The following is a 72,089-nucleotide window of genomic DNA, read 5'->3' as shown; positions in this document are numbered from 1 at the left end:
AAAGCTAATTCCACATTTAAACTGAAAAATAATTATGACTGCATGCATTTATAGATTTGTTTTCGTGGTAATTAATTATTTTGATAAGGTTCAAAAATAGATTATAAATTATCTGTTGTTAATTATTTTTAAAAAGCACTAGGAAAAGTATAAGCCTTCTGTATTCTAAAGATTAAATATTAAGTTTTGACAGTCGTAAATGTTAGAAATATTATGACTATTGCAGCGGTTCAAGACTATTCTGTACTTTTTCTTTGAAGAGATTCTATGTGGTTATTATATATTTTGTATGAAGACCAGATTGGCAAGTTGCACTCAAATTAAGGGCAAATTTATATGAAATACAACCTTTTAAGAATATTAATATCAGTATATATGAAACTTGAAATATTACAGTTAATAAAGTTAAGTAATCGTAATTAGTATGGCGGTTTCATTTAAAATTATCATCATTAAACTCTAAGTTCTTAAATGAAAGTGTTTACTGTTTAGTACATAGTCAAAAGGAGAGGAATACGATTTTTTGATATTTAGAACCTGTCATTTACTAAAACTTAAATTTGATTTTCTTTCTTTTAGCCAATGGTAAATTATATCAAAGAATGAATAAGAAATATTATATAACAAACTTAACTATAAAAGTTTTGTGTCGAAAATTTATTATTTTGCTTTTTTTTACTTACTTATTTCGTTTTTACTTACGTTATTTCAACTGTTCATAATAAAATGAACTTTAAAGATATGTTTGTCAACTAAAGTACTAATTTAAGTCGTAATTGAAACATTTCGTATATTATATAAATTTAAGTCAAGATTACCTAGGCGAAATTTAATTAACCTCGGATTTGTTATACAAATAAACATGTCTGTTTAATTATTAATGACTTTTTTTGCTCTGACTAAGTAGGAATTTATTAATGATGTGAAATCAAGATGGTCAATCAACGTAACATACTTTTGCGGTTTGTTATACGAAACAACTGTTTTAATAGCTTAGTTTTATCTAACAATCATGCTTTTCCACTTAATATAACAAAGGTATTTTATATCTCCAAATGTTTGTTAGAATTCCATTATCTTAATAGGTCTATGCAAGTTGTAGAAAATTTTTTATAAGTTGTTAAGATGAAACTTAAAATTATCCTACTATAAACAAAACAAAATAGTCTTAATGAAGTTATTATAATAATAAAAAGAAAATAAACTTTAATTATCTTAAAACATAATGATTTTAATGTGTTACGTAAAAATATTTTTAGTATAAATTCTAATTTTAGTATTAACTTAACATAATCTTAATATATTTATTACCTCATTTTTGATTTTTTATGCTACACATAACTTTAGTTTTTTTCTATTATTTTTTTTTTGTTTTTTTAATACACTTTAAGAGACGTTTTTCGTTAATCATATACAATTTACTAAATTGTTTACTTTAAAGTATTTTGAACTCTTCTTTGTAGGATTTTAAAATAAGCAGTGATAACTATATTTTAGTTAGATCTTATTGTAATTAACGTGACTACAATAGTTTTAACATAAGCAAATTTTAAAAAGTAAACTCTTACAATTGTCATTTTCAGATAAGAAAACTTTTATATTACGGTTTTAAAACTACATTGAAAGTCTAACGTAAATGTTTTATTATTGCTTACTAATGTATTAACCTTTTATAGTATGGTAGTTTTAAGTTTTATCTTAATAACTTATACAAGTTGTTATGCAACTTGTATAGGCCTATTAGATAATGGAATTCAAACAAACATTAGGAGAAGATAAAAACGTTTGTTATACTAAGTGGAAAATCATGGTTTTTAATAGAAACTAGCTATTAAAACAGTTATGTCATATAACTAAACCGCAAAAGTATTTATGTCGATTGACCGTCTAGATTTCACATCATTAATAGATTCCTACTTAGTTTTAGAGCAAAAAAAGTTGTTTAACACTAATAGTTTTACAGACAAGTTTATTTGTACAACAAGTTCGAGGGTAATATGTTTTAACTGCGACTTTAATTAGTACTTTAATTGACAAACATTTCTTTAAAATTACTTTATTATAAGCAGTTGAAATAACGTAAGTAAAAACAAAAAAAGTATTAAAAATAAAACATTTTGAAACAGAATAATAAATTAATTGTAGTTAAATTAACTATAATTATGAGCAGAAATTTATAAAAACTTTATTAAGTTCTTTGTTTCTTTTAATCAAATATTTCTCCAGACAATTATTACACAAAACATATTTATTTTTTATTCATTACAGTAAAGCCGGCTTGCAGTCAATTGACTTTATTCTCGGTAGGTTTTTGCACCTCTAAATTTCTATAAATATGATGAGTTTTTTCTTTATTAAAAATTTAAATCTATATAAAAGGTTTCACAATACAAACTGGTTTCATTATTGTGCTATAAGTTTTTAAGTTATATAATTTAATCTAATAATTTATACTTACATTTCATATTCATTGATCGCTAAATAATCTAAAGTTTTTGTGTTTTTGAAAACCTGTAAAACAATAACTTTAAAAAGATATCAAGTTTTAAAAAGACTATTAATCGTGAGAATGACCGTGTTTTTGAAATTTTAAGTTTTGAAAACTTTGAAATTTTTATGAAATATGTAAACTTAATTTACCCTACATAAATTTTATTTCAAAAGAAAAAGAAAAATGCGTAATAATAAGTTTTCGACACTAAACTTTCATAGTTAAGTTTATTATAATTAATTATAACTTATATACAATTTACCAGTTGATTTAAGAATTGAAATTAAATTAAAGTTCGAGTAAATGACAAGTTCTGAATATTTAAAAAACCTTCTATCTCCACTTTTGGCTTTGTATTAAACAGTATACACTTTCGTTTACAGAACTTAGAATCTAATGATAATAATCTTAAATAAAACCACTATTATATTTACAATTACTAAAATTTATTAACTGTATTATTAAAAGTTACATAAACGCTGATATTAGTATTTTTAAAAAGTTGTATTTCATATAAATTCTCCCTAAATTTGGAGGCAAATTGGTAATCTGGTTTCTACACTTAAATATATATATTAACCATATAGAATTATTTCAAAAGAAAGTACAAAATAGACTTTAACCGCTGCGATACTCATTATATTTCTTACATTGACGACTATCAAAACTTAATATTTAATTTTTAGAGTACAAAAGACTTATACTTTTCCTAATGCTTTTTAAAACTAATTAACTACACTTAATTAAAATTCAAATTTTAAACCTTATTGTCAAAACAATAAATGAACCAATTAATATTAACAACTAAATTTTAACAAAAGCTGTCTAAACATTAGGTTTTATTTTAAACAAAATAAACTAAACTTACAAAAAACAGTTTTGTAGAGATTAATTTGTTTTTAAAACAAATCCCTATCTTGAAAACTATTAAATAGTTATATTAATACAGATCGGCTAAATAAATTTCGGGTTAAATATGATCGGGTTAGAAACGATCGGGTTAGAAATGATCGGGTTAGAAATGATCGGGTTAGAAGTGATCGGGTTAGAAATGATAGGGTTAGAAGTGATCGGGTTAGAAGTGATCGTATTAGAAGTGATCGGGTTAGAAATGATCGTGTTAGAAGTGATCGGGTTAGAAGTTATCGGGTTAGAAGTGATCGGGTTATAAATGATCGGGTTAGAAATGATCGGGTTATAAGTGATCGGGTTAGAAGTGATCGAGTTAGAAATGATCGGGTTAGAAATGAATAAAAATAAAACATTTTGAAACAGAATAATAAATTAATTGTAGTTAAATTAACTATAATTATGAGCAGAAATTTATAAAAACTTTATTAAGTTCTTTGTTTCTTTTAATCAAATATTTCTCCAGACAATTATTACACAAAACATATTTATTTTTTATTCATTACAGTAAAGCCGGCTTGCAGTCAATTGACTTTATTCTCGGTAGGTTTTTGCACCTCTAAATTTCTATAAATATGATGAGTTTTTTCTTTATTAAAAATTTAAATCTATATAAAAGGTTTCACAATACAAACTGGTTTCATTATTGTGCTATAAGTTTTTAAGTTATATAATTTAATCTAATAATTTATACTTACATTTCATATTCATTGATCGCTAAATAATCTAAAGTTTTTGTGTTTTTGAAAACCTGTAAAACAATAACTTTAAAAAGATATCAAGTTTTAAAAAGACTATTAATCGTGAGAATGACCGTGTTTTTGAAATTTTAAGTTTTGAAAACTTTGAAATTTTTATGAAATATGTAAACTTAATTTACCCTACATAAATTTTATTTCAAAAGAAAAAGAAAAATGCGTAATAATAAGTTTTCGACACTAAACTTTCATAGTTAAGTTTATTATAATTAATTATAACTTATATACAATTTACCAGTTGATTTAAGAATTGAAATTAAATTAAAGTTCGAGTAAATGACAAGTTCTGAATATTTAAAAAACCTTCTATCTCCACTTTTGGCTTTGTATTAAACAGTATACACTTTCGTTTACAGAACTTAGAATCTAATGATAATAATCTTAAATAAAACCACTATTATATTTACAATTACTAAAATTTATTAACTGTATTATTAAAAGTTACATAAACGCTGATATTAGTATTTTTAAAAAGTTGTATTTCATATAAATTCTCCCTAAATTTGGAGGCAAATTGGTAATCTGGTTTCTACACTTAAATATATATATTAACCATATAGAATTATTTCAAAAGAAAGTACAAAATAGACTTTAACCGCTGCGATACTCATTATATTTCTTACATTGACGACTATCAAAACTTAATATTTAATTTTTAGAATACAAAAGACTTATACTTTTCCTAATGCTTTTTAAAACTAATTAACTACACTTAATTAAAATTCAAATTTTAAACCTTATTGTCAAAACAATAAATGAACCAATTAATATTAACAACTAAATTTTAACAAAAGCTGTCTAAACATTAGGTTTTATTTTAAACAAAATAAACTAAACTTACAAAAAACAGTTTTGTAGAGATTAATTTGTTTTTAAAACAAATCCCTATCTTGAAAACTATTAAATAGTTATATTAATACAGATCGGCTAAATAAATTTCGGGTTAAATATGATCGGGTTAGAAACGATCGGGTTAGAAATGATCGGGTTAGAAATGATCGGGTTAGAAGTGATCGGGTTAGAAATGATAGGGTTAGAAGTGATCGGGTTAGAAGTGATCGTATTAGAAGTGATCGGGTTAGAAATGATCGTGTTAGAAGTGATCGGGTTAGAAGTTATCGGGTTAGAAGTGATCGGGTTATAAATGATCGGGTTAGAAATGATCGGGTTATAAGTGATCGGGTTAGAAGTGATCGAGTTAGAAATGATCGGGTTAGAAATGATAGCGAGTTAGAAATGATAGTAAACCATTATTATGCTAGTTTGTTGCACAAACAACATTTTGACAAATGTAAGTAGTTACAAGTTTCTTACGTAGACCACACTACATTTTAGTTTGTTCGAGTGAACAATTAGATCCGGCTATTTTTAGTAATGATCTGGATACGGTCGATTTAAAACTGGATCTTGATTTTGTAAATAAATCCACATCAATGAATAAAAACGAGTAAAATTCATTGTTATAGATACAATTTTTATGTTTTTAAATTAGTTTTAATAGCACAAAACCCCTTTGATGTTTAAATTGTTGAAATATTCACATTTATTAAAGGTAGTACTTAAAAAAGTTCTAAAAATTTTTGATAAAAAACTAAGTTACATACAATCATCTTTGATAACTATCAAAAAACATTTAAATTTATATTTGACAATAATTTTTCGTGTCTTATTTATAGTGTTATTGACATTTTTTAGCTTATAAGTTATGGTAGTAAAATATAAAACTCAAAAAGTCGTACATTTAACATTAAAGACGTAAAAACAATGTATAAAGTAGTATCACTTTAATGACGAAATTTCGATACATTAGTATAGGTAAACTTATTTTGTTTTACAAGTTTAATGATTGTTGAAATAAATTACTGTGATTAAACTACTTTAAGTTTGTAACTTGCCTGAGTATCTTCAATAACAACAAAAATAGTTTCTAGAGATATGTTGTTATAAGATTTTGAAAGCAAAGTTTTTTGTTCTAAGTTAACTAACAGTGTTAAAAGTTTACATTGACTAATCCGCTTATTGCTCTAAATGTGGCATGCATGCGTAACTTCTGAAAGTATTTTTATTTTGGGGTGAGTTTTCGGAAGTGCTTATCAACTAGTTTTAAAAACTTTTTGCTGGTATGAATTTTTTAGTTCAGCCAGGAAAAAATGTACTGTACGTACTACAAACATGAAATAACTGCTGCCCGCGAAAAAGTTTTTAAATACAGTACGGCGACCCGCAAGCACATTTTTTAAAGACAATCATCCCGCGTTTTACAAAAGGCTGCCGACTAATGAAGTAATTTATTGATACTGTAACAGACTTGCTGCTATCATAGATCAAGACTAGTGATCTACAGGATCCAAAAATTTGTACCCGGCCGGAATCGAAGCATATTTAAAAATAATTATCTAGTCGAATCTGGATCAAAAAAGTCATTATCCAGCTGGAGCCGGATAATCATATCCGGCAGATCACTAATTAAGACTTATAGTACTATCATTGTAAAATAAAGCCTTTAAAAATTGTAATATATATTTTTTAATAATAAAAACATAATGAAAAAAGCCTACTGTAGTTTTATCAGGATATCAATAATATATTTCAATGTCATTATTAAAGCTTTTATTATTTTTTCACGAATTTTCGTTAAAAAACATACAGCAGACAAGGCACGTAGTTTGGTACATTTCTGAAAATCTCAATAACGTATGCATTTTTTGCGGAAAAACGCACTTTTATTTCAATTCAATAGCTCAAAAAGACCCTGCTTTCTTAGCTTTTAGTATTTGTTTATATTTAATTTTGCACTCCTGTGAGATAATTTTAACATATGATAATATTTATAAAATTTTTAGCACTTTAGTATCTTTAGTATCTTATAGTTTTAACGAACTAATGACATCTAATTTTTCTTTAATAATACATCATAAGTTTTTCAAATCAAAAAGCATTGCAATATAAAAGAAATCTACAAAAAGATTAATGTTTATAGATTCTTAACTTTTTCGAGCTAGCTACGTCCATGTTAGAGAAACTTTTTATAATTTAAGTCATTATTAAACAGTTTTTTTTTATACTTGGTGTATACTGTATAATAAAAACTTAATTCAATTTTAATTGTAAAGTATATACAATGGTTTGTTTTTTATATCATTTGAAACTAAATGAAACATCTAGCTTTCTAAGACTACATGGTTCTGTAAAAATAAATCAATTTTTGTACCACAAAACACAAGAGGGGATGTTTGAACATTTAAAAACCATTTGAAAAAAGTACAGATAATTTTTTCATACTTTATTTCTATTTGACGACATTTTTAATTGTAACGACTGTATAAATAAAATAAGTAACTGCTAGTAATTTCAATATTTTAAAAGTATTAAGAAAAAACTTAAAATTTTGATTAGTGAACCAATTTTAATTAAATTTCAGATTTTTAATTTGACCGGGTATTATCCACACATTTAGAATATTTATATAAATAATTTGTTAGTGTTCATAAATGTTTATTTTCCTAAGTTTTATTTCGAGTATTGTAATTGTACTGTACTATATAACTTTTTATGTGTAATTTTTTGTATATTCTAGTTAATTTGTCTTATATATTTAGTTTCAGCAGTTTAAAAATCTTATAGTTTTTAATAGCCAAACGAAGAAAAAATTCGGATAGAAAACGACCAATGATTATAACATTTCGTTTAAGTTACAAAGTGTTAGGTTATGATTAAATTATTACATAGACTCAAATAAAATAATCAAACTTAATATTAGCGAAACTTAGTTTGCCAAATGAACTTCTGAAAAAAAGAAAAGTATAACTTAATTAGAGTAACTAAGTAAAAAATTTCAAGTATTACATGAAAATACTTTAGCAAATCAGTTTTAATCTAAATTTTGTTCTATACTTAAAAAGATGCAGATAAAGTAGTTTGTCTTAAGTTAATGGTAAAGATTTAATTTAATTCTGTAGCTTAGCTCCGATATTTAAACTAGTAGTATCAAAACTGTAAAAAAGTATAAAATACTTAAAAATAAATTAATATATTCTGGCAATGCCGTTCTAGCAATGAAAAAATCCTTATTAGGTTTTATACATCTTTTTGCGTTATAAAATAATTTTTAAAACAAGTGTTTCAACATAAACAAACACTATTTTACAAATATAATACTTTCTACAAATTATAATTTTAAATAAAGCAAATGTTAAAAATTAGTTTCGAAATTAATACTATGTTAAACTATTTCAAAAGAAGTTAAAGTTTTATGCATATAAAATTATAAAGATTATTTTTATTTAACTTAAAAGGTTTAATATAATAAATTAATTAATATTATAAGTAAATAAAGTTTAACATTTGAAAAACCAAACTGAAACATTTGTATATAAATTTAATACTATTTGCTCCAAAATCATTTGACTAAAACTTCAAATGATTTTGCATCTAGTGAATAGTAGTGCTGTTTTAAAACATTACCATAATTGTTATAAAATGTTTGATTATGAAATTAAGAGTACCTGTATAAAAATTCTTTTTAGTTTTACGATTAATTTTTTTTTAGGTATCATAAGCATATAAAAAGTTCAAGTAAGAAATGAAAGTTTTATGTATAATATGTCTAGACATCATAGACACAGCTAAAGATGCAGTATCTGCTTTGAAGTGTGGCCACGTATTTCACCAAAATTGTATAACAACGTGGTTTCAAAATAAAAATTCATGTCCTAAATGTAAAAAAACTGTCATTGAAGGCCAAATTATATCAAAACTCTATTTAGAACGAACAGATTATATGAATGTTTCTCAAAAAGCAAAAGATGTTATAACAAAGTTTGATAAAAACTATCAAGAGTTTCAAACATCTCTGCTAACTCTAGTTTCCAATCTTGAGGAAGAAAACAAAGCATTAAAACAAAACCTTCGGTCTGTAACTCTTGAAGCAGATACCTTAAAAGAAAAATTGTCTAAAATGGAAGACAAAGTAAAGGAATCAGAAAAATTAAAAGATGAAGTTGACACATTGAGAGCAATATTAACAGTCGTCAAACAATTTGAAAATCGCATTTCTTCAAACATACCGAAAGAAAACACAAGTAATGTTTCTCTTCGATTCTTTTCTTGAGTTTACATAACACATTAGAAAAGCAAACTTTTAGATGCATATAACTTTTTTAAACTTTGTTCAGTTTCTTAGCTACATTTTGTATGAAAAATTCAACTTTAATGTAAGGACTAAACTTATTTCGTACGTAAGTTGTTTAATCACCGGACCGTTTCTTTAAATAAAAAAATTAAGAGTCTATAGACTTAAAAAGATTATAAGGTGCTTTAAGAAAAAGTTCAAGTAAGACATGTTTACAGTATGTATTTATGTAATAAGTTATTATAAAAGTATTTTGCTTATAAAAAGCATATATTTAAACTAGACTTTGCTCGTTTAAAGTTTTTTGTTTAACTCTCTTACTTTTTATTTCAGATGTTTAAAAGTACTGCTATTTAAGGTGTGCAACTTCAGTAAAAAAATTATTGTGCAATGTCATAAAAATCTCAGTAAGGTAAAACTATTTATTAAGTATGTTTGTTGGATGTTTTAAAAAATAATTAATTATTTTTTTTATGTCGTGCACATAACTTACTTTACAGTTATTTACCATGCACAGCCTTTAAAAAGTTGAAGACCACTGCTATAAAGTATTTTTTAATAAATATTTATAAATAATTAGTGTTTTTAGTTTTATTGTCTTTTTGTTATGCATATGTATAAAAGTGAGTATTGAAATGTGTTCAACTTTAAATTCAAATGAGCGGCACTTTGTTTTCAAAACATGCATAAATTTTGTTTTATCTGACTCATAAACGCTACATTTAAGTAGCATTTGTAAAGAAAACTGTGCAAAAACATAAGTATGTTTATTATTTAATTTCTTTATATTCTCTTCGATAGCATTTGAATCATGGTTTTTCATTTAATATACAATGTTTCATCGCAAAAACAGTATTTAAGAATGAAAACAAACTACTTATATATTATGCTTGTATAGACAGATTTAAATTTTTAGTATTCAACGATGCATAGTTTTTTTTTTAGTTTTAGTGGCCACCTTTGATATCTAAAATAGTATGCAAAAAAATTAAGCGATACTCCTTTAATAAAACTTTCAACAACGTATTTTTTTAAGTTTGTGTGTTATGACTAAAAATACTTTTGTACAAAAAGTTGTGTGCTTTTAGTGGGTTAATGCTTTCTGTGGATTATTGCAATGTTCGTAAGTATTTTTGAATGACTTAAACTTTTCTTTTTTTTAGTTTTACCTTTATTTACAATAAATAAAACAAAACACACTATTTTAGTCTTTGGGATAATTTTTTTTTCACATAATTAACTTTTTTATTGTGAATCCCAATTTTATTTACAAAGAAAGCTGAAACTACATTTTTATCTTCTTTTTAATTATATGTTTATCAAAAAATAAAAATAAAAAAATAAAAAACTAAGAAAGCATAGATAAGTACTTATTAGCTAAGCTTACTTAAGTTTACAAGTTTTACTAATCTTGCAGATCATCAAAAAGTATCCAGCAAAAAGAAACCTACTTCGATAATTCTCAGCGGTGGCAAAAGCACAGGATCAAAGCTAAAATCAGTTTTAAAGTTTGACTTCAACACAAAGATTTGGACTAACTTTCCAGATATGAGCGCTCAAAAAGCGTGCCACTTTTCTATAGAAAACGACTACCGCATACTGTTTGTGGGTAACAGCTCGAGCGAAATGATGCCAATCGACAGTAGTGAGTACTCTCCACTTCGACCAATGGGCTGTGAGCGCTCGGAATTTGGTGCTTGCAAGCTTGGAAATAAGTTATTGATCGCAGGCGGTAAGGAGATGGAACAACACGTGACAAAAAAGTGTGAAGTTTACAGTATGGACAGTGACACGTGGAATCAAGTGGCCGATATGAACGTGAAGAGATGCAAAATGGCCGCGATTTTCCATCATGGTCAGGTGTGGGTACTAGGTAACTCTATTGTTTAAATTTTACATTAACTAGAAAAACCCGACATCATTTCGGTAAAATTGTTTTTTAAGGTTTTTTTAGTGTGGACATTAAAAACTTAATTTAAGTAACTATTAAAACTATGTTTTTATGTCAACAAATTGTTAATTATAAACATTGTTAAGACACAAAAACTTAAAAAAGTTAGTATGTTTTTTTAAGTAAAGAACCATAACATAATAAAACATAATTTAGGTGGCATGGACGAGCAACGGGAATGTCTTAAATCAATCGAAGTATATCACGAAGATTCCAATCAATGGGAAATTTTAAAAATAACGATGGCGACGGAACGTCACAGTCACGCCGCTGTGTCGTACAACGACAAAATATTTGTGTTCGGAGGGATGCGGTACGGCGGAATACACTGCAGCGTTGAAGTGTTCGAAAACGACATGTTTCATTTTCTGATGGTGCCGTTGCTGGAGCCCCGCTCGCACTTTGGCTGCTGTCAGGTCGGCAACAAGGTGTACGTCGTCGGAGGACAAAACGGGAAAGGAGTGACTTGCTCAGTTCTGATTTACGATCTCGATAAAAACTGTTGGGAAAAGGGAGTCAATTTACCGTTTAGAGCTTCGGATGTTAGCGTTTGTGCAATAGAAAACAGATACCTCTTTTAAGACAATATTCTTTCAGCTTCTATGCAAAATTAAACTTAACATAATTTGACTAAACGCAATTGTAATTAATTTTGAACAATTATTTTAATAAAAGCCCTTTATTGTCTGTTGTAATTTTATAAATACTGTAGTAGTACCTTATTGTTATAAAATTAATAATAGTGTAAGAATTCTCGGAAATTAAAACTTTTTTTATGGTTTTAACTTCTTCTCAATATTTATATTTGTGTTCATAGACTATAGTATAATATGTTTATAGTTAAATAACTAAATATAATTGAGTTAAAGCATTTCAATGTCATTTTAAAAAATCGTCACTGATGAATTTAAGATACTATTCTAATATGATACCAGCTACAAAAGATTAAACACTTTGAAAAAATCTTCTTAAGATAATCGATTAATTGTCTCTAAATCAGAAGTTGCAGCTTTTTATAAGTCGCTGGATAACTTTCTTAACTAATTTTTCTGGCCGCATAGTAAAAAAAAAGTCTTTCGCAGATATTTAATACAATTGAGGTAATCAATAAAAATACTACTTCAAACCAAAATCAAGACAAAATTTATATTAAAACACTAATAATTACTAATTAGTAAACTGAGAGCCTACTTGTTAGTTTTTATCGAAAAAATATTTTTATTGTTTTTATTAGTAGTGTTTTAGCTAAACAACACGCCGCAGGTTTTTTCGCGAGCTGAAGTTTTCTGACTCTTCTCTAAATTAAAAAGGGTCAAATTAGTTTTAAATCAGAAAATCTTTTAAACCTTGAAGTAAAGTAAGCACTATTAGTCTTTGTTATACAAATAATACAAAAAAAAAAAGGAAATAATTAAATGAAAAATATATAATAGATTTCGTTTACGCAGATTTTTTTTTATAAGTAGTTCTAATGTTAAGAAAAAAGTAAGTATATGTAAACATACTGAAGTTAAAACTTAATAAAATGCTAAAAACTAAACTTCTACATTGAAACTTTTTTTGTAAAATGTGTAATCAACCAAAAAAAAGTTATGACACTGATTTTAAAATAACAAGATCGTTTTTTATGTAAAACATAACTAACATAACTTTTTTTTTTTTCTAAAGTAACAAGCCAGTTATTTTTTTATTATTTGCGAGTTCAAAAACTTAAAGCTTTGATCAGTAAAAACTTAAACAAGTATTTTTTTTCTATCTAGAAATAAACTTTATAAGCCAATTGTTAGTTTTTTTAATCTACGTTGTATATGTATCTAGTTAATAAATTCAAACCTTATTAAAATATTAGTTATAAATGGTTAAATTTACTGGAGGACTTTATGTGTATTAAGTTAGCTAAATTACAAATATTTAAACGCGACAACTAAATTTCTTTAGTTAAGTTTATAACTATTTACATTAATACAGTCGATATCTTTAACTTGCAACTATTCAAATACAAAAAATTGAGCTAAAATATTTTACTTTTTATCTCTAAAATTAAGAAAACTTGAAGTTTGATAATAGTTATACCATTTATTTAACTTTTGTATTATTTATAGTATTAGGTGTTTATTTATAGATGTTATTGTAAATATTAGTTTGATTGTCATTTTACAACTATTCACATTGCAATCTTTTTAATTTTAAAAACACATATAAGAGCTTGGTCATGTTAATGCTCCCGGTGTTACCGGCGTCCCCAGATTCCTCTGAAGCCAACCCTGTAACAGGTTCAGCAGCCTCAACAGGAGCTAGATTCGCGGTAGTTCCGGGGCATTCTTCTGAAGTATTCTCGGTTTGCGATAGTACTTCGGTTCTGGATCGCGTTCTTGGGGGTTTAAGAACCTTTTTTAAGGTTCTTTCAATAGAGGACATTTAATTAGATTAGATACAATGAGTTTTTTATAGTTTCAGTTTATTATTTACAATAAAAAATACAAAAAAACAAGTAACACACAAATAACTGCAAAGTTCAGCTAAATTAGGAAAATGAGCAGAAATATGCTTTCTGCTCTGTTTCACTGCGGTGTGACGAGTGGTTGTTTTGCTCAGACTCCGTTGATGGTTTACCTCGAAGGGTTGGGCTGGGCACGTTCTCTTGGTCGTGGTCGTTGAATTGTGATCGTGCGATAAGCGAAATAAAATTTTAATTTACACAAGAAATATTTACAAAATAAATGTACACTATTTTGAGTGTTGGGTTGCTGAACAAAGACTTAATCAGAACAATACCACTCGCAATGGTTTCGTTAGGAATTATCTATCAAATGACTTAGCTATACGCTATAATTCTAAAGCACGTTACAAACTCAAGTCGAGTTTGACGCCCCGATATTTATAAGTTACGAAATTAAAGACACGCAAACCTCAATTTGAGCTATGCGCCTCGTTGAAGTAATTAAATTAGAATCACTCAAAAAAACGCTTTGAATGATTAATTTGAAGTGCTTGTGCGGCCACAATCACTGATTGTGACGTAATGAGATAAGATTTGAGATCTTCGATTGACGTTGTAATTTCAAAATGGCGACTGTCGCTTCGGACCGAAACTGGCGTAGTGGTGTTTCTTGTTAACGTTGAAATCCAAATGATCCGCCTTCTCGTTCGCTCGGCTCTTTTTATACGCTTTTCTTACATAACATCACCTGGTCAAGACATGATTGTATGATGTAACATGCTGATTAAGGCATGAAAACCCGGCGTGATCGGTAGTTAATTCTACATGGCAAAAATGCGTCAACTAGCGGTTGTTATTATTTTTCGAAACAATGTTTTTAAAAACCAAAGTGTTTTTATCATTTAAAAAATTAGTAGTAAAGAAAAGGATTTTAATATCAAATTACTTATAAACTCGACTTTTGGACTATCGAAGCGAAAATAATAAAACTTTCACGTCGATGTCCAACATCGACCCTGTTAAAAAATTTTTTTTTTTCTTTTTTTTTGAATAAGTAAAAATTTAAAAGCAAAAAAAAAAAAATTCCTACTTGTCAAAAAGTTGTTCTATATATAATATACAAGTTTTAAAATAAAATTTAAGTACAATTGGTGACAGAAGAGTAAAAAGAAGGATGTAAAATCCAGAAAATAAACTGTACGCATACTAACAAAAAGTGAAATATGAAATGCATTACATGACAAAATAAATTTGTTTTCCTAGTTGCATAAAAGTTTGTATTGTTATTTAATATTTTTTAAATTTTGAAATATGTATATATGTTTTTTTTTAGATTTAGTCAGAAAAAAAAAAGTTTACTGACACTATTTTTAAATTTTGATGAAGTAAAAAGTTAACAAAAAAAAAACTTTAGCAAAGTAACTTACAAGAAAATTTAATAAGACATGTTTATATTTAAAATTTATATATGTAAAATTATTTTTGTTAAAGTTTTATATAAAAAGAATACCTGTGCATTTTTTAAGTAAAGCATTTAACATATTAAAAATAGTGAAGATAAAATATGAAGCAATGCATAAGAATGTGTTAAATTTTTTTATCGAATTATTAAAGTAATATTAGTTTAGTTAAGAAAAAAAAAATATTTTTTTAATGAAAGTATATATAATTTATAACTGTAAAGTACCTTACTTTTTAAGAAAAACTAATGTCAGCACACATAAACTAAAAATTTTAACCTTCTCTGGCATAAATTCTATAAAAATCTGAGTGTTGCTGGCTTAAATATTAAGAATACATACCAAATACAATGCAGCTGTATTTAATAAAACTAACGATCAAAAAACTCACTTTATTAAGCATAGTTTTTTTTTGGGTTTTGTTTATATATTTTAAATAAGTTAAGCAAGTTAAAAACGATTTTATCATGTAACTGTTAATGTTTTCAAAAGGCAAAAGTAATAATAAAAGTAAAGGTTTTTTTTCTTTTTAACAAAATAACAAAATTAATTTATTACATAGAGTAAACAATTTGTTATTTAACTTGTTGATACCATAAGCTTATAAACTTGACGTTGTTAAATTAATTACTAGTTTGAAATATTTGCACTACAACCACTCAACTCATGCAGTAAAAAAAAAGAAGATTAAAAACTTAATTGACAATTTCAATAAAACCACTTAAGTAGTGTAAAATGTTGAAACAAATTAACGAAGAGTCATTTTTTTAAAAAAAAACTATTATACAGTAAAGAAAAATTTATAAAAATTTTAGTTTTGTTCATTATGAATATTAACAAAAGAGTTTTTCTTTAATTAATAAAAAAAATTAAACTTTCCTTTTGTGTTACTGTAGACTTTATATTTGACTTAAGTTGTTTTGAAAGCTATTAGTAATTGACTTTACCGGATTAATTTTAATGGTTCTTCTACTTCTATTCGAGATGATCGAAAAACAGATCCATGAAATATGCCATAAACTCATTTTCACACTGTCAGTGAATAACTTAAAATTAGAGATAGATGAAAAAGCGACATTCCAAATCCTTTAGATTAAGCAATTTGATTGACGAAACCTTTTGATAAGATTCTTTAGTGGAAAAAAAAAATTTCGCTTAACAGCTGGAAGTTATTTAAACTTTAAGTTTCTTTTCGAACTGCAAAAGTGATGAAACAAAATACGGGAAATTAACTTGATTGACAGAAGCTTCTGGTTAAGTTATTAAAGTGAGCTTAGCGCAAAAACTAAACTCTAGGGAGTTAATTTTGATTGCACGTGTTTTGTATTTTAAGAAAGGATTGTGTCGTAAAATGTGATAATGGAAACAAAAACACCTGTTAATGTTTAAGAGTTGCGGCGATAACAATTATTTATAAACTAATTTGTTGTGTCTTTTTAATTTATTTTGGATATACATGCCACCTGTTAATGTTTAAGAATTTCGGTTAGAACATTCATTTATAAAGTAGTGTTTTGTGTCCTTTTGATATATTTTTGGAATACATCTTATTGCTGTAGCTGCTACGTGCATAAAAGGAGGAGAGAGTAAGTAAACTTGTAAAAAAGGAAAATCAGCTTTATATTTGTGTTAATTAAATTAGTATGCCAGATTCAATTTTGCCAGTTTTTGAGAAATTTATTAAATGTCATCTTTTTTGTTTTTTTATGCACAAGCAAAAAAAATTGTTTGCTTTTTTAATTAATTTACTTTAGGACAGATCGAGATTTGGTTTAAAAACACTTATTTGTTCATGATTTAAGTAGTTTAATTTATTGAACAGATATTCCAGAAAAACAATGTTTTCTTTACAAAAATGTTTACTTTAAAATAGACCAACTTTAAAGTTAAAAAATATTTTTTTCTTGCTTTTAACATAAAAGTTCGACAAGTACATATTTATTTATTTTTTGTTTTAGATTAGTGTGTTTGCGCACTCTTAATAGAGCACGATCGGAGTAATTAGATACTTATAAACAGAGAAAGACCAAACGCTTATTAATAATTTAATGCTTATTAAAAAGGGATTAAGTTCATACTGAAAAAACAACATCTATGATTTTGAAACATTATTGTGAACGCTTCCGACATTTAATTTAAAATGAACTGAATAATCATTAATTCTCTTTTTTTTTATCGTGGAGCTGTGCGAGAAAAATATAAATTAGTAAAATTGCAAGAACAGATACTTAATTATTAACTTTGTAAACTTGAGTATTAGGTTTGGTTATTGTGTGAGCGCAAAAAATTGTTAGAAAGGGGAAAAAATGTGTGTTTTTTTAATGTCATGTTTCATGTTATGAAAAGTATGAAATTAATATATATACATATACATATACAAAAGTATAAGAGTAATGTATCTGAGTTTAAAACTTATATCTCCTTATTTACTGACAAAAGAAACTTGAAAAATGAACGTAAATGTGACAGGATTAAGAGTTTTCGTTAGTCCGGTTGACAGAACTCATGTTTTCTTATCATCGTTAAGTGACTAGATGCGTGTAGTCTTTAAGGTCGTTTTTTTGTTGAAGATAAAAGTTGTCTGTTGTAATTTTCTTTGTTTCTATTAGGCAACTAAGAGATTGACTACTATGTAACGAAATTACTTTCTGAATACTGTTCCACTTTTTAGAAAAGAAATTCACAGCTTTATTTAATATATTTGTTTTGTTTGCACAATTTTCGACCGTTGATAAAAATGGTATTGGGAGGTTCTTGTTATCGTTTCTAAAATTTTTTGGAACGCTTCCTTTTCATAACTTGTTGAAGCTGTTTTTTATTTCTTTTGATGCTATTGCATTTGTTATGAAATCTTTTTGACAACGAGGCACGCTTTTATTTTTAAGTTTAATATCAAGAACATGCTTATGCTTAAGTTCTTCTTTATAACTTGATTCTTTTACAATTTTTTTCAGCTTTTTCACTTCACTTTTTATGGTTGTTTTACAAAAAGTATTTGTTAGTTCGAGGTTAACTCCTGTTTCTGTTTTGGTTATTATTTTTTCTTTTGCATTGTTTATTAAATTTCTTTTTACGATAAAATCTATGCCAAGAATAGCAAAAGAATTGTTTGAATCTATTACATAAAAATTGTGAGATAAATCTTGTTGTAAACCAATTTTAACATTCAGAGCTGTATATCCTAAAACTTTTAATTTATTTCCCCTCACGTCACAAATTTCTGGTGCTAATTCATGTTCTTTATATGAACTAATTATTGCCTTAGAAATAATTGAATGTTGTGCATTGATATCAAATAAATAAGGTATTTTATTATCTTTATCAGTAATAACTAGTAGTTTCGTACTTATATTTGACTTTGTGTCACAGATTACTTTATTTTCTCGAAATTTGCTATATGTTCTTTTTCGTTCAGTTGACTTTTGTTTAAGTTTTTCGTTAAGTGTTTTATAGGTTGAGCCCGAATTTGCTTCTTCGATTCTCATTGATTTATCTTCACATGTGCACTTCAATTTTTCCTTTTCCAACGTTTCTTCTAGAAATAGTGCTTGTTTTACCATTGCTGGTTTTTTTTTAACATATTTTATTTTATTTTCTACAAACTTTTTGTACATTTTACATTGCGGGCCTTTACAATTTTTAGCTTTCTCACCAAAACGAACATGATAGCAGCATCTGTTAAGGTTCTTATTACTAAATTTACTTTGATATTGTCTATAGTCTTTTGAGTAGTTGTTTATGTTTTGATTAAGTTGCGAACAATTTTTATTTTGATTTTGGTTAAATGTCCTTCTAAATTTATTATTTGACTTATATTGGTTATTTGATTTTTTACTACTATAAATTATTTTCAAATTAGTTGGGCCTTGTTCAAGAACCCACTTAAGGCGGTTCTTAAACTTTCTGATAGGAAGTTCAAGGTCTTTTTTTAGAATTTTACTCGCCCATTTGGGACTATAATTAATAGTAAGATGTTTATAGAGGTCATCTGGTGAGCAATTAAGACTTTTCGATACCAACTGATGAATGTCTTTAAAAGTTGGGGTATGACTCCAAATAGGTGGAGGTTTGTGTATATCCGGTAAGCATGGTGTCATGCTTAAGATTTCTTGTTTGAAACAGACATAGCTAGATGGTTTATCAACTTTTACATAGTAAAGTACATCATCAATTGGCCATATTCGGATTATAATTTCAAACAGAGTTATATCATCGAAAATGCCTTGGCTTTTACACTGAAGCTCAAAGAGTTTGAATTCTTCTCTAGGGTTTTTCCCTTTAATTTTCCTAAACATTCGCTCTGGAAAACGAATTAATTGTCTTGAATTTATTGTTTGGTGGAAGTTTTGATTCTCGGGCGAATATTCTTGATTGAAAGAAATATAATTGCCATTAGTTTGATTCGAATTTCTAAAATCTTCAGGATTTTTGTTTACCTTATTTTTGAGAATGTCGATCTGTCGTTTAAGCTGCTCAATAGTTAAGTTATTGTCGTAAATATGATTTGATTTTCGGTAATTTGTTTGATCAGAGTTTAAGTGAGAATTTGGATTTTGTTGATGACAATATGGTTGTGAAAAGTTGTCCAACGGTGTACTAATTGGGCTCATATTTGTAGTAAGGAATGTTTCTGTTTCAGATGTTACTGGGTAGCTGGATATATGCGATGTTCTTATATTTAGGGAATCTTGAAAGTGCGTAGGATTGTTGGCAGCCGTTGTTTTGGTCATCATGTATTTACTGGCTGAGGGCGAATCTGTCAAGTTTATTTGTAAATTAAAATCATTAACTGGACTTACCACACTTCTTGCAGGGGTATTGATTGGTTGACTGTTCTGTAAAGAGAGTACTTTTAAAATTTCATCAAATTTATTTTCTACTACTTTAGTTAGCTCATTTATTCTTTTAGTGTTGTCTTCAATGGTTGGTGTGAAAGAGCTGGAGAGGACGCCATTGATGTACTCCGAACTACTGAGGTCTCTAGCTTTGTGGGAAACCGCCTCTGTAACAGGTTCGGCAGTTTCGACAGGAGCCAGATTAGCAGTAGCTTCAGGGCCATCTTTATCTTTAGTTGCTACCTCGGTCTGCGACCGAGTGCAAGAGTGTGTAAGAGCTAATACCCTTCTCATTCTACTTATAGCTTAAGTTTAAATATAGACTAACAAGTATCTATATGCTTTATTATACAATACAATCAAAGAACGATAATAAAAGTTATTATATGAGAAGGCTTCTTGCAGTTCACAATTCTAGTTCAGCTGTAACAAATGGTTGCTCGTACAGTTTACTGGTTCAGAAAATAAGGACTTATACTTCCTCGTTGACACTGGATGTAGAGCGCGCAAGATAAAAAGATATAATATTCAAATAAAGAAAAATAGAAATAAAGTAATAAGTTTATGCCACCGAATGCGTAGGCTTATGGGTCGAGTTCAATGTTCAAAATTATCCAAACTGGAAGTTGTTGCTGCTTGTCTGCTGCAGTATGCGTAGGCTTATGAGTATGGCACGTTAACAACTTAAATCAAGTTGTACGCCCCGTCGACGTTGCTAAAGTAGTTATACAAAATGTATATAGAACAAGATATAAAAACTACGAAGTTATGAAGTTAAGTACAAAGTAAATGTTTCAGACAAACAAACAAATACTTGAATAAGAATGTTTCACCAGAAATCATCTAGATTTTCCAAGATGGCGACTTACACTCACAGCGCCAAGAGAAGGTTTTCCATGAGTTCAGCTATTTTTCCAAGATGGCGGCTTACGCTTCGGACTGGAAACTGGCGTAGTGGTGTTTCTTGTTAACGTCGAAATCCAAATGATCCGCCTTCTCGTTCGCTCGGCTCTTTTTATACGCTTTTTTTACATAACATCACCTGGTCAAGACATGATTGTATGATGTAACATGCTGATTAAGGCATGAAAACCCGGCGTGATCGGTAGTTAATTCTACATGGCAAAAATGCGTCAACTAGCGGTTGTTATTATTTTTCGAAACAATGTTTTTAAAAACCAAAGTGTTTTTATCATTTAAAAAATTAGTAGTAAAGAAAAGGATTTTAATATCAAATTACTTATAAACTCGACTTTTGGACTATCGAAGCGAAAATAATAAAACTTTCACGTCGATGTCCAACAATGTAACTGTTTTGTGCCACTCGAATTTTGATTTCAGTATTTTTTCTATAACCATAAAAATATCCTAACAAAAAATACCAAGCAAATTGTTAAGTTCTGATCCACATTGGTTTTTAGTGTTGATCTAATGGATCAAGTATCCGGCTGTATAATGCCTTTTTAGATCCTAAACCTAATTTAAAATAACAGTCGGTACCTGACCTAATCCTAATGTTATCGAGTAGGTCACTGCGTTTTAGCACCTTACAGTTATAACTATATTGTTCAGAAAATTCTAGAGCAGTCGTTTGCACGGAGTGCTTGAAAAAAAAGGTTTTAGACACACTTTAGAGGAGTTTTGAAACTTTCATAAAGTATTACGGAAAATTACATAAGATCCGTCCAGATTCTATTTAGAAATAAGATTCTGATCCGACCCGGATACTAATTTTATTGATCCGGTAGTTGATTAGTTTATACAAAATGTTACCTAAAAACAGCCTGAATGTAACTTATATCTAGTGATGTACCGGACCCACAATTTCGGGTCCGGCCGGAACCGGATTTTTTTTCAAATTAGGATCCGGACTTTTTTTTTCAAATTAGGATCCGGCCGGAACCGGACTTTTTTTTCATATCAAGATCCGGCCGGATCCGGATATAAGACAAAAATGGCAATATCCGGCCGGATCCGGACCCGGATAGTGAGTCCGGTACATCACTAGTTTTCACATAAAAAGTAGAGCTTTTATGTGTAGTTTCAAAATTTCGATTCTATAAAAGCTTTTGTGACAAAAAAAAACTTAAATAACTTTAAATTTAGTATAAGGAAAATTAATAGAAAGATAAGGTACATCACAGAAACAATATCTAGTAGCTAAGATTAAAATCTATTAAATAAAATCAACTTGTAAAAATCAAGGAGGACCCCTATAGTCTTAACAATCTAAAATCAAGTTCTTGAACAAAATTAACTAGAAAATCACAAAATATTGAAAACTGGATCTGCTCAATTTCATACATAATCTAAAAGAAAACTAGCCTGAGTTTTTCAAAAAATCTTAAAACTAGCCTAACAATTTGGTAGTAAAGTTTTTAATTTTACAACATAGGTAAAGAGTTGCATTTCTGAAATATTTATTTCATAGTTTAAATGTAAACAAATGTGAATTAGTCACGTGTTCAAAATAAGTCAATCACGGTAGGTGTTTAATTTTAACTGACAAAAATGATTTTTTTTATTTACAAAGGGTTTGTTTTTGAAAAAATACTTTTCTGTATTCTCTTTTTTACTAACGAGATCCGAATCGGCCAGATCTCTGTTAGGATCCGGCCGGACCCAGACTTTTTTTTTTTCAAATTAGAATCCGGCCGGAACCAGATCCGAACTTTTTTTTCAAGTTAGGATCCGGACTTTTTTTTCAAATTAGAATCCGGCCTTTTTTTTCATATCAAGATCCGGATATCAGACAAAAATGGCAATATCCGGATAGTGAGTTCGGTACATCACTACTTATATCACAAATTATAGAATAGTCTTTTAAAACTTAAATTTTTGAACAAAACGACTCTAAAAAGTAAGAGTTAAACGAAGTATTGTTTAAATTTTGATTAAGCATGATATGTTAGGTAAAAATTTATTATATTTTTCAAACTTTAGAACCCTTATAACTTTAGGTTATTCCCGACTTTTACTTATTCGAAACATTTTATCATAAACAATAACACACTCATTTCGGAACTTAGTAAAACTTATTGTTAGCTTTTTTGCATTAGAGGCGAACTTTAAAGGTTAAAATTAAAAAAACATAATTTGAGTACTATTAAAATTGTAACAATTTTGTTAAAAGTTAGACTTAAAAAAATTTATAAGTGCTAGTCGAGATAAATACTTAAAATTATTCATCAATGATTAAATTATTTCACATTAAATAGTTTTATAGCTAACCTATAATAAAATTTGATAAAGATAGTTTTACAAACAAGCTTGTAAAAAATCAGTTTCACATAAAATTAAATATTCTTAAAAGAATTTTGTTGAAAAACAAATTTGTAAGTAACAACAATTACTTTAAAACTTTGAACCATAAGTTTTCTTAAAATAGATGGCTTGAATACTTTAATGATACAATCTAACGGACATCGCGGAAATGACAATATACTTCTTGAACGGAAACGTTAGAACAAATAGTCTTTTAATTTCAAGAACTAGTGTTATTTCTTTTAGTTATTGGTAAATTATAAAATCTTAAACACAATTTTGGGATATTTAGAGAAATAATTTCTATTTATTCACATAATGCTTTTAACTTATGCTTTAATCGACAGTCGTTGCAAAAACTAGACCAAATATCTAGCTAGAGTTTTAATTTTTTGTATTAATTTACTCAAACTAGTTTACCTTTCTTAATTAGCAGTTAAAAGCATCCTATCAGCAAAACAAATAGTTTTTTTAAACTTTGTTATTTAATATCGATTTTTCATAAATCTAAATAAACGGAAATTGTACTATTTGTATTAGTGAGGTATATTTGAAGCTTTTTGAGTTTTTTGATTAGATAATATAGTACAAATTTTGTAGCAAAACTTTTATTCAAACATAGTTTCATAGGTTATCTTTATTTCTTAAATTTAGAAAATACAGTTTTTTTTTTTTTAATTAAAACTTTTTTTTTTGTAAAACTAAGTTCAGATTATTTTCAACGGATCAAATTTACAAAAAAATATTACTTTTACTAAAATGGAGTTAAAAAGCTATAAAGTTAAACAGAAGTTTTACAAAAAAGCAATGCAAACAATTAAGAAAGTTATCAAAAAGTGCGATACTGAACGCTAGAAAATTTAATATTTGTAAAGCATCTTAAATATAAACATTTTAATGCACGTTTTCAGTTTTTAATCTTAAACAATCTTAGTAAAGAAAAATAATATCAATATTTATGTACATTTTCAGTTTTCTTGAATTGCGTATATAACATTGAGATTAAAATGTAAAGGCTTTGAACAAAATAAAAAAAGTATGTTAAACTAAAACTATTTTTATTTTAAACCTCTTCGTTTCATAAGAACATTGTTTCTTTTAGACTTCTGAACTTCCCGTTTTTGAAGTTTTCTTAAAATAAAAAGTATATAAAATCAAAAAATTAACCAGTCTAACAGAATTTTGTGAGTAAAATGTACATTTAATATATAGTACAACATTATTTTACTATAATTTTGAAATTTTTTTTTTAATAATCTGTCTTTAAATTTATTTCACTACGTATATAATTTCAAATTATCAGATAAAAATGTTAAGTTACTTTACAAGTTTGAATCACTAACTACAAAAGTTTACAAGATTTTAACAAAATTGTCTTAGTAAAAACTAAAAAAATATTCATAAAAATAAACTTCATATTGGAGCTTGCAATGCTTCTCTCTTTAGCACCAAGTCGTCTTATCGGCTTCACTGTGGTGTCCTTGTATTGTTTCAATGGTCCCGTATGAGGTTTGTATGTCAGCTTCTTTTTTAAACTTTCCTGTTTTTAATGCAGCTTTTAAAGTACTACTTGTTAAGTTTTAATTGTAGTTTAATTTGTACATTGAAAAGTTCCAACTCGTTGTTCTCAATACCCATAGTATTTACTTACTTTCAGTTTATATTTACTAACGATTATTTTGTGACTGAACTGTTTTGAAAAAAAAATGTATAAATAATTTATTTTAGTTTCCTTAGTTTTGCTTTATTGAACAGGGTTGCCACATTTTGGTCAAAAAATCTACTTCCCTGAGTTTTTTTCAAATCCTTAAAAATAAATATTTGTTAAAAAATTACAACTTTAATCTAGGAATATTGAAGAACTAGCCGCAAGGCTAAAAAAATTCTGAATAAGTACTAAAATTAAATAAAATTAACTTTTTTGAAGAAAATATTGAAACTGGATTAACTAAATCTCATTTTAGATCTAGAAAAATTTTCCCTGAGATTTCTTAATAAATCTTAAAGTTTCCCTTATATTTTTAGAAAATCCAAAACTGCCCTGAGTTTCCCTGAGTTAAAAAAAGAATCAAAATTCCCTGATTTTCCCTGAGTGTGTGGCAACCCTGTATTGAAAAACTAAATTTATTAAAACTAAGCTGACAACTAAATAAACTTGAGTATGCAAAACCTTAAGTTACTTGTGAATATAAAATGATTTTTTAACAAAAGCAAATAATTAGAGGGTTAATTTTCAACATTTCTAAAAGTTTCCAAAAGTAAGTCAATAACAAATTGAGCAGACTAAAAAGTAAAAGCTTAGTGCACATAATTTTTTTTTTTCATTAAATTTTATAATACAAAGGTATAAAACATGCTACAAACTAGGAGAAGAACACTTCTTTTTAAATTATTTAAAACAAAATTTTCATCAATTTGGAAAACAATTTCACTAAACATCAACATATATGTACATATTTGATATACACTGAACCAGAAAACAAGTACTTGGTAATAATCGTAAAAACTTTATACATTTAGAACAAAGTTTGCTGTTTAAAACTTTTAGCTCTATCTTATTTATTTTGTATCATATAATGAAAACTTTTTGCTATAGAGTATAGATAACAATAATCTATGCTAAGGAGAAGTATTATTGTAGATCAATATAATAATAAGTTAAAATATCATCAGTGTTTAGTGTTCTGTTAAAAGCCTAATTTTTTTTCTGGTAACTTAAAATACTTCAAATTGTTATAACTGAAAATAGATACAGTGAATTACTACAGCAAAAAATTAAAAAGATATTTTAAAATCTTAAAATAAACAATCTTCGACGAATACAATGTTCTTTTGATTATGCATAACCTGATAAAAACTTTTAAAAAGTATCTGAATCTTTCCGAAGCATAACAAACATATTTCCTAATGTTATCTAATCAAAAATTAACGATTTAACTCAACTTATTTTGGTAAAAACCTATAGTGGATACTTTAAGATACTAATGAAGACCTTTTGATTAGCAGTTTGTCAAAAACTTAGATGTTACATATTGGTTAATAACTTAAAATATATGAAAATACACAAAAGTATTAATAAAAGTACTGTGTAGTATCCCCTTATTTTTTTTAGCTTAAAACTATTAAAAAAAAAACTTTAATACACAAAAAAAAAGCGTTATCTGATATATTACCACAAAAGTTTCTAGAACTAGGCAAAAAAAAGTAAAATCAAAGAGTTTACAAGATTTTTTCAATTTTATCAAATGTATAGTGATTTTTCGACAAATTTCAAAAATCTATGAAAGTGTGAACCATAATTAAATAAAGAAGCTTCATTGTTGTGAAAAATCTTATGTAAAAGTAGATCGCAAGTTTGAAGCTTAGTTGGTTAAAAATTAACAAATTATTCGGTCTTAACTTACTACCTGAACATATAGTACTAAAAACAATAACATGAAATCAAACCTTTAAGTTAAACTTGGTCTTTGGGCTTTCAACATAACTACCATTTCCCAGTTTAAAAGGTGTAGAAGAAAGTCGAGATACTTGTTTGTTTTTTAATAAACTGCCTGGCTTGTTTTCTACTGCTAAAATATGAAATATTTATTTTATTTTTCTACATAATGAAAACAAAGTTTCTTAGTCTCAAAAATTTATAAAACTAATTATGTATAGTTGAATATGCAATAACGTTCGATAATTTAGCTACAAAATGAGCTTGAGTTTAGACTAAGAATATTTTTGCAAAATGATTTAGTATTAGAATGATAATCAGAGACAACCAGTCATATTTTACATAGGCATAATTTGAGTACTTTATGTAATCTGTTGATATATAACGAAAGTTAGTACTAGATTGATTTTGTTGAAAAATGTTAGTTTAGTTTTTTTTTCTATTAAGTATAAATAAGATACTCGTCCGTTTCTGAGCAAATTCTTTCTTCGGAGTTTCGAGCTTTCTAGACGTTTGTTTGCCACTTTTAAACTGATATATTCCTGATTTTTTAGCAAAATCAATTTTCATGTTCTTTGTGGTTATTTCCGTTGGTTTGAAAATTTTGCTAGATAAGTTATACTTTTCAAGAACTCATTAAGAAATTACCATTATTTTTTTGTAACTTACACATTTTATTTAAACTTGATATAAAAGTTGCTAAATTTGTATATTTATTTTACTTTATTTGAATTCATTTTGATAGTAAAACACTATAACATAACATGCTTAGTTAAAAACTAAAGTGTTGAATATTAATGAAGCAAACCTTTTTAAGGAACTCGTATTTGACTTATGCAAGCTCGATTCAACCTGGAAAATATTTTCATATAATCTCGCATATCCTATATAAACTATAAGTAGAGACTTACTTTTGCTCTCTTTCGATATAAAGCTACTGGTTTGGGTGTTGTCAATTTGCTATAAAAATAAATTGAAGTATTTACTAGTGAAAAGTCTTACAACACACATAACATTCAAAACTATTGCGCTTGTGATACTTATAATGATACTATTAAAACAAAAACATATTATACATTGGTAAACTGTGCTGACCATGAAAAATTAACTAACAGGTTTAATTTCAATTTCTTAAAACTAAACTTTCTTCAAAAAAATCAATTAAACGATTTTAATTTATTTTACTTTTTCAAAATGTACGACTTCACAATTTTAAGTTTAATTCAAATTGTAGTTGCTAAAATAAAAATTATTTAATTTATAACCAAAAAATTCAACGCCGACTCAGAGTTTTTTTACTTTTAAATCAAACAAACCTTTCATAAAAATTTAATTTAGTTCTTTTAGCATTTGAATTATCTGTCTTTGGTTTTTCCGGCTGTAAACAAACGAAAGTTACTAATTTATACAAAAAAATTAAAAAAGCTTTTTCGAATATACTCAACAAACCAGACCTTTGTTGCGGACATAATTTTTTTCATTCTTGCTTGTTTTCTTTTTTCATGATCGTCAATAGACTCTACTTTGGCCATTTTTCTATAATAGTAATAAAAAAATCAGTGTTAAGTTTAAAATATTTTTTTCAACTAAATTCAATATCACTTCAACATTCTCTATTTGTCTTTTTCAGTGTTGCCACTTTGAGGCAAAAAATCTAGCCAGTGATCAAAAACCAGTTAAGGCCATAGGGGGGTAAAACACTTTGTAAAAAGTTTCCGATACAAACGTATGGACCAAAATTTTTCGGGTCAATTTTCTCGGAAACTTTAAAATTCACTAAAAATCTATCTTCTCCTTCATTTTTCAAGCAATCTTCTTCAAATTTTCAGGATATGTTCCTTATATTAAAAGAAAAAAAGTTAGTTATGAATTTTTAATAATTAAAATATAAAAATTAGCACAAAAATTTAAAAAAAAAATTTTTTTTTCAAAAAAATAATATTTTTACAATTTTTTTTTATTCAAAAATAACGTTTTTTTTATTGTATAAAGATTAGACTGTGAAAGTTTGAAGAAGATTGCTTGAAAAATGTAGGAGGAGATAGATTTTGAATAACATAGTCTTTTTTCGCTGTTTTAGTTTTCCCTTCCCATAGGGAACCTATTATGCGGCCCGACTTTGACTGGTCATATCTCAAAAAATAATTCGAATTTTTTTAAACGATAAAAAGCATTTTGAACCTTAGAAAAAACTCTATAAAATAAGATCAACTTGTAAAAATCATGGCTTACCCCCTATGGCCTTAAAGTTACATATCAAGCTAGCCTGAATATATGATAAAATTTCAAAACAACATTATGAGCCAAAGACTAAAAATAATTAAATTATCAATTAAGTTAAGTCACTTTAATAATAAAACATAACTGTATATTAAAAAAGGTTAAAAAAAACCTAACGTGAGTTTTTAATAAAAGTTCAAACTAGCCTTAGAGTTGGTCTGATTTAGGCTGAGTTTTTCAAAAATTTTTAACTAGTCTGAGTTATCCTGAGCAGACTGAGTGTGTAGCAATCCTGATTTGTGTTTCTGTTAGCCTTCATATAGCAGTGATACTTATTTTATCTAATATATCGTACTGCGATCTAACAATCTATTCTGCAGCTCCAAGTAAACAATTATTCATCAATAATGTCTTACTGTAATAAACTCTATATTTTTCCTTTAATTTAATGCTTTTATTTAGGTAGCCTTACTGTTTAGATTTTTTCTTCTTTGTGAGATTTATTTGTGGATAAACTTGTATTTGTAACAAGAAAAGTTCACTTAGGTAGTCATTTAATTGTTTATAAAAACCTCTGTAGACCGTAATGCTGTCACTAAGAATGTGACAACTTATTAACTTTTTTGATACTGAAAAATTTCAGAAACAGTGTTTCTCAATGTGTGTGCATTGATATTAACTATTGTTAACACAATTTTCGATGAGTCAAAATATTTCAAAATAAAATTTTATTATACTTCAATTTAATTTTAGTAACTTACTGTGCACAGCTTTTGAAATTTTAAGAACTGATGAAAAATAAAATTAGTGACCATCTTAGCTGAATTTTGGCTAAAACGCTTTTTAATGTTTACTTGGCCATTGCAAATAATCAGAATTTTTTATAACAGAAAATAATTCTTCCAGAGATAATATGTCAAAAAAAAAATTCGTGACTGAACAAAAGCCTGATCTTTCAAAACATAGTAACATACAATTTTTTAGACAATTTTGTATAAAACAAAAAATCCTGACTTTCTTTTGACTAAGTTATGACCATACAAAATAATCAAATAAAACTAAACTGAGATCAAAAATTACAACTTTAATTAAAGAATACCAGTTTGAAATAATTAAAATATAAGTTAACGTATCAATTACTACTATAGTTTAATACACAAGTTAGTTATAAACTTAATGCTTTATTTATAGTGTTAAGCCACAATAAAGACAAGATTAATCTTTAAGCAAAGAAAAAATCATCAAAAACTCATCTTTTAAAAAATCACTCTTGTTTATATAATAATTTTGATAGACTTCACTAACTTTTATTAAGTTTCGTTTTGTTAAAACAATAGTAAATTTAATGATTAAATACTGCAAAACTATATCACAAAACTTAACAAATAAAAACTTTAATCCTTATACTTAAGATTCGAAAGACATTGACTAAAACTAAATGTTTAACAAAATTAGAAAGTTATAATAAAACATACTATAAAATGACACACTTTATTCTAGGTTGTTAAAGAAAGTATATAGTTAACGTTTAGTTTATGTTACTGAAAGTGAAGTAACGAACCTTTCGTACAACTTTTGAAAGTCAATAACTTTGGTCTTTTTTTTGTTGCTCACACCAGTTACAGGTTTAGTTAATTCTGAAATATTAATCACCATCAGACATATGATAACTTATAAACACAAACAAACAAGGCCATAACAGAGCTCATGTTTTCTTCATTTTGTCTTATTTTTTACATCTTAGCTATCAGTTGCTTTTTGCTATTTTTGGAATTCAAAATAACTTTGAAAATATAATCGATCAAAGTTTGAGAATTTAATGTTCGTTATAGAAGGCAGAAACTAAAGAACACTAATTCACTAATAATCTATTTTATCCTACAAATGTTGAGCAATTGTTTTAAAACTTTTGAGCCTAATCTTTATAGGTATTTTTTTTAATTAATGACTTTTTAATTAATAAAACAATTTTTATTTTTTGGTTGTAAAATTTTATTTTTCATTAGAAAATGTTCTAAATATTGCTAGTAACTTTTCCTAAAATTTGTTCGTTGTTTGATTAGAAAATGTAGAACAACAAGAATTTTAGAAGCTTTTGGAATTTCAAAAAAGATGAACCACTAAAAATTTTTTACTCAAAACATTTTTAACGGAAATTAAAAAAAAAAACAATATTTCACAACTAATTAAAAATTTCATACTCTGTGAAACTATCTCTAGTACAGTAACCTCTCGCATCTTTATGCACTTATGACGTTACGCACTCTCGTTTTGTTAGACATTTTAGAATTCTAAAAAGAGGGCGAGAGGTTACTGTACATACTTTTTGCATTTATCTAAGGGCCAATATTAACTTTATTAGAACAAACTTTAGACCCTCTTACGACCTTAAGTATAAATGCACAAAAGTTATAAAACATAAGTTCTTTAAACAATACAAAGTCGCTTAGTTTCAGTACAATCCCTTTAAAGAGTACCAAAATTTTTATGCTAAACGAAATCTTTACAATTAGTTAAAAACAAAATTTAGTAAGTATAACACTTTCACTTATTGATAGTATAAAAAAAATTGATAACTTATTAATAATAAAACAAAATAAATATTTGTGTTCTTATCCAAAACGGTTCAAGTAATAATACTATATGCAATTAAAACTTTTCACAGGAGATGATTTAGGAAGAGCTTGTTGAATTTTTGCTGGTGTTTTTGATCTTTTTCTTTTCAGACCTACACAGGTTCCGACCTAAATTTATAAATAAAGTTTTTAACACATAACTTTATAAACTAAATTAATCATAAATATAAGAACTATACACACTTTCCTTTTATGAAAGAACAATAAATAACCTTGAAGTGGAACTTGATAAATTTGTTAAAGAAAACATTAAATAATAAAAATTAATCTATTAAAATTTTTCTGATAACTTTACTTTAAATGTAACAAACGATTGCAATCATATGCAAAAGATAGTTCACGCCAGAGCTGGTTCTATAAATATATTGAACCTAAAAAAATATTATTTTTGAATTGCAGTAGCTATCTGCTTGAATACGCACTTTGAACACAAGCCAAAAGTGTGTACTCAGAAATCTTGATCTAAAACATATAAGTTTGTTAAAAACCACTGTTTAACCGGTGATCAAAAACCCTTACCTAAAATATAAACACTCACCATACAATTATTTGCATTAAAACTATTAAGTTTTGAATGATTAAATGGTTCATGTCTTTTAAAATCATACAATTTTTAATCTATTAGCTTCAACTAATATTAAATTTAGTTATTAAGTTTTTAAAATAACCAAGGAAAATGTATGTAAATATTTCAAAATGTCTAGTTCTGAGTAGATGTCAATTTCAATATTTATTATTTTGATTTCACGAGCTTTAACATAGACATTTTATATTAATTTTTAAATCATGAGTATAGAATTTTCAGTTGTGCTGTTCGTTATTTTCGTTAATTCGTTATTTTCGTTAACGTTAGTTTCGAATATATACCGAGTATTCAACAGAATTCTTGTATCAAACTTTGATTTTACGTCTATTTTTATTAAATAAGATAAAATTTAATTATAAAGATGTATTTATTATATTACTTATCACAAGTAGAGCTATTTCTGAATTTAAATTTTAAAAAATCATTTAGAACACATAGTTTTTCAGTTTACAAGTGCGAAGATATTTTTTATCTAAATAGACCTTGTAGTTTGGGGTATTATTCATTGAATTTATTCTAGGAGACCTTCTCACTTCATCTTTCGGAACTTTAATAACCTTTTTGTTTTTTACTTGTTTCTGTAAAATTATGTTATCATCAAAATTTTTAAACAGAAAACATGTGAAGTAAAACATAAGTAAGTTAGCTTGATCTAATTACTATGAAAAATTATTTCACTATAGTCCAATTTTCGACATTAAAAAAAATATTCTACGTAACTAGGTATTTATTAATAGTATTAAAAAGCATTAAAAACAAAGTAGGAATGAACTTTGTTTTGTGTGTTTGTCATCATCATCTGTGGATTTTTAAGATGTATTACTTAAAGCTAAAACACCAGAAAAATATCAAATCTTCATATAGTTTAAACATTGTAATACTTAACATTGAATTTGGTTGGAATAAATATTAAACCGTGGCTAAGAAATAAGGCTACGCGTAGAGCAGCGATTCTTAATTTGGGGTAATTTTACCCCCGGGGTAAATTACCTTGTTTTAGGGGTTATTTTTTTACATTACAAGTTTAAAATATTAACGTTTATTAAATGTAGTTTTAACTTGTAAGATATTATGTAACTGTTTTTTTTAAGTTAAATAAATTCCTTAATCTTATTCTTTTTTATATTAAAATAGCTTAAGTTAAAAATATCTAGTTTTTATCAACAAAATAAAAACTAATTTTGTATATTGGGGGTAAATTCGGTAATAACCTTCCAAAAAGTAGTAAAAAATGAAAAAAGGTTGACAACCGCTGGCGTAGAGAGTTTATATTTTAACTTATATAACAGGTAGTTTTCAATAGTTACCTTATTATTAACTTATTTTTCATTTAAAATACAAGTTTACCATGAGATTTTGATGATTTCTGAACTTACCTGATAGTCCTAAAAACTTGTTTTTTTATTATAAAACCAACAAACTGCGTAAACTGCAAGATTTAACTTAGAATTCGTGGGCACTTTGAACCTCTATACAAAAAAAATAATTCAAAAGAATAAAATAATAATAAAGAGAGTTTTGACACAAAAACATATTCTATATACATAAAATTTCTATATATTTTATGATTGATTATTTTTAGAATTTTTGTATTGTGAAAATTTAATGGTCATGCTGATAAAGTAATAAAATACATAAACAAGTAAAAAACTTGTTCAAATAAAACCAAAGAAAAATATTACAGACTTGAAGTTGATCAAAACTTGCCTCTATAGTTTTAAAGAAGCTTGGTCGATTTTGTAAATTTTAATTTATTATATTTTGTAAGTCTGAATACTTAAACAAAATTTATATGTTAAATTAATTACACACCCACGTAAATATATCCTATAAAAGCTAGTAAGTAAAATATTTATGTCATTGATGAGTATAATTTTAGTAACCTAACACTCCTGAATCTCCTTGTTAAGTGTGTCATTGAAATTTATTTGTCTTTAGCGCAAATATAAGAGATATGTTTTATCATAGAAAATAAAATACATCATACTAACAAATAAAAACTTCATTTAATTTTTTTATTACAGGTTTTTTTTTATGTATAATTTATATTTAATAAACATCATAAAAGCATCACTAATTAACATTTTTATGTAACAAAAAGTCTTTGAAAATTATCTGAGCAAAAACTATAACTAACTTTTCGCTTTCTAAAATACTTATTTTACCTGAAACTTTTTATTTATCTCTACTTTTAACTTTCTATCTTTGCTTTTTCTTTCTTTTGATTGGTTTTGCTACAAATAAAACAAAAAAATTAATACTAATAAAAATGTAGACTTAATACAATTGGTTTTTATATAATAAACCATCTTTTTATTTAAGTTTTAGATATCTTATAGAACGTTATTAATTACCACCTAGTTCATTAATACTATATCCTATCATTATAATTAACTTGTACTAACTATTTAAAACTTTAGTTTACAAAATTCATAACCTAAAGAACTCTTAATCTCTTAAGTTGCTTTTGCTCTTTTCTAAAGCTTAACATGTTTCTCTACCACTTATTTGTTAAGGCTGGAAATAAATACTTAGAGAAGCAAGTGCATAAATAACATTAAACACACAAATATGATGTTTGTTAAATGTTTAAATAACTTTTTTGATACAATAGCGAAAGATTAAAATTATGATTAATATCTTATGAAGATGCGAACTAAGAGAAAAAAAGCACTATTAAATATAATTTATTTTTTAGTTTCTAAGTAATTTTTTCGAGATCTGATAGAATTTTTTTTACTTGTGTTAATGATTACTTGTTTTTGAATAAGTTTTTATCATCTCATTAATTAATCAAACATCTAATTATTCTTTAGCTATCGAAAGTACTGTTTACTTTTAAAACTTCTACTACCTAAATAAGCCGATAAGTTTGAATAGTGATGCAAAAGGATAATTATACTTTATACTTACTTTTTCTACGAACTTTAATTGCTTCTGCGACGACTACTATTTATTTCTACATACTATTTAACAATCAATTATATCTTAATTATGTTTAACCATGTAATTAAACTTTTTCTTAATTTTAAATTAATTAGTTCACAATGATTGCATAAGAACTGTAGTTAATAACATTAATGGTAGAAAAAATCAATCATAATAACTGTAAAACTCATTTTAGACAAGAATAACTACTACTTGAATAATTTAAAACTGAATAAAAATATAAAAAAGGTTCTTAAAATTTTCAATCAATATTAAACTTCACTCCACATTAAATATTAGTAGTATGATAAACACCCCAAACATTTCTAACGCAGCTTTTATAAAACTGAAAAAACTTTTAATTTTGTAGAGAAAATTAAAAGGTTAAATAGATAGGGAATCAAGAAACATTTACTTCAAATAAAAAAAAAATCTAATGGTAAGGAAAGTTATTTTATATTTAGATAAATTATAATTAAAAATCGTATTATAAATATATATTTACTTATCTAAAACTGTGTATAATTAAAATTAACATATATAACAACTTACACTATTGCTCCAATTTTCAAAAGTAACTGTATTAGCAATATTTGCAGGTTGTCTTGGAGCACTAATAAGCGGTCTTTTCTTCTTTGGTATATCCTTTTCTAAGACCTAGATTCGAAAAAGGCTTTACTCAACATAAAAAAAACTTGTATTAAGCTATAAAATCTAATATATAAATAGCAACTATCACACATACTATAAAAAAGTATTAACTTATGTCTTTTAATTGATTGCCTAATACTGATTACAGTTTTTGTTTGTTGTATTTAAGCATTCAATCAAAACTGTTAAGTATATCATAAAACAAAAAAGTATACTAACTTCATCAGAAATCATTTGAACAGGAAAAGCTTGCTCTACACACTCTTCATTTGTTACGATATTTTCGTGGTTTATATCTTGTTCACAAACTTCATCAACTTTAGAAGTGTTAATTTTGGTTTCAAAATCCTCAAGTTTGATATTTTCACAAACTTCCGAATCTTGTTAAATTTTTGTAATATTTAAATAAAATATAGAGCAAATTAATATTTTTAACAGTTCTAAAATCTAAGAACAACTAATTATAGCAAAAAATTATATTTTTTGAAATATGGAACTTTTTTAACCGATTTTAATTAATTAATATTTTCCTTGCAGTATTTAGAAAAATGTATTGTGAGGAGTTGATAAATTATTTTGTTTTTTCTAATAAACACATATAAAAAAAATTTTTCTGTAGCTCGTAAAGCTTTTAAAAATATGTTACAATATATTTTTATAATTATTGCAAGGAATATTTCCAAGAACTTTGAGGCATTTATCTGAAAAAAACGTAGTAGATAGATTCTTAGTGAAATAGTATTCTTTTTTAACATTTTAAGTTTACACCTCCTAAAAGAAACTTTTTGTACTCCCCAATTTTAACCGTTTATATCTCAAAAAACTGTTTTAAAACTAAAAATACGTAAAAAGCAACTTGTGGATTAGTTAAAACTCTACTAAATCAAGTTGTATAAAGATATTTTAACCCTCTCGCTGTCTATGCCCTTGATTTTTTGATGTTCACAAAAGCTTCTAAAGAGTGGCATATGGATTTTTAGAACATTTTTTTAAGTAAAACTTTTACTTTCCCAGTTTAGAAAATATAGCTTATGATAATAAAAATCCTTTTTATAGCTCAAAAATTAGTAAGAAAACACTGAATTTTTATTTTAAATGTGTTTTATTTTGACGAGATTTGAATTTTGAATCAAACTTTTTCGATTCCCTGTCATAAGATTGTTTTAAGCAATAGCACTGATAATATAAATAGTCTTAAAAACTAATTAAAGTTTAAGTTAATTTTAAAGTCTGTGTGCAACTTTTAATAAATTAAATCACTAAATACTTTTCAAAATACTTGCATAAATAAATATCATAATTTAACATTCAAAATAATTGAGATTAAAATAAAAAGAAAATGTTAAATAAAAGACTTGTTAAATACAAACTCAAAATATTATAAAGTTATACAATACACAGTGCATCCTCGCCAGTTTCAGTCGACAGTAGATTTAGTTAATTCAGCTTAAATCAGTATTTTCACTTTAATACTTAAAATCCTGAAACAAAAAAAAGGTGCTTATTATAAACACATGCTACTTCAGTTTCTTAAAGTATCTTTACAACTATAACTAACTATAACTACTTATCAAAGTTCTATATTGTTTACTTTTTGATGTTTGAATTGTTTTGCTGGTTGAAAAAAAATTAAAAAACAGAAAATTTAGTGTGCCTTTTTGATAAATGCATTACATAATACAAAATAGATTGATTATTTTTTTTCAATATCTGGCTAATCCACACAGATTTTAAAAATAGCTTGCCCAACATTGCAGGATTATCGAGGATGTGGCTAATTGGTTTTTTAAACATTTTCAAGCATAATTTTCTTTACTTAGTGAAATATATTGGTTCTTAGAATTATCATTTTTTTATTTAACTTTATTTAAAATATTAAGTAAACACAAAAAACTGAAATATTTTGTATACTTTAGAAAACATAAGTAAAAAGTTTCAGTGTAGAAATATATATATATATATATATATATGATATATAAATATATATATATAGGTCTTTATGGATTAGTGAGTACTTAACTTCTAGTAAACAAGTATAAATAAAAATTTTACATTAAGTTACACAAAACACACAATTTCAAAAAAACTAAATATATTTTGAGCAATTCTCATCAGTAGAGTACAAAGCTAGCAAGTAATAAGATTTTACAAACTTATATAGTAACCAAGTAATCATAAAGTGGTCAAGAGACTAATAAAAGACAAAAGCAATTAGTAACAGTTAGAATCAAATAAGTTCACTTACGTTATAATTGATCTACAGTAAAACTAAACATGAATAAACAGGAAACAATTCTTACTAAGTATTACGAAAATAACGAAACAGTCAAGTTCAAAAACTTAAACTTAATTAATTACTATTAAACAAAAACGGTTACACACAAGAGTTATCTAACAAAACAATTCATTTACACTTAAAAAATTAAGACAGAATAAAAACAATAGGACCGGAAAAATGTGTAGTTACTTTAAAAGTTCCATTTATTAATAAAAGCTCAGAGATGTTAGAAAAGAAAATTAGACAAATAATAAGAAATACTTATTTTGCAACAAACCCTAAAACTGTTTTCACCTCTAAGCCACTATTAACACCAGGTGGTAAGGATCTAGTATCAAATTTAAATAAAAGTATGATAATCTACGAATACAGCAGCTGTTGTAAAGCTATCTATATTGGATTAACGACAAGACATCTAAGGAAAAGAATGAAAAAGCATGTACCAAAAAGTGTAGAGAATTTTTGCTTTTGAGATAAGAAAGATAATATACCGGTCAAGGTTATAAAAGCATCTAAACGTTCATCTATATAGCATAATAATTCAATTTGTGCAAACAGTTATAATATAAATAGATTTAAAATTATTAAAACTTGTAGTTATGTTTTCGACTTGATTAAATTAGATGCCATTTGTATTTTGTTAAGGAAACCTGTTTTATGTAAGCAAAAAGATTTTGACTATACTGTTTCGTTATTTTCGTAATACTTCATAAAGATTGTTTACATTTTATTTATATTTAGTTTTACTGTAGATCAATTATAACGTAAGTGAACTTATTTGATTTCTACTGTTACTAGTTGCTTTTGTCTTTTATTAATCTCTTGACCACTTTATGATTACTTGATTACTTGGCTACTAAATAAGTCTGTAAAATCTTATTACTTGTTAGCTTTGTACTCTACTGATGAGAATTGCTCAAAATATATTTAGTGTTTTTTTAAATGTAGGTCTTGTGAAACTTATTGTATAACTACTGGTCACTTATGTTTAAATAAAAATTTATCAAAACTGTCAAATACTAAAAAAAAAATTCTAAATATTCTTAAGTTTTTAATTTTTTGTTTTTTTTTAATAAAAAAATATTAAAAACTTCAAGTCATTTCATGATTTTCTGACAAACTTTAATTGCATTACTAACAAAGATGTTTTAGGATTAAAGCTTAAATAGTCATACTGCTGGTGTTTTCATGTTTAGACTAGGGTAAGTATTACTTAATGTGGTACTGAAAGTAAATGTTCTGTGCTCATGCCTTGTTATTTTAATTATATCATTATTAGGATAATATTTTTAAATTTTATTTAGTTCAAACTTAAACTTACCACATTTGTTGATAATTTGACAGGTGTTTGTGTGAGGATTATGATTGTCAATTACCTGTTAAAACGTAAATATAGTTTTATTTTAGTTCTATAAGATTTTTATTTGAAAAGTTTCAAATAATAGATTTACGTTTAAACTATCAATATTACTTAACTAAAAACCAACTAACTCATAACGTGATATTTAAAACTGTGTTTAATATTTAAAATAACTTAAAATTTCATAAAATTAAATAACTTCTTTTCTGTCTTAGAAAAGCTCAAAAGCTGAACAACATACTTTTTTAAATGGTTGTTGTAAGATAGTAACAAAATAACTAACAAAACGGAAACAAATTATTTCAAAAATTAATAAACTAATCTATTTACAGATTATTAATAAAAATTATTATATTTTTTATTAGAAATGTTAAATATATAATTAACAAATTAAAATAACATTTGAATCTTCTACCATGTTTGGTTCAATAACTTTAGATAATGTAACTTCTTTCAGTCGGTCATTTTGTTCTCTAGTCGTATTGTTGACTAACTATTAAGTGTTTTCAATTTATTTATACTTTTTAGTTACAATTAATATAACTACATACATATAAAACAAAACGTAATACAAAGAGTATTAAAGATTAAGTAAAATAATTCTAAAAAAAATAGTCTCTTAACAAAATTGGTTATAATATTCTACAATTTTAATTTGTATTTAAAATGAAAGTATACCAAAGAAGTATCTTCATTGTCTTCATCATCAGTCAATAGATTGGACAAGACACTCACATTTCCAAAACTCATGTCATTTAGTTGTTTGCTCTGATAGTTTTTATATTTAAGGAAATTTAACGATTAAGGTAAATCAAAAAACTTAAAATACTATTTTTACAGAAAAAAAATCTTAAAATTTACTTTAAGTACTAAAAATCAAGTAGTGAGGCCATAGGATGTCCTACATTTTTTTTACAAACATTAACCGTGACCCTTGTATGGAAGCTATATTTATATCTTATAAGATACTTTTCAAAGAACATAACTATTTTAATTATATTTTGAGATATAGTCAGTTGTGAAAAAAGTTTCTGATACAAATGTATGGTGGAGATTTTTTCATTGCGAAATTTCGAGGAACTTTAAAATATTTAATTAAAATCTATCTTCCAGTTTATTTTTTAATTGATTAACCTCAATTTTTTTGAAAATTTTCATAGCAGTACAAAATCAAATCTTATCGAAATAACTTAAAATATTTAAATTTAAGAACTTTACGACTGACTTTTATTTTTATTTTTAATAAAACAAAAAGTTTTTAATTAAAATTAAAAAAAAAATTCAATGCGATTTTTCAATACTAAGTAAAGATTAAACTGAGAAAAGTTAAAAACGATTGCTCGAAAACTGTACGAGAGGACATATTTTTAATCCTTTATATCTAAAGAACTAATTTTAGTTTTACAAAAAGATAAAAAGCAACTGCTAGCTAAGTTTAAAGTTTTCAAAGATTGACATGTTTAAAATTCTAATTTAATTTATACCTTAAAGAGAACAAAGTATATAAATTAAGTAGGACCCAGTGTAGATCTTTAGTAAAAACTAGGAAAGATATTTTAGCATAATTACAAAGTAAATTAAACTTAAAAATAATAGAACAGTTGTTAATTAACATTGATAACTTACTTTTGAATTATTGACACTTGTAGTAATATTAACAGTTTGTTCATCATCAGTCAAAAACTCTGCTATAGCTACTTTTTTAGGAGTGGAGCTTGAATTTAAAACTTTATCGCTAATTGAAACGTCAAAAGTTTCATTTAAACAAGACTTGTCATCAGAAAAATATTTTTCAGCTCTTTCAGTCTCATTCACTTTTACACTAGCATCAAAATTTTCATTTAAGTTGTTTTTTTCTGTCTCATTTTCCTTAGTTTCATTTTTATCTTCTAACTTCTCTGCATCAAAAGTGACATTTGTTGTGTCGAAAGTGAGGTTGGTAGTATTTTGGGTCAAATTTGTTATGTCTAATGATGCATTTGTGGTGTTATTTAAATCTTTTGACTGGACGTTCTCAATATCTTCAGGACTTAAGACTTTTAGCAACAACTCCACTAACTTTGCTGTCTGTTGGTAATTTGAGTTATAGAGTGATGATAACATGTTTTACAGGACTAAGAAAAAATGTTTTTTGAATACAAATTCGACAAATCAACACAATTTATCAAGTGATTAAAAAAAAACAAGCTTTGAAATAGTTTTCATTATTTTACAACCTACCTTGTAAAATAAAACTTGTTTAGGTAGGCTCGTTAGTAATGATGAAACTAAAACTTACAGAAAACTAAATAAGTTAAAAATTTAAATATTCTAAAGACTATTTTTCATAGCTGAAATAATAATAAAACTACTCTTCTCTTTATTTACCAGGTTTAGTAAGAAAAGTACCTGGTAATAACTAGACTAGTTAGTTAGCACTTTTATTAATATTTAAATAAGCTCTTTACTCAGTAAATTTAGATTTTTTTATAGTAAACTCAAACAGTTATACAACTGAAATGTAAAACTTCAATTTCTAAATTTAAAATCTAATTATTTATACTAATAAAATATTTTTTATTCAGCTATATAGTTTAAGAAAAATATATTAAGTAAAACAGAGACTAATTTACAATTGTTTTAAACTTGATGCTTTATGTATTAAGTTCTCAACAGAGCATTATTACTATATTGATAATACTCTGATCAGATCTTGATGCACAAATCATCAAATTTATAAAAATTATAAATTAGTTTCTGTTCAGTTTAATATATACTTTGATCTACATGTTTCATAAGTAGTATATACCAAACTTAGAATAAAACTAAATACTATCTAGTTTAAGGAGCCTTAAGAAAAATATATTATTTTTACACAAAACCATCCTAATAAAACATAACAAATATTTTACTTTTAAAAGCTTCAAAAAAGTTACAACAACATTTTTGCTAATGTACCTAAAATTTAAATACAATCAATGATTATATAAAATTTCATTAATATATATAACATATTTCAGTATTTCAAACTCAAACTTTACTCAACTTTATAACACTTAGTTGACAATTAATGAAGTTTAGTTTCTTAATTTAATGTTAATAGAGGTTTAATTTTTATATTAGCTTTACTCACAAAAATTACATGCTATTAAAAACTTTTTTGCTCAAAATTTTCATTTATTTTTCTAGTTATAAACAAACTTTAAGAATACTATCTATAAAAATCAAAAACTACAAGGTAGAAAAAAATACTATATTTCATTTAAATAATAAGACAAAATATAAGTTTATAACTTAAGTAAGTTAACTTGAGTATTTTGAAACAGATAACAAATATAGAAGTAGTCTCCTAAATTACACGGCTTTAAATAAATTTTAAGTATCTTTTGTAAGTAAATATTTAGTAGAATATTGACAAGGCATGCACACGCTTGAGGTTATCACTAAATCTCAAAAATAAGTTAATTCAAACTATCAACTATAACAGTATTAGAATTAGTAGATAATAGTTTTATTTAAACTTTTGTTACTCTATTTATAAACATAAATTAGGAAATGTTGGAAATTAGTAAAAATGTTATATGTATGTAAAATATGACTGAGTAGCCGTTATTTGAAAAAACAGTCTGAGTAAATTTAAAATAGCCTAAATTAACAAGAATAGTTTAAAACTAACTAAGCAAGTAACAGACAAAAACTTAAAAAGTATTTAACATTTTTACTACAAAATGTAGAAAAAATTATTATAGAGATTTTATTTAGTATAAAATATTACTTAAATTTCTAAACAATATTGATTCGACACTATTAAAACAAAATGATCCTACCCAGTGTAAACTAAAATTTCAACAGTGAAAATTAAGCTTTAACAATTAGATACTCATGTATATAAACAATTAAATAAAAGTTTTAGATTGAATTTTGACTAATATCTGTTATCATTTATACATAGTTAAAATTTATCGTAAGTTAAGAATTCTATAAAACTAAAAATAAACTATTTTTACAAACTTTAACGCACAACAGCAATATTTTAAATACTTTTAATTTCTTACTTTTTGGTTAGCCTTGATGCCATTTTTCTTTGCAAGCTTTTGTAATTTAGAACGTGGTAGATCTTCCAAATTTGCCATTACACTTTTTAAAGAAAAACCTATCTATAGTAGTTTTCATTATTAATTACGAAAAATAAATGAAACACACAAATGCTAACTAAATACATTTCGAAAAGATTAGATAAAACTTTCAAACTGTTGCTAAAAGAGTTATACTTTTTAAAGAAAAACAAAATAAAAATATAAATCAAATACTACCATCTAATTTTATTAACTATTTATAAAAAAATAACAGATAATATAGCCTATTTGAAAACCAAATTCATAAAATTTTAAGCTAGGTTATTTTAAATCATAAAGTAAACTTTATCTTAGTAATTTAGAAATGTACATAATAGAATTGTTGCAACAAAACTAGGAATTTTATCGTTTTTTAAATCCGTATTTCTTCCGCTCATAAAACAAATCAGTTTTAGCACTGCCCAAATTGACAATTTTAGGGCAGCCATCACGGTCCTTTTCCTGGATAGTGCATTCCTTACAGTAGTAAGCATCAGAAACTCCAGGTCCACCACAAATAACACATCGGCCTTGGTAGCTACCATAATTGCACTCATCACAGATACGAACTAAGGTGCAAGGACGTACATAAGAGTCACAAATAACACATTTTCCATCACACTTCTCACATAGGCGGCCAATTGCAACTCCTGGCTGCTTGCGACAGAAAATTAGATCTGGGTGATGTTTTGCCATTGAAGTGATTTATCTTAAGTATATTCTAAAAATTAATAATCTTTACATAAAAAAAATATTGATTTAGGCCCTAGGGATTTCAAAAAAAAAATTATCACAAAATTAACATGGGCTCTTATTTGTAAGCTTTGAGTATATACTATCTATAAGACACTTATACATAACAAAAAAAATCAATAAACCAGCAAGACATAACCAGTTTTGTAAAAAAAAAATCTGATACAAATGTATTGAATAAAAAAATCATGGCTAATTTTCTCAGAATTTTGAAAAATTCACTAAAATCTATCTCCTTCACTTTTAAAGGGAGTTACTTCAAATTTTCATGAAATGTTCTTTTCAATGTTATAAACAACATGTAAGAAGTAGGTTTTTGAACAAAAAAACTATTAAAAAAAGTATGATCAGAATTTAGAAAAATATTATTAATTTCTTTTTTCCTACAAGTTGTTCAAAGTTTATCAAAAACTAAACTGAAAAAATTTAAAACAATCACTTGAAAACTGAAGGATATAGATTTTTAATAAAATAGTCTATTTTTGCCTTTTTGTGATTCACATAGAGAACCTATTGAACACTCTTAACTTTGATTGCTTATATCTCAAAAGTTATTTTGAATTTTTAATAACAGTAAAAAACAATTGGTAGTTTAGTTTTTTATGTAAAAAATAAGACTAACTTTAAGAAAAGAGATTTACACTCCCTATGCCCTAAACAAAAACTATAAAAAGTTTATATTATAAGGTCAACATGTACATTGTACACTACATATTTGCTTTATCTATTTAAATCAAACTAAGCTGTGTTTAGTTAAATTCATTTCAAATAACGGTTTTAACTTTCTTTAGACATTTCAAATAAACAATTCTTTTTGATACAGGGTAATACAACAATTTAACTTTAGGTTTTTCAACAACATTTTTTTAGTTTGTGTACTATTGCAATAACAATAAATAAAGTATAGCTTTCTAATACAATCAACAACAAATAGTATATTTGAAAATCTATAATATTTGTAATATACGAATAATTGAAGCTATACTTAAACATGTTAACAAGCTATCTTAATGCAAACAAAAACAATCCAAATACAATTTCTTTATTCAATTTAACCATATCGTTGTATTTTTATTATATGATATGTTTTGTCTTGATCAAATTTTTACACCTGATTTAACTATGACTGTTCTTTTTTTTTTGTTGTTTTTTTGACAATTACATAAGTTGAAATTTATTGATTTATGACGTTGTTGAAAAAAAAACTGTATTATCTTGTATAAATACATTTAAATAGCAGGTCAATGTTTTGAATCTTTTAGACTTTGAATGTAAAAAAAACTGTAATTAAGGTTTTCAATAAAATAAATAAAATAATAAAATCAGGAAATATCTAAAAGGTTTTAAAAAACTTAGTCTTATATTATCTGAATTTTGTTTAACTAATTTATATTTATAAACATTAAAATTTTGTTTAACTCTATATCTACTCAAATCAAAAGAAAACCTAAAATGTTATTAACAAATTAAGAAATGTTCAAGCATTTATACTTAACACATTGCCTACAAAAATCAAATGTTTTTTAGATATAAATTTAAGTTAATTAATAATTTATTGACAAAAATTGCTACCTTACTAACCCGGTTTCACCTAAAAAAGGATCTTCAGAGTTAGGTAGCAATAAAAAATGAAGCACACTGATATATATAGAAAAAACAATCAAATTAATTGGCACTAATCAGGTTAATCAGCACTAATCAAGTAATTTATAGATACTTTTGAGTGAAAATAATTAATAACTTTATAAAAATACCTTTTAAAATTTTAACCTTAACTTAACTTATTATGCTTAATTAGTAAATTATCATAAAACTTATAAAAGTCTAAAAATTAAGTTTAACATGTAAGATAGTAAAAATAGTAAAAATAAGACACAACAAGCAAACAAAAAATCAAAAATAACAAGATCTATAATGAGGACACATAGCGGTTAATTCTTTTCTGATATTAAGTGATTTGATTCTATCTGTTTCTGCTATAGCCATTCTTTCCAGATTGCAGATTGAACAGTTGTCGGCTTTCTTCGGGACTGAGCTTTTAACTTTGTATAGTACTTGCCAATTGATTTCAGCAAAATTGATATTGTTTATAATGGCAAATTTAGATAGCGTAGTTGTTTGGGTTTTTTTGAGAACACTGTATTTGTGTTGCTGCCATCTTTTTTTGAAGGATACCCCTGTTGATCCTATATATTCCTTATTCCTAATAGAAGCCTTATAGATGCCTTTTAGTAAGCATTCTCCTTTAAAAGGGCAGTTGGTTTTGTCCCTGCAGTTGCAAGTCTTATGTTTTTTGTTTGAATCATCTAAAATCCTTTTGTTATGGGTATTTATAACGTTTTTTAGGTTTGGAAGGCAACTATAGGAAATTTTTGATGGTGTTCTTGTTAAAGATCTTATGGAGTTTGTTATTTCTTGGAAAATAAAGTCGTATAAGATCCAAAAATTTTTTACCAATATTTGTTTTTACAGAATTGCAGTATGGAGGGTTGAAGTAAATAATTTTCCTGGACCTTCTAGTCTTTTTATTGGGCTTTAAGATAGATTCGTTGTAGTTTTTGAGTTTGTTGTGTCCGCTTTCAGCCAAGGCTTCATTGTAGTCTTTTTTGATGTTATTGAAAATTTCTTTGCTACTGGAAAGTTTATTTAATCTGTTACTAACCATTGGACCTATGCTCTTTCTTATTAGTTTAGGGTGGTTTGATTGGTTGTTTACATATCTTATATGCGAGTTTTCTTTTCGAAATGGAGCATATGTGTTATTTGATAAATTCAATGTGATGTCTAAATAATCAGTTTGGATTAAATTTGCTTCTACAGTTATCTTAAACCCGTGATTCTGGAAAATCTTTCTGATTGATTTAGCTGCCCTTTCATTTTCACATTTGGATTTCTTTAACACCGTTAGACCATCGTCCCGGTATAGTCCAAAAACAAATATTGGTAAAAAATTTTTGGATCTTATACGACTTTATTTTCCAAGAAATAACAAACTCCATAAGATCTTTAACAAGAACACCATCAAAAATTTCCTATAGTTGCCTTCCAAACCTAAAAAACGTTATAAATACCCATAACAAAAGGATTTTAGATGATTCAAACAAAAAACATAAGACTTGCAACTGCAGGGACAAAACCAACTGCCCTTTTAAAGGAGAATGCTTACTAAAAGGCATCTATAAGGCTTCTATTAGGAATAAGGAATATATAGGATCAACAGGGGTATCCTTCAAAAAAAGATGGCAGCAACACAAATACAGTGTTCTCAAAAAAACCCAAACAACTACGCTATCTAAATTTGCCATTATAAACAATATAAATTTTGCTGAAATCAATTGGCAAGTACTATACAAAGTTAAAAGCTCAGTCCCGAAGAAAGCCGACAACTGTTCAATCTGCAATCTGGAAAGAATGGCTATAGCAGAAACAGATAGAATCAAATCACTTAATATCAGAAAAGAATTAATCGCTATGTGTCCTCATTATAGATCTTGTTATTTTTGATTTATTGTTTGCTTGTTGTGTCTTATTTTTACTATTTTTACTATCTTACATGTTAAACTTAATTTTTAGACTTTTATAAGTTTTATGATAATTTACTAATTAAGCATAATAAGTTAAGTTAAGGTTAAAATTTTAAAAGGTATTTTTATAAAGTTATTAATTATTTTCACTCAAAAGTATCTATAAATTACTTGATTAGTGCTGATTAACCTGATTAGTGCCAATTAATTTGATTATTTTTTCTATATATATCAGTGTGCTTCATTTTTTATTGCTACCTAACTCTGAAGATCCTTTTTTAGGTGAAACCGGGTTAGTAAGGTAGCAATTTTTGTCAATAAATTATTAATTAACTTAGCTCTCTATTTCTAGATTGAGCACTATTATTCATTTGGTTTCCAAATTATTTTATAAATTTAAGTTATAATTAATTAAAAAAAAAGAGATTCTCAGCTTTTTATAAAACCTTTCCAGCATTTGAACTGACAAAAACTAACATTTTGCAGATTATTGTAAAAAAAAATAATTTCACTGATTTAGCCTGACCCCTATAAACCCTGTATAGTGCTTTTTATGGTTTTCACAACTTTATCTAAAGAAATCAAGTGTTTTAAGTATTTTTTTAAATACAACTATTATCCTGGCACATCCGTGACAATAAAGAGAAATCCAGGAAAATGGAAACTTTTGAGTAATGTTGCTTTAAATGCATTTTTTAATAAGTAAAATTCTGAATAATGTACATAATATCTTGATTGTATACAGTAATTGTTGATAATCTAACTTAAGTTTATTTATTTTTTACAAGTAATTCATAATGTTAATATAAAAAAAGGTAATTCATCTATACTAAAGGTAGAAAATTATAAGTATCTAAGTGTTACAATTGATAGTAACCTCAACTGGTCTGACCATATTGAAGCAGTAAAAACTAAGTTATTAAAGACAATAGGTAATTTATACTTAGCAAAGTACCTTTTAAAAAAAAAATTCTTGTATTATACCTTTAATAAACTTGTGATGAGCCATGTGAGATATGGTTTGTTGTGTTAGGGTAGGGCGAGTAAAACTACAATTACTGAGATAAATTAACTTAAAAATAGAGCATTAAGGTGCATTCGTTTTTAAGGTTGGAATGAAAATGTTAACTGTATAAAAATAGAAAAGAAAATATTAGATATTGAAAATATGTTCAAGTATGAGTTAGGAGTTTTTATGCACAAATTTAAAAGAGATACTTTGCCACTTAACTTTAAGCCTTACTTTCCAAGAGTAAATAAAGTTCACAATCTTTAACAAGATTTTCAGAGACAAATTATTATATGATATCCCTAGAATAAATAGTCTTTATGGTTCTAAAACCTTATCCTATCTTGAACGTAAAGTATGGGAGGAAATTCCAAGAAACCTTAAAAATCAGAGCTACCTTAGAGCTTTTCAATCTGGACTAAAAATTGTTTACTTAAAAATTAATCATATGTCAAACTTAATTTTCTCTATACTTTTCAACAACTAAAATAAATTTTTTGTATTGGTATATTTTTTATCTTTTTTTGGGCTGATTGATGGTGGTTTAACTGGGTGTGGGCAGAGATGGCTTGGTTTTGGTTTTTTTAATTTGTATTTAGTGTTATTGTTTTGTCTCCATTGACAATGTGGCTTAAGATAGATTTGTCAAGTTTTTATTTTATTTAACTTTATTTGTATATCAATTCATGAGTTAGATGATTAGAGTTTTTTTTTCTATTACAGGGGTACAATATTACATTTAAGTATCTTTAATAATTAAAAATTCATTTACTTGTTAGACTATTAATTTAATTATTTAAAAAAAAATACAGCTAGTGAGTCCACTATACAAAAAATAAAAGTTTTTAAGTATGTAAAGTATTATTGGATAGCATTTTTTTCTTATTGTGATTTTTTTTTTTTTGACTAATATTTAAAAAAATTCCTTGATCCATTATTAAGTTTTACTTTTTAATTTGTTTTTATGTAAAGTTTATTAGATATTTGTAAGTTTTCTTCAAAATTAATTTGTACATTAAAAAGTATGATACCTTCTTACATAAAAATTTACATTGCCTTAGTTTTCACAACAATTATAGTTATGAGAATTAGCAATCATATTTGAATAATAACATATACTAGAAGTACTAAGTTTTTTTTTTTATAAATTTAAGCACATACAAAGAAAACTTACAGAATTTTTAAAGTATAGTATGATTTACAGTTTTTGTTTTATACTCATGTTTATTCTTATTTATATATTCAAAGATGAAATATATTATTTTTTTTCACAGCATTTTTACCACTTTTCCCTTTTTTTTGTTATTATAGAACTTTATATTGCATTTTTCATGGTTGTTCTTGTAAAAAGAGGAACAAGAAAAATGTGAACGTACATGATCATAAAAATTTAAATCTAAGGGGAGGAGACGGTGTGGTGCCCATGGTAGACTATGGTTTCCATAGTAAATATTGGCAGAAATGGGTATAAAAAAAGAGTGCACACCAATTTTTTCTTTTTTTAAATAATTTTGTTTTGAGTTAATTAAAATAATAACACTTAAAGAAAGATCAAAAAGGGAACTATTAATTAACAATATTATTGCTTTTTAATTGATTTTAAGTTTCTTTTTTATTGTGTTAATAAAACTGCTCAAAAAAATTTATAATTTATATGGTGTGAGGCTCAATGACCAAAAGGTCTTTCTCCACACCAATCCATTGACCATAGTTGTGAGCACTCACATTTTTCTTTCTTTATATAAAAAAATTGTTCAAAGTTCAAGGTTTTTCAAAATTGTTTTTGAAAAGTATCAAGTTCTGTTTGTTTTTTTTTTTGCCTTAATTTTTTTACTCAACATAAAATAGTGACTTTCAATTACACCTTTCACAAAAACATTAACAAAATTTAACCAAAATCATTTAACCAGAAAATTATATAGAAACTATTAAAAAAGTAACAATTAACTGATGGCTATCAACAGGTTGCCATTTATAGAGGCTAAACAACTAACCTTGTTGACAGAAAATAGTGACACAAAATCTTTAAAATACTTTTTGCCTTTGGCGCAATTATCTTTCAACTAGTGTACATATAATTTATTTCTGAATGCACAAAAACATTTAAGGTAATAATAATGTTAAAAATATATATAATTTGGCTAAATATACAACCTAATTTTGTAGTTTCAGAAGTTATTATCCAAGTATAAGGACAATTTTGTTTTTTAAATGTACTTTTATATGTACTTGTTGCAGAGGAAAGAGTGACACTGATTTTTTTCTACCATAACTTTATTTTTTTTAATCTATAAACTGTCCAAAGTCTTTTATGAAAAAACTAACTGGGCAGATTCATGCTGAGTTTTTTTAAAGTTTCAAACTATCATGAGTAGCATGAGTGTGCAGCAACTCTAAATTGTTTAGAAATGTATAAAATATTTTCAAATTAAATTTTAAAAGTTTTTTAAACATTATATACTTAATAAATAGAAAGATCCTGATTAATGTTATATATAAAAAGAGTATAAGTATCTATAGCAATAATTATTTAAATAGGAAAATACTACAAAAAAATCATAACTTTTAGATTATTTAATGTTTTTTTCTTTGTAAATTAAATTTACACCAAAATTTAAAACTTGTTTGACGAAAAGTAATTTTTCTGTACTTCACTGTAATTTGAGGATAACTACACCAAGTATTCATCTCAAATACTATGTAAACTTATTTAATTATAATAGTTCAGGAAAAACTAATTCGTTCAAAATGCTATAGTGAAGTAATAAAAGAAAAATTGTTACATACATTAAACTTAAGTACAACTTTTTACCAAATAGTTAAATAATCCCTTTTCCTTACTCCTAGTAAAAAGTCAGACTTGAAATAACCGTAGAAAAAAAAAATAATTAAGGTAAATAACAGTTTACTAATATAATTTTAATTTTTTAATTTAAAAACAATTAGCTTCAAATATTAGTAATTTACGCTAAGTTTTGACTTTTGACCCGTTTTATTATTTGAAAAGTTAACATTTAAATGATATAAGTTTGGCTTTAAATCGAAGAAAGCTTAAAGCTTTTAGCTTAGAGTTCGTTTTTAATAAAATTTATTTTTATTCCTTAACTAGCAAAAGAGAATAAATTTGCAAAGTTGTGTTATTTTTAACAAAATTAAAATTTCCACAGCTTTTAGAAATATTTCACTACTTCTTTAGAAATTTTAGAAAGTTCAATTGAAGAAAGTATAGTATACAATCTAAAAAATGATTTAAAGCACAAGTTATATTCACAAATAACAATAAATTTTTTGAGTAATTTAAATTACACTAATTTGTTTATACATTTACAAGTAAAGCCGTAAATCTAACAGCAAATATTTTTGTCCGACTTATTTCAAAATAATAATAGTTTTAAATTAACTAACTTCTAATGTAAAAATAACTTCTATGTTATTAAAAACCACTAAAAACTTCATTTTATGCCATAAGATCTTAAAAAAGTTAAAAAGCATCTAATTTCATAAATAAACTAGATGAATTTTATTTTAAAATATCGTTTTTAGTTTATAAACATAACATAAAAACTCATAAAAAGTAAATGATCATAGTGCAACAAAAGAATACATGAAAATTCTAATTTATGTTTAATTTTTGTATAAATACATAGTATAAAAAATATTGTACGAAAATACTACTTTAAAACTATTTTTAACATACCTTTAAGTAAAATAAATTAGAAGCTTTTAATACAACTGAATAAATCAGTTTCTAATCAAACGATGCGTAAACACGCCTTATCTTATAACCTTTAGTTTTTAAAATAATAAATTAATTAAAGTTTCAAATCATACTTTATATTTTTTTTTTTATTCAATAAAGGTAAGTAGTATGTTAAAGTAATATGTATGTTATCTAAAAACTTTTAACTTCAAATAAAACAAAAAGTTTCTTCAAAAATCTCCCCGTTTCGTTTATCTATAAGTAAAATTACTAAAAAATATATTGAGACTTTTTAATATTTTATTTTAAATTAGAATTTTTGCTTTATAAAGATTTTTTTTTATTTATTATAAAGTTAATCTGTTGTTTTTTATTGTTACTGTTTTTTACTTTATCTTAAAAAAAAGTCTAATTACATTAATGGTTTAACATCGATTACTTTTCTACCTTATTTGATTTACTACCTTAAAAAAAACTTTTATAACTATTTTAATCGTAAAAAAACTATTTATTAATTTATTTATTTATAAAACTTTAGTTTTTGCATAGTTAAAAAATTTCCCTTAACTTTTTTAATATGAACAACATATGGCAGTTTTTTTTAGGGAACGGTCAAATATGCACAAAGACACTTTTGCACGAAGGGTCATTTTTGCACGAGAGTAAAAAAAAAATAATTAAAAAAATGATAAAAAAAAACATGAAAAAAAAACAAAAAAGAAAAAAAAGTAAGTTACCGACTGAAGGTAAGGATTAGGGTAACAGTGATAAAAAATTACCGAGCGAGCGTAATGGTCAGGCTCAGGACACAATAAAAAAATGGTAAGCACTTTTTTTAACCCATTACTGCAAACATTTACTATGAAAAGCATAGTCTACCATAGGCTCCATCCATACTGTCTCCTACCCTAGATTTTTAGTTTTATAATCATTTACACTTTTCTTGTTGCCATTTTTACAAGAGCAACCATAAAACTGCAACTAATAACTCAAAATTAAATAAGAGGAAAGAATAGGTAGTGTCACTACAATAAAATATTTAGTATAATCATGATACTGTAAGAGCACCATGTATTCAAATAGTTTCTATAACTTTTTGTATATGTAGATAGGTAAAAATTAAAAATACTTGCTTAACTGTTTTATTGACTTTTAAACTTGTTTTATTGATTAAAAAAATTAATAAGTTCAACTTGCATATAATTTGGTTTAATTTAAGTAAATTAAATGAAACGATATTTAAAGAAAATGTTTTAAGTAAAAAAATGAATTTAAAAATTTGCTTTTTCACATTGCTTATGGATCAATATTTCAGAAACTTTTGTTTAAAGTTTAAAAAATCAACTTTTAAGAAATAACTTGTATAAGATGAAATGATAAAATACTTTCTATCAAAAAGAATAGACTTTGAAGATGTAGCACATACAAATATTTAAATTAAAATTAAGGAAACTAATTTGTTTTAAAAGTTATTTAATTTTTCAACTAATATACTTTTCAATTGAACTATTTGATATTTTTTTTTTATGGTGAAAAAAATCAGTCTCAAGCTCTACCCTTATTTTATTCTAATTGTAGAATTACTTTTGTTATTTTATACAAAAAAATAAGATTATCATTCACTTAACCTTATAAAAACATCTTTTAATCAATTTTCTAAATTTTCAAAATTGATTGTAACAATTTTACTTATATTACTGAACAAGACCTTTAAAAAAAGATACGATAAGTTTAGTCAACATAAACTTCATATTTAAGATATTTTTCATTATTATACTTTTTTATTTCATGTTTGTTAGTTATTGATGTCGTTTTAATTTATGTGATTGGTTATTTTAATGCATAAAGCTATTTAAGCTATTTTTTGCTGAGCTAAATGTTATAGTCATCATAGAATAAAAAAAAAATTAAGGTTTTAAAAAAGGGGGTATTTATTTTCAACAGTAATATTTTTTTCCATTAGCTTATAGTGTAAAATCACTTTTAGCTATAATTTGATGGCTAAAAGCTTACTTATGGCTACCTTCAAAAAAAGCCATTTTTTACCGAGATTTATGGATTTATAGCTACTTATGGGAACTGTGGTCAGGAGTAACAGTGATAGTAAAAGTAAAATACATTTTTAAATAACGAACAAAATTGTTGATATATTTTTTTTTAATAAAACAACAAAGAGAAGAAAAAAAATTACCGACTGAGGCCAAGAGTTAACAGTGATAAAAAAAATAAAATAGAAAATTAATCAAAATTATTAGAAAAATAAATTAGATAAGAAATTAGAATTAATAAGATAATAAATAAAATTAAAAAAAATTTAACCTGTTTAAAAGTGTCTTCCTGCAAAAGTGACCTCTCGTGCATAGGTGAAACTTCGTGCAAAAGCGTCTTCGTGCAAAAGTGCCTTCGTTCAAAAGTTACCCTTCGTGCATATTTGACACATACCATTTTTTTTGTATATATTTCAGGGGTGCGCAACGTACGGTTTGCCAGTGACTTATGTTTTAGCTTAAAAACTACGTGTGCAAAGCAAGTTTAATTAGGTAGTGTATATTGAAGTATATTTTATGTTATCTTTCAAGAGCTAAGTTTTTTGTTTATTATTTGTTTTAAATTTAGCTTTTTTAGAACTTTTGAAACTTTTTGCTATAATTTTCTAAAAATATGTGGCTAGCGAAAGAATGTTTCTAGTAAATATGTCAAGCCGTTCAAAAATCTGAGTTAAAAAGGTTTCAGTCTATTGTTTTTAATACTTAGTGTCAGCTGTAAAAAACTGGCTTTGTGGATCACTTTAAATGGTATAAATTTGGTAAAATTCAACAATAATTAAACATTTATGTAACTTAACTAATTAATGTATTTCAAATATAAACTTACCTAAAGACTAAAATAAAGTTGTGTCAAACTATTTATTACTACTGTAGTTAATTTTAGTATTTTTTATGTAATTTTAGAAAATTATTTATTTTACCGTCTAAAATACAGTACACTACCAACTGTTCAAAAAAATAAATATACGCTTAATTTTTCAAACATTAGTTGCTATTTTATAACGCTATTTAAAATTACTTTTGCTTGCTTTAAGAAGATGTAGTTAAAATAATTTGAAAATTTTATGTCTGAAAACATAAAAAAATACCTATTTCTGCTATTTTTTAATAACTGTAATTGGAAAAATGTCTAGACAAATGATCAAAATTTAAAAAATTATTTATAACTAAATCAAAAAAGTATTAAACCTTCTTGTTTTCAAAATGTCTAAAACATAATCCTGACCAAATTATCGCTGAACGATCTTAAGTTATGGTATATAATCAATAAATATGATATACTTATCATTCCCACTAGATCAAATCCCACCCAAAACATTTCTATTTTTTAATATTATTTTTACCGCTAACCCTTGGTTGTTAGTTTTTTTTCTTATTGTTTTTATTTTATTACTACCACTCTTATTCCTGATCCCTTGTCGACGGGAGATTCTCAGAATTGATCGGTCAGAAAAAGTGCGCGAATTTGAGCGTGTATAAATAAATATTAAAAAATATAAAGGTTTTGATTTTAGAATTTCAAATTTAAACGAGAAAAAAATAAACATGTTAATGCGTTGTTATTAGTAAGATTAGTTTTCGATATAAGTTATAAACCAAATGTTTGGTGTTAAGAATGTAAATGTGTTTTTGAAATAGAATAATTACATCAATTAATTTTAAATCAAATAAATTTTTTATACTTTTTTTTTTCGATTCTAAAACTTTTATTCAAAAATTTAAACCAATAGCTGAACTAGTATAATTGTTTTTTTTGATAATCATGTATTTTAATAAATGGCACGAGATTATACAAATTTAACTTATACTGTTTAGAAAGAAAATATTAAACTAAAAATTAAATATTATAATTATGCTTGAAAAGCAGTAAATTTATAAATAAGAAGTCATTGTTTAATTTAGCTAATGAGCATTTTCTTATTCATAAAAAAAAGAAGTATGCTAGATTTTTTTTCAGATTGTTATACAGTCGGCAAGAAAAAAAAAAACATAAACCAAGTATTTCCTTACACTTCATGTAAGAGCCCATTTTTCATCTCAAAGCAAGAACAATTATCATTTTACTGTTTTAATGAAAAAATAAATATAATAGTGTAAAACACCTTCTTTTTCTTAATAGTTATTTAACGATCTAACACGTGCGTACATGTTGATAAGAAACTAGTTTAATCATAAAGTGCTACCAAGTTTAGTTTCTAAATTACTGTCATAAAACACCAAAGTATAAATTTTAATAAAACAATATGTGTAATATTTTCGATATAAGAAGTTGCTTTTGCTATTTAGGTGGTTTAGCATAAAAATATATTTTACTGGTCAAATTAAAAACTACCAAGTACTAAAAAAATATAAATTAAAGCAATTAGTTTTAAATGAAGGAGTTTAATAATATTATTGCAAGTTTATTGTCTATATAATCAGTTTAACAGTGAAGTTTTTAAATTACCGAGAGTTAGAAATAAATAAAATGTACACTTAACATTTTACAATACAAACTATTATATTAGTCAAGTACACGCAACTTTTTATGAGTATAAGCATTTTTAAAACTTTTGTTCATTTTAAAGTATTTCTTTCCAAAAAATTCCAAAAATAAAAACTATTTCTACAAAATAGTAAATACTATCTAAATATTTTGATTTCTTTTTAGTGTATTAAATTAAAAAAAAGAGTTAAAATAATCTTTTAAAATTTGCTTTTAATGCACAATATGTAATTTTGGAAACTTAGTTTTTGTAGTTGTTTGTACAAAATTACTAGTTGATAACCTTGTATCAGTTGATATTTTGCATTACGTATATATTTAATATATAATATATATAACAATAAGTGCAAAAATTAATCTTAGATATAAAAATCACTACAAAAAACTTTCAACAAATGTATGTTTAAGTTTTATTCATGAAGAAATTAAATTTACAATATGTAACACATAACTCACAACTTAAATAATTAACTGTATGAGTTAAAACCTTATAGAAGCAACATTTATAAAACCCGTTTTTGGGGGAAATAATAGTATCTAGTAATAAAAGTTATATTTTACCTTTTATAATATGCAAAAAACAAATCAGATTAAAAAACTATTTACACTCTACCAAAAACCAGAGTTATATACACAATATTTTCAGCAATTATTCTTTTTTGGACGCGTCCTTATTTTTGGTTTCATCCATGGCATCCTGATCGTTTTGGTTACTGGGATCCATTCCTGGTAAATTCTGAAGCAAATCTTCCATATAAGCTTCATCAGCTACACCATCAGTTTCCATCTAAAATAAATTAAAATAACATGAACTGCATAAATTAGATCTTGAATACAAAATATTATTATTTTACTAAATTTATTGATATAACATCAATTTCTCTTTAATCTCATTCTAGATATAAGTTAAAAAGCTTTTGTTGGATATAAATTAATAAAATTTGGAATCTAATCACAATATCATGAACAATAGCTTAATCGAATAACGAAACAATTTATTCAACTTTTTTAGAGGTTTTTTTTATGTTTGGTTTTAAAATATACTGTTGGTAGCATTTTATGTTTTTAAGTTTTGAACAATTCAATAATCAATAGAGTCGCATATTAACTAAAAATGGTGTAGTTTATAAAACAAAACTAACAACGAACCTTATAGATAAAGGTCTTTGTTTTTAATCAGATTCTTAAAACTTTTAAATATATAAGTTTTTAATTAAGTCACATTAGGATAAGATTAAAATAACAAGTTTTATAATAATGATTTACAAGTTGTTAACTTTTAAATGTCCGAGGTAATCAATTCATAAAACTTAACTACATTAAACAAAAGGGTAATGCTTAAATGGCTACAGTAAACTACGTAGTTGAAGGCCATAGGAGGGTCTAGCTTATTTCTTAAAAGTTGATCTTATTTTGTAGAGTTTTATTTTAGCTATCAGACCTTTTTAACTGCTTAACAAAATTTAAACAAACTTTTAAGATATAAGCAATCAAAGTCTCAATTGGTTTCTTATAGAAGGAGCAAACTAGAAACGCAAAAAGACTACATCAGTGAAAATATATCCTCTCCTTCTATTTTAAACAATTTTCTTCTTGCTTTTACAGAAAGTCCATTACGAATATTTAAATATTTTCTATGCAGGATTTTTTTCAATTTAAAAATTTTTAAATAAAAACCTCCTATTTTTTGTTTTTTATACTTATTATTTTTAACTTTTTAAATTTCCATTAAGAGTCTTTTAAACTATACAAGAAACGCTTCCTAAAAGTTTGACGTCTCTAGCTCAAAAACTAAAGAAGAAAACGTATTTTTTAAGAATTCTTAAACTTTCCAATCAATGGAACCTGATAAATATGCGTTCTATATGGTTGTATCGCAATTTTTTTATAAAATTTACAATATCATTTAAGTAATTTTTATTAATTTATATAAAAACTGACTTGTAGTTTATACTCAAAGCTTTTATATATAAGCCAATGTTATATTTTGTAAAAAAAAATTCAAATCTACTATGGCCTACATCTTGATATTACAATAAAACATTTCAGATAATGTCAATTAACCGTTCTAATGTAAAAAACTTTAAAATTTATTATATTAAAAGTTATTACGTCATAATAAAACAAACCTCTTCTTCTGCAGCAGCAGGATCACCTAAAAAATTTAATTCACATCAAATGCGATTCTTAACAATATAAGTTTCACTACATAACAAATTTTATAACACTTTTAAAATTGAGTAGCTTATTAAGCGAAAAAAAAAAGATTACATCAATACAACAAACTTGATACTTTTCATCGATGCATTGTAAAATTTTGTCTCAAGTACAAAAGTTTAAGATATTAGTTTTTATAAATTTTCTATTACAAATAAAAATATTTTTATTAAAATTTACATAAAAATTAAATATATTAGTTACAAACTAAATTTTAATTGCATTTTTTTATTAAAAAAGTTTAAATATTAATCTATGTTTTAAAATTAAAACAAAAAAAGAAACAAAAATTACGTTAATAGTAAAATAAAAAAATCAACAAAGACACTAAATATTAACCAAAAATCTCAAGTATTAGACTCAAGACTACATCAAGTTAATTTTTATTTAACTAAACATTTTTCAAAAGTTATTTGCTTAAACTATAATTATTAAAAAATATCCAGAACACAATAACAATCAAGGTTAAAACAAAAAAAAAATAAAGCATAAATAATCATAAACTAACTGCTAGTTGGCTCCATGGACAACCTGAGTGCGTATGCAAGTTGCTCCTCTTCGGTCATGTGCGCGGGAGATTCTTCTTGTTGCTGGATGGGTTGTTGCCCGTCTGTTGCCATCGACATCTCCAGAGCTGCTCTCAACATTGCGTCGTCATCGTCCTCAGCTGCTGCAGCTACACATTTGATTGATAATTATTTATAGAAATGATACAGAAGAAAAAAGGTTGACTAAATAAAAAAACTGGGAAACAAAATGGCTACACCTATAAGGTGTATGATGAACAATAGTAGTTTAAACATATAGCAATATGCGAAAGAACATCTATTAATGTTAATACCTTTTTAAAAGCTTGCTAAATATTAAAAAAAAAGTTTTTACTATTTTAATTCAGAAAGAAAAAAAACTCCACAAAAACATAGTTTCAATTTAGATTTTAAAAATACTATTATGTATGAAATTGGTAAAAATTAATAATTAAGTAATAATAATAAAATATAAAAAATACAAGTATTTTACCAAGTATTTTTTTAAGTGAATATCCAAAAACAAAGTCAATCATAAATCGTAATTCAATATTTTCTTACACTTGTTTAAAACTTAATCTTAACTTTTGAAGTGATTTAAAGAGCTATAATTTTATTTTTTAACTTACTTTAACTTCACAAGCTTTAACAATTTATCTAAAAAACGAACTAAAATTTCGAATTTTATCAAATTTATTAAGTATTAATTGAAAGTTTGACTTAACGTGGGTATGAAATGTTTATGTTAGTGTATTACCCTCTAGTTAAAAAAAATAACGGAGTAAGCAATGATTATATTTAAAAAGTATTTAATTTTGGAAATCACATATTTGAGTGTATTGAGTTAATATGTAAACTATAAAACTAAAATCATAACGATAAGGGTAGATTTTTAAAAGCTTAATTAAATACAAAAATTAAATTTACTCAATTAACAGAAATATTAAAAAAACTAAAAGATGTTTCTGTTTTTACATATAATTTAAACCTTCATTGTCGACTGGAGGAGCAGCATTATTTTCTTGTTGTTGCCTGTTGCGCTGCTCTTCAAGAGAAACTCTTAAGGCCAATGCAAGTTCTGGGTCCATTTGATCATCAAACCCACCAAAGTCACCTGTTATAAGAAAATTATAATTATCAAACTTAGATTATAAAATAGGAATATGAAAAATTATTCGGAAACTTAAAATATCAGAAAAATTGAAAAAATATTTAGTTTACGTTCCTTATTTTAACAATAAATTTAGAAATGTAGAAATATTTATAGATTTTTTGATTAGTTTTTTGTTTTAACCAACTAATGTACTTGATAAAGACTATTTATTAATTGCTGTCTTGTTGGCTTCATTGAACATTTGGGTATACTTAATTTAAAAGGTCATAAAAAATTAAATCCTATTAAATGCATAATAAGTATTGTACATTCCAACTAAAAAGTAAAATCATAACTAATTAAAAACTACATTTAATAATTATTAAGTTAAAAATATACCAAAAAGCAAACCTCCAGTAGCAGCCATGCTTGCACCTCCTTCTTCAACAAGAATTGGAGAGCTCCCAATGGCACCTGATAGCATATCTCCTGATGGTATGGTCAGCAGATGGGAACTAAAATACATTCGATATTTATTAAGTACATTTTAATAGGTTTGCAACTGGTTTTTGAGAAATTTCTCCAGGTTTTTGAAAGTACACGTTTTTGGGTCTATTTATAGTTTAAATTAAGTTTAAGGTTAAAACAGTGTTAAGTAGCATAAAAACATGGAAAAAATACTGTAACGCTACTTTACATGTTTTTTAATAAAACAAATTTTGATAACTACAATTTTTTTATATATATATGATAGATTTTTCGTGACAAATCAAAATTTTACTACTTAATATGTAAAAACAGTTTAAAATTCTAGATTTTGGAGCTTTTATAGTAATATTTGTTAATATTCCAAACTATTTTTTTGTTAATTTGTTAAGTTCCAGGCTAATTTGTTAAGTTCCAGGATTCCAGGTTTTGTGGCAAACTTGTTTTTATATAATTTTTATCTAAGATGTTTTCCAGAATTAAAAAAATAATCTTAACTATAAGGCAATAAAACTATTTTTTAAAACAACTGGAATATTATAAGATTTGAGCAAAACAAGCTTTTTCTTAAATTTGTTAGTTGAAATAAAAAATATAAGCATGTTAACTTTTACAAAACTATCAAACAAACTAAACCTTCCTCCATCTTTTCCATTTAAAGTTTTTATAAAAGTATCCAGCTTCTCATTGTTAACCTCATGCTCTCCAAAACTAACAATGTCAACATTTACTTTTTCCTTCTTCAGTTTCTTAGCTACTTTCACCATCTAAGTTTTTGTAATATAAAATAAATGGTACAACCAAACAATACTTTTTATTAAAACTGGTTTTAAATCACAACAGGCAGATATTTTTCTTTCTTCTATTTTTTAAGCACATAAAACTTATATAGATAACAATTCAAAATATTTACCTCTTTTGAATCGTCAGTGATGGGACTACCAACAAATACAACAATCCTTGTTTTGTGATTTTTTCCACATCTGTGTTTCAGTGCCAACACAGAAACCCTTACTGAGTCTAAGAAGTTCATTTTTCCTTCAGGCTGAATTGTGTTGAGCCTAGACAGAAGCTTGCCTGAGTCAGTAGTTAGGGTAGTGTGCACTTGCATGCTGAAATTAAAATTGTTAAGTAAATTTGTATTGAAAATATGTTCAATGAAATTAATTTTTTTTAATATAAATCAATGAAACACAAAAAACAGAACTGACAACTAACTTAAATTAGTAGAATAAGATAATAATAATCGTAGTTAGTCAGGGTTGCCACTCGTTTTTTCAAATTTTTTTCCAGGTTTTTCAAATTTCTTCCAGGTTTTTAAAAGTACAAATTTTTGGGTCCATTTTTAGTTTTTAGTTAATTTATATTTAAGAAACTGTTTAGATAGTATAAAGACATTGAAAAGATACTGTAAAGTTACTTTAAATGTGTCATTTAATGAAAAAAAATTTTTGATGATGACAAAAAATCTTAATTATATGATAGATTTTTTGTGTCAAATTGAAATTTCACTGCTGAAAATGTTAAAATTTTTAAAAATTCCAGGTTTTTTGATCAAAATTCCATGTTTTTCCAGTTTTTTTTTTCTAAATTTCTCAAATTCCAGGTTTTTCCAGGTTATGTTTGCCTAAATTGTCAAATTCAAGGTTTTTCCAGGTTTCCAGGTAAAGTGGCAACCCTGGTTAGTACTAAAAAATTGCAAATTTACACAGTAATGCCATTTTCCAATTATGACTGCTGTTTTATAACCGTTGTTAATCAGCTCCAATTAAGCTTATACCCAGATGAAACTATATAATCATTTATTTTGTTGTAATGGCGTAGGCAGCTTTTAATAGTAGGACTTTTTATTGCACTTTTTTAATTTCAAATTAATTATTAGTAGTGACCCATAGAAAATATCATTAGAATTTTAGCTGTCTAAACTTAAATTGTATATTACCCTTCTACAGACATATTTTACAATCTTCTTAGTGCTAGGCTTCATAAACTAAACGTTTGTTTTGAAAAGTGACTTAATCGTCTAAACAAAAAAATAACACACTGATCCCAAATTCACTTTTTAAATTCCGATTTTTTTAACATTTTTACCAACGAATCCTGACAGCTTGATAATAATGCCTGGATTTTATCAAAACTAAAAAAAAACAAAGATCAAATACCTAATTAGAAAGAAATTCACAAATTTACTACAGTTTCAATAGACAAGATGATTTTAAAATTTCTTTCAGTATATCAGAAATTCAAAAGCATTTTACTGACAAATCCAGGCACTTTAGTAACTATGCCTACAAAACTATTACTTTAAAAGAAAATAATTCACACTTTAATAATCTACTAAAAAACACTGAATCTTTTTCTGTCAAAACTATTTTAATATTTAAAAATTTATAAACATTTGAACTGAAAAAAAAACTGATATTTTGTTAATTAAATTAAAAATAATGATTAAGCTGATTGTTGCCTGATTTAGCATACCAATTAAGAACCCAAAGAATTAAAAATACATTACATACAAATCAAACTAACTTATATTTTTAAACTAAAACCAATTTTTTAGATTAACAATTAGCTAGTACAAACTATAATACTTTAGTTTTAATTTAGATAGAAGAAACTTGCAAACATGAAAATGTTCTATAAAAACTTACTCAGACATGCTAAGCAGAGCCATGTTGCTTTCAGGGTTAGATCTAAGTTTAGCACGGCAGATCATGTTTGCTGCATCTTGCTGAGCTTGCAATCTTGTTGGAAGATAATCACCATTTCGCATGTATTCACTGTTGTCTACACTGTTATTAAATTTTTAAATTTTATTTTTATAATGTGTAAAATTATGTTTAGAAATATTTTACGTATATATATCCATAAAAAGATAAAACTTAGTCAAGTTTGTTTTTACCAAGTTTAATTATATTTAAACCTTTAGAACAGTGCTTCTGAAATGGGGTTCTGCGAAGCCTTCAAATTTAAAAAATAACATTTATTTATTTAAACATTGTATGTAAAATTAAAATAAGGGGTCCCGCGGAAAAGTTGAATTTTGGAAAAGGGTTCCGCCACTAGAAAAAGGTTCAGAAGCACTGCTTTAGAGGATATAATTGTTCTTTATTGAAAAATAAATAATTATAGCTTTAATTTTTCTGCAGTCTAACAAAATATTAAATCACTTTTGATATTCAAGGGATTAAAATTGTTAAGTTCAATAATTTGCTGAAAACTGATAAAGCAGTAAATCTTACCAGTTTATCAATAACATGTTTTGATTTGATTATAATTCAAAGATAAATTTAAAAGGTGATAAAAATTAAAAGGCTTAATCACAAAATTAAAGCTTTTATTAATCAAATTCTTAATTAAGCACACTTAAGTTTTTTAAATAATATTTAGATAAAATTTACTCACCACAACACTGTACTTTCCAGAACCATTTCAAAAATATAAGCTTAAACAACCTATCAAAAACACAAAGATAAGAATAAATTATTTCAATTCTAATGAATATAATATTTATTTAATAAAAGTTAGCTATTATACAAGTCAAACTAAAGATTGGTTTACAAACAGTGGATGTAAGTCTTTAAAGGTAATTTAAGAACTGTTGAATATAGTCAAATATATTTTAAAGCAAAACTTTATGTCTTTTAGTGTTATCTAAAACCAGTTTAAGAGCATAAGAGGTCTACCTTGTTTTTCTCAAGTTGATTTTATCATGTAGAGTTTTAATAGAGTTTTCAAAGACTTTCTACTACTTAACAAAATTTCAAGTAAACTTTGAGATAACAAAGAATAATAATATGATATTTAAACTATGTATCTGTCAGTATGGCTCTATCAAATATTAGTTTAGCATGCACATATTAACAATAAGAGTTTAATTATTTAGCTTTACATTATTTTATGTTTTGAATTATTACTTTTAAACTAGTTATATAAGTTAGAAAAATAGATAAATTAAATTATAGCTTACAATACCAGAGTTGCCAATCCTTGTAGTAGAATAAAAAAGCTAGCCTGTAAGGTCATAAATAAATTAAAAAATTTTTAGGTTTTTAAATAATCTGTTAAACTTTTATATTGATATATGAAATAAAAATTCACTAAAAACATTATATAAACATGGTATTGTAAAGGCTTAAAAATATTGAATTTACTTAACATTAAATTTTTAAGTAGGTGTTAATTAAGATTAAGCAGAAAAAAAAATCTATGCAACAGTACATACTCAATTTTATACAAGTTATTTAAATATTTATTACCACTGATAGAAGAAATGGTAGTGCAGGATTGCCACTCTTTGAAACAAAAAAGTTAGTCTGAGTGATTATTAACTAGCCTAAATCAGACTGTGTTTATAATATGATTGAAAAACAGTAAATTGATAGTAAAAGCAAAAAACTGGAAAATTACTGTTATTTACTTTTTAATACTTAACAAACTCATAAAATATAAAACAGAACTGTTAACTAAACAAATATTTTGAAGTCATTAAATTTAGCTTGGATTTTTGAAAAAAAGATTTAAGTGACTTGAGTTTTGCAAAAAACTGCATACAAGTACGAAATTTACAAAGATCTTAGAGTGATCTAAAAATACTCAAACTCAAATCATACACCTTTATAACTTTCAAAAAATATTTACTTTTTTTAACCTTAAAAACTTTATAGGCAAAAATTAAACTGGTAGAAATAAAGTATAACTAATGATATAAATGAACTTTTATAACCTTACCTCTGACTCAGGTCTTTTAGTTATGAATCAGGAGGGAGAAGGATATAAAAAAATATAACAACATCAAATATTGTAAACATAAACTTATAAAATATATTAAGTATAAATATTGTACGGTAGAGTGTTTACTCAACTTATCTTTACTACTTATTACACATAAAATTAATATTTAAATCTATCAGAAAACCTTATTTAGAAAATATACTAAATTTGTAAAACTTGTTATATCCTAAATTAGTTTTTCACGCTCTTAGCTACAACAGATTTTATTGAATACCTTTGGCTGAAATACATAATACTTATGATTTAAAGTACCTAATTTAACTACTATGTAACAAAAACAAGGGCTTAATTATATTTTGCAGCTTTATATTTTTTGTCTAATTTTGTTTAAGCCTTCAATCTTTGAAGCAAATAAGCAAGCCTGATTTCTTAAATTTTTGTAGTAAGTGCCAATAAATAAAATACTAATAATAAAGCTGTAACACTTAAGTAAATCAAAAAATCACAAAATAAAATGACTTAATACTGGAAGAAAAAAGTTATTGAAAATAGCATGAACTAAAAAAATAAAATAAAGCTTGAATTTTGCACAAAATCTTTATTTTTTTAAATAGAACTAAAAAATCAAACAGGCACAGGTAGTCATGTAATTTCAACAATTAAATTTAATGATAACTGTGTTTTATTCTGTAAAAAAATATTTTCTTAAGTTTTTCTATTTAATAGGAAAGTAACCCAACTTAATTGGTTTTATTCAATTTACTTAATACCATTGTCCTGCTTAAAAGCATCCTCTTTTTAGTTTATAAACTGTTAGAATTTAATCAACTTAATAACTATTCCAATTAAACAAATGAAAGCATAAAAAATGTTTCATTTTATAGAGAAAAATTCAAATTAAGTTATAAGTTCAGAATATACTTCTAAAAAATTAATAACTAAGTACTTTAAAATATTAAGTTAAAAATTGTAACTTAGAAACAACTATATTATAGAAATTATTCATAATAATGATAACAAATAAATAGCAAGTAAAGTAATTACTTGCAATTAGCTTTGAATATTTTCAATTACTATTTTAATTGCAAGTAAGAGGGAAAATATTAACTTCTACATGTTGATTTCTGATAAATGGTTAATAATAACAGTAGACAGTAAAATTTATTTGAAATAAATTTTAACCAAAATTTCTAGTAGAATCAGTGTTGCCACTCTTTTGAGTCAAAAATACTGCCCTGAGTCATCCAGAGTTTTTATGAAATCCTTTTTTATTTTTATCTCTGGCGCAAACTACTTGTACCTCATGTTCTTTTTCTTCTGAATAATAAAAAGAAAGGTTGTATGTGTATGCTTCTGCATTACATGTTCACTTATAGAAAGCTTTGTTTTTAAATATTCAAAATAAAAGTTTAAATCAAGTGAAATTAAAAAACAAAATTTGTGGATAATTTTATAAAACTATGTTAGTTAAGTTTAAAATAAAATAACTAAAAAATATTTTTGTTTTTATTGACATTTTAATTGACTAACTTTAATCGTACCACATAAAGTACTAACTTGCATGAATAAACTCAAATCATGATAAATATTATTTTCAGATTTATAACAACAACTACTTTTTTATTTCTAAGAAAAGTGTAGAACTAGCTAAAATATTCTTAAATAAGCATTTTGAAATCCAAAAATATCATGTTCTTGAACAATATTGGTTTTATAACAGAACAAAACATTGAAACTGGATCAACTAAAATTTGTTCTAGATCTTGAATAAAATCTGTCCTTAGGTTTTTTTTAAGTCTTAAAACTATCAAGATAATTTTATAAAAAACAAAACAGTTTTTTTTTGTTATATTTTTATAAAGAAATGCTGGTAACTGCTATACAGATGCTAATTAGCATTTAAAATTGTGTGTTGTGGCTAATGCTAGTGTTTCTCAAAGTGTACATGGTAGTGTGCACAGAAACTAGTTCAAATGACAGAGTATAATTTGTTACAATAATATTTGAATATATGATTTAAAATGGTCTTCCAGTATGTGAAAAAAGCAGACAAATGTGTTTTTTTATGAATTTTACAGTTTTTTTTTTGTAAAAATGAGCTTTTTAGAGTTTTCTTCAAGCAGAGAACCTTAATGTTAAACTACAAGGTCTTTGAGGTAGAGTGAGAGCTAGAGTGATCAAAAATTATTTTGAGTTAAACCAAACTAGGCTGAATTTATACTAATTTAAATAAAAGTAGTAAAAACCAAAAACTTAAAAAAAAATTTCAAGCTTAGATACTTATATTATCATAACAATACTAAAATGACATAATACATGTAATATTAAACAACTATTAAAATCACTAAGGATAACTTTTAAATCATAAATACTAGCTTAAAATTACATAAAATATTAAAAATAGCCAGGTATTTCCAAAAAACTTCAAACAAGCCTGAGTCAGACTGAGTCTTTCTAACTATAACTAATCTGATTTATTCTGAGTGTACGACAACCCTGCAATACTGTTATTAATTAATAATAATTAGTTATATACAACTTATAAACAAGTTTTATTAAAATGCAGTTATGGTAAAAAAAAAACTAAATTTTTGGACAAGTTACTGCATTTATAGTTATTAAAACTTATATTCATACTGTTGATGATTATCACAAGAGCACTTTTAAAAAAGTCAATTCATTCAGTAATTAATAAGGGAACTTAAAAAAAAGGAAAAATAAAAAAATTAATTATTTAAATGATAAAATGTACTGGAGCCAAAAGTTTTTCAGGAAATTGCTTTAAAATAATTTAACTTCCTATAACATGTTAAAACGTACCTTAACACTCTCTACAAAGATCTGGAGATCTTATATCTCATTATTTGAGTTTTTTAAAAACACAGAGTTGCCATAGGTTTTAAGAAAACTTTTTCCAGGTTTTCTAATTTTTTTTTCAAGTTTTTAGTATAAAACTAAACTTAAGGTAAAAACTAGGTTAAAACATAATGAGCTAAAAACTATCCCAAGTGACTAAGAATGAGTCATGCTGAATCATCATAAATTAAGAAAATTTTAATATTTTTTTAAATCAACAAAATTAATTATAAAACATTAAAACTGTAACAACTACATCTCATTCAACATCTAGATAAAACTGATTTGATAATTTCAGAAATTCTTAAAACTATTTTGAGTTTTATATAACTTGCCAGAGTTATACTTAATTTTTTTAGAAATTACAATTTATCTTGACCTTGAGTGTATCTTGAGATTTAAAAAAAAAATTGTCTTGAGTTATCCTGAATGTGTGGCAACCCCGTAGTATAAAACATATTGAAAAGAAACTTTATGCTACTTTAAATGTGTTTTATAAGATAAAATTCTAAACACAAAAAATATATTACTTAACATGATAGATTTTATGTATTTTCTCTAAGTTTTATTATTTCATATGTAAAAATTTATTAAGACTCAAGTTTTTTCAGGTGTTCTTCAAAATTTTAGACTGTTTTATGATTTCAGGTTTTATAGCAATATAGATAACCATATAATACAAGATAATAAAACTTAATAAATGTATGAGCTTTTTTGGAAAATTAGCTCTTTAGGTTTGTTTAAATTATAAATCAGTTGACTAAGTTCTTAGGACAAAACTCACATTAACAGGGTTCGTGCGCGAAATTTTTTTCATTTAGCCTGACTGAGACCAATTTAGCCTGACATTTTATCAAAGTAAGGAAAATCCTCTTTAGAAGTAATTTTAGGTATTGGGGGGTCTTGATTAGTACTATTATAGTCTCCGACTTCAATCAGCTTTATCTCAAAAAATATTTTGAGCTTTAAAAATCAGCAAAAAGCAACTCATAGCTTAGTTATAACTAAATGAAATCAGACTAAATTGTGAAAAAGGTGATTGACCCCTCCCTATGCTCTTAACATAACAAATTCAGTGATAAGTTTTAAAATAAGTGTTATATATAATTTATTACTAGTGTAAAAATTTAATATATATTACTAAACACAATTGTACAATTCAAATAATCACTAAGTAAAAACATTATAACCATAAGATTTACATTAAAACCACATGAAATGCTGTGTTTTAAAAAAATTCAAAATGAAACGCTTACAGAAGTATTAAAATTTAAACAAACAGCTAAGTTGTTGAACTAAACTGTAATGTTTAATCTGTATTTGTTTAATAAATTTTATAATTATGACGTATATAATCTGCTCAAAACAAAATAATGAAGAATCTAAAAATATTTTAGAGATTCAACAAACGGTTTTAAGCGTTTATTTTTACAAATACTAACTGATTTTGTCTTTAATAACCTAATCTTTATTTAGAAATAAATTCCTATCTCATTTGATCTTAAAAATATTTCTCATTTTTTTTTAATCAAAAATTTTCAAGCACTTGAACTGAGAAAAACTGATATTCTCAAATTTTTAAATAAATAACTGATTTAGCCTCACGCGCACGAACCCTGCATTAATATATTAACTTTTAGAAGGCTTAATTTTTTTACAATTTAAGGGCATAGGGGGGGTAAACACCCTTTTTTGGTTTTTGATCTTATTTTATATAGTTTTTACTAAGCTACAAGATGCTTTTTACAGATTTAAAAAGTTCAAAATATTTTTTGAGATATAGCCGGTCAAAGTCGGAGGCAACAATAGGATCCTTATGGGAGGCGCAAACTAAAACAGCAAATAACTAGAAATCACTAAAAATCTATCTCCTCCTACGTTTTTTGAGATAACTACCTCAAATTTTCAGGAAATGTTCCTTGATATATTTAGAAAATTCTGTCGGAACAGAATTTTCTAAATATATCAAGGAACATTTCCTGAAAATTTGAGGTAGTTATCTTAAAAAACGTAGGAGAAGATAGATTTTTAGTAAAATAGCCTATTTTTGCCGTTTTAGTTTGCGCCTCCCATAAGGAACCTATTGTTGGCTCCGACTTTGACCGGCTATATCTCAGAAATTATTTTGAACTTTTTAAATCTGTAAAAAGCATCTTGTAGCTTAGTAAAAACTATACAAAATAAGATCAAAAACCAAAAAAGGGTGTTTACCCCCCCCTATGCCCTTAATCTTAGTTATGTTTTTACATAAACTTCAGGACAGTTGTTTTTTGACTAGACAAATCTAGGTGTTTATTAAGGCGAAGTTCTGATGGTTTTAGAAATATAGTTAGAACAATAAAATAAGAAACAGGTTTATAACTGTAGGATTAATAATATGTTTGCAAAATTTAAAATGTTTTTTATTTATATATAGATATTTTATATAGAATTGTTAGTGTTAGAGTGCGTCGGGTGGTGGACTTCACTTTGAAAAAGCAAATATAAGTGTTTCTTTAAGGTAAATTACAGAGTTGTAAAATTTCAATACCCTAGTTAGAACTAAAAAAACAAATATGTTTATTAAGGGCATAGGGGGGGGTAAACGCCCTTTTTTGGTTTTTTATCTTATTTTATATAGTTTTTACTAAGCTACAAGATGCTTTTTACAGATTTTAAAAATTCAAAATATTTTTTGAGATATAGCCGGTTAAAGTTGGAGGCAACAATAGGAACCTTATGGGAGGCGCAAACTAAAACAGCAAATAACTAGAAATCACTAAAAATCTATCTCCTCCTACGTTTTTTGAGATAACTACCTCAAATTTTCAGGAAATGTTCCTTGCAATATTTAGAAAATTCTGTCGGAACAGAATTTAAAAAAATTAAAAAATAAAAATTTTATAACAAAAAAACTAAAAAAAAATTGTTTTTTTTGTTTATTTTTTATATAAAATTTTTATTTTTTAATTTTTTTAAAATTCCTTCCGACAGAATTTTCTAAATATATCAAGGAACATTTCCTAAAAATTTGAGGTAGTTATCTCAAAAAACGTAGGAGAAGATAGATTTTTAGTGAAATAGTCTATTTTTGCCGTTTTAGTTTGCGCCTCCCATAAGGTTCTTATTGTTGCCTCCAACTTTGACCGGCTATATCTCAAAAATTATTTTGAATTTTTAAAATCTGTAAAAAGCATCCTGTAGCTTAGTAAAAACTATATAAAATAAGATAAAAAACCAAAAAAGGGTG

At 25.5% G+C, this 72,089-nt stretch overlaps 3 protein-coding genes across 4 annotated transcripts in view; all 3 read right to left on the bottom strand.

Moving 5' to 3' along the window:
• Positions 1–23,850: 23,850 nt before the first annotated feature.
• LOC145835251 (uncharacterized) lies at positions 23,851–43,466 on the bottom strand. 2 transcript variants are annotated; one of them, XM_082942819.1, is made up of 18 exons: positions 43,369–43,466; positions 40,961–41,401; positions 40,013–40,102; positions 39,735–39,827; positions 39,296–39,350; positions 35,916–36,076; positions 35,598–35,702; positions 32,600–32,695; positions 31,552–31,639; positions 30,457–30,532; positions 28,130–28,211; positions 27,992–28,053; positions 27,587–27,635; positions 27,484–27,527; positions 27,137–27,282; positions 26,687–26,808; positions 24,652–24,779; positions 23,851–24,370 (listed from the first exon to the last, which is right to left on the bottom strand). In XM_082942819.1, the coding sequence occupies exons 1-18, from the start codon at positions 43,444–43,446 to the stop codon at positions 24,298–24,300; spliced, it is 1,989 nt and encodes a 662-aa protein (XP_082798945.1). In that variant the 5' UTR covers positions 43,447–43,466; the 3' UTR covers positions 23,851–24,297. The 2 variants fall into 2 exon arrangements, with proteins under 2 accessions (XP_082798945.1, XP_082798946.1); XM_082942820.1 differs by having other exon boundaries at positions 26,687–26,805.
• Positions 43,467–43,469: 3 nt separating this feature from the next.
• On the bottom strand, positions 43,470–44,145 carry LOC145835253 (PHD finger-like domain-containing protein 5A). Its single transcript, XM_082942821.1, has one exon. The coding sequence runs from the start codon at positions 44,122–44,124 to the stop codon at positions 43,792–43,794; it is 333 nt and encodes a 110-aa protein (XP_082798947.1). The 5' UTR covers positions 44,125–44,145; the 3' UTR covers positions 43,470–43,791.
• A 13,198-nt stretch (positions 44,146–57,343) lies between these two features.
• The window catches only part of LOC145834996 (26S proteasome non-ATPase regulatory subunit 4-like), a 17,055-nt gene continuing 2,309 nt past the window's right edge, over positions 57,344–72,089 (bottom strand). Inside the window, exons 2-10 of the mRNA XM_082942526.1 lie at positions 64,676–64,725; positions 63,922–64,062; positions 62,184–62,382; positions 61,907–62,037; positions 61,196–61,299; positions 60,680–60,805; positions 59,673–59,840; positions 59,077–59,102; positions 57,344–57,734 (exon numbers count right to left, since the gene is read on the bottom strand). Coding sequence (XP_082798652.1) covers positions 57,597–57,734; positions 59,077–59,102; positions 59,673–59,840; positions 60,680–60,805; positions 61,196–61,299; positions 61,907–62,037; positions 62,184–62,382; positions 63,922–64,062; positions 64,676–64,701 — 1,059 coding nt within the window. The 5' untranslated portion in view covers positions 64,702–64,725 and the 3' untranslated portion in view covers positions 57,344–57,596. The remainder of the gene's footprint in view (positions 57,735–59,076; positions 59,103–59,672; positions 59,841–60,679; positions 60,806–61,195; positions 61,300–61,906; positions 62,038–62,183; positions 62,383–63,921; positions 64,063–64,675; positions 64,726–72,089) is intronic.

This window comes from Thalia democratica, chromosome 4 (genome assembly GCF_965202585.1).
Source record: "Thalia democratica chromosome 4, ktThaDemo2.hap1.1, whole genome shotgun sequence".
NCBI lineage: Eukaryota > Metazoa > Chordata > Thaliacea > Salpida > Salpidae > Thalia > Thalia democratica.
The sequence above is the reverse complement of the archived record's forward strand: the minus strand, read 5'-3'. Positions and strand labels throughout refer to the sequence as shown.

What these genes read in the sequence shown, in the direction of transcription:
- LOC145835253 (XM_082942821.1), bottom strand. Translation starts at nt 44,124, where the DNA reads ATGGCAAAACATCACCCAGATCTAATTTTCTGTCGCAAGCAGCCAGGA.
- LOC145835251 (XM_082942819.1), bottom strand. Translation starts at nt 43,446, where the DNA reads ATGGCAAATTTGGAAGATCTACCACGTTCTAAATTACAAAAGCTTGCA. An exon ending in GCATCAAGGCTAACCAAAAA is followed by an intron (nt 41,402 to 43,368) that starts GTAAGAAATTAA and finishes AATTACCAACAG; the next exon opens with ACAGCAAAGTTAGTGGAGTT. An exon ending in ATAATACCCCAAACTACAAG is followed by an intron (nt 31,640 to 32,599) that starts GTCTATTTAGAT and finishes TTATAAATTTAG; the next exon opens with GTCGGAACCTGTGTAGGTCT.